Source organism: Teleopsis dalmanni, chromosome 2, assembly GCF_002237135.1.
Source record: "Teleopsis dalmanni isolate 2A chromosome 2, ASM223713v2, whole genome shotgun sequence".
NCBI lineage: Eukaryota > Metazoa > Arthropoda > Insecta > Diptera > Diopsidae > Teleopsis > Teleopsis dalmanni.
The window spans coordinates 40,531,438-40,603,526 of record NC_051847.1 but is presented as its reverse complement, the minus strand read 5'-3'; the positions used below and the strand labels follow the sequence as shown (position 1 = coordinate 40,603,526).

Below are 72,089 nucleotides of genomic sequence, written 5' to 3'. Positions count from 1 at the left end.
ATAATTACCATGTTATGCAAAAAGTCATGGGCTCGTCAAAATTGTTCCTTTTGAGCTTTGATTAAAATGCATGTTATACAGAAGGTCTTAGAAATTTAAATAATTTAAATAAATAAATTAAATTTAATTTATAATATTAATAATAATAATAATTAATAACAATTTAATTTAATAATTTAATAAATAATTTATTACTGAACAACACTGCTTTGCCCAAGTGATGAGGCACAGATAGCCTTGTCTCTCATGAACAAATTTAAACCGATATTTTGTTTTTTCTATCAGTCTCAATTATATAATTTGCATTGAAAACAACAAAAATTTTGATTTTAATTAGTCCATGACTCTCTGTATAACATGAGCCTTAATCATCTTCTAGTTTTCCGCTATGCCTTTCCTAAATCCTATTTAGGGTTACATTAAATATTGTATTACTTATTCAATCTTAATTGTTTTACACGCTAAAATATTCTGGGTAACTACTTCCAATTTACACATAGCATTATGGTAAGTCACTATGAACGATCCCCAATGTAATTAAGCAGCATAAACAAACTTAAGCAGAAGAAAGCTCTATTCAGGTGTCAAGATCCAATTTCTATTTTCTATATTTCTATATTTTCTAATTTCAATATGATAATTTAAACCCCTAAATTTCATAATTCTCCGATCAATAAGTTCGGATGATTAAGGGTTAAGTTAAATCATTAAGTTGTAAAAAACGTTGGGTAAAAAAATAAATTGTGAGTTGATTAAATATTATCAAATAATAATCTATTTTCACTAATAAACGCATTAATGCTCTTTCTTTCTTTTATAACTATAGATTTATATATAAAATAATTCAAAGAAAAAGATTTTCTAATGAGAAATAAAGCCCTTTCTCGACAAACAAAAATCACGCTTTATAAATTTCTTACCACTACCAATAGTGGTGAGAAGGCGTTAAGAGCATTCGAGAGAAAAATTCTACGGAAGATCTATGGTCCCTTACGCGTTGGCGACGACTATCGAATTAGATGGAACGATGAGCTGTATGAGCTATACCGCGACATTGACATAGTTAAGCGCATAAAAATTCAGCGGCTACGCTGGCTTGGTCATGTCGTGCGAATAGAAGAAAGTGCTTCGGCTAGAAAGGTATTTGAATTTGGTACCCGCAGGTGGAAAACGCGGTAGAGGACGTCCGCATCTTCGGTGCCGTTGGACCAGGTGACCAACGATTTGGGGGCATTCGGTACTACCCACTGGCGTCAGAAAGCAACTAATCGGATTGACTGGCGGAGGCTACTCGACGCGGCCAAGGACGACCCCACGTCTGTACTGGCCAACTAAGTAAGTAAGTAGGTAATGTTAATGTTTTTCTTGACGCCTCTTATGACAAAAAGAAATTATTTGGCAGGACGCAAGTTCGATTCCTAGTACTTGCAGTCTCAAAAAAATTATTTATGAGTAATTAAATACAAGAATTTTTTCCAAGATCACTGATGATGGGTATTTGACAATACACGAAACAGTTGTATGGCGAGCCAAAAATTCAATAAATTAAAATAATATGAAATGCGTTTTTGTTGTTGTAGTTCACTACTGTTCGAAAAACTTCTTTATAAAAAGAAACTATTTAAAAGTTAGAAGGGTATAAGTAGAAATGATAAAACAACAACAAATATTTTAATCAATTTATTGAAATTTGTTTGACCATACAACGTTGATTCGAGTATTGCCAAATACTCATTATCAGTGGTCTTAGGAAATAATCGAATTTTTTAGTTAGTTTATAGTCGTTTTCGAAAAAGATGGTCGTTTTTAGGTTTACGGATATAGCCTCAGCACAGTGAAAAACTTAATAAACATTGCTCTCTTATACTCTCTTATTTTAATCTCATGAAAAGTGTACTACTCAGCTTAAAGATAAGACCAGAGTTTAATGAATGATCTATAAAGTAAAAAACTGTTAAAGAAAGATTGTTAAAAGACTGGAATTCGCTAGTATAAAATCAGTAAAAGTTATTTGCTTTCCTTTTTTTAAAAAATGTAATAAAAATTTTTTGTTGTTTTTTTTTAAACTAATACCTATATATTATACAACATTAACTTATACATTACATAAAATGTTAAGCAATAAGAAATATTGAATTTTATACTCCAGTAAATTGCATAAATATCTATTATTACTTCGTTTTTCGGAGTTTATATCCCATAATTTAAATTTAACCGCAGCCATTACGAAATTAACAGCTAAAAATAAGTAATAAAAATAAGTTTTTCATAATAGTTTTTGAGTTCATAATTTTGGAAATTATTTTGCTTTTCTTGGCAATAATTTTCTACGTAATTTAGAAATTTTTTTCAACGAACGTTTTTTTTAAGCTGAAACGCATAATCAGTAAACTTGAAAAAAACACATACAAAGTGAGTGAAACGTATTTGGAAGAAAACAGCCAAATACTTTTAAAAGGTTAAATTAAAAAAATTGAAAAAAATTAAAAAAAAATTGAAAAAAATGGTAATTATTTTTTAATGTAACAAAATAATATCAGGCCGAAATGATCAAGTCACGCAATGGTCGAAACCTCACACACAACTTTTCAAGAAACCCAGCGAGAGAGAAAAAAACGCAGCTTAAAATTCAATCACACACGAAAGTTTTAACCTCCGTCGAGGTTTGTAAGAACGTTAAGTGTCTAGGCACGCACATATCGGCCAGAACGTATTCAAGTGTAACAGTCAAGGCAACGTCCAAAACACTGCCGCGCCATCCACTATTCGAGCACTTCATCATATCGAAACAGCCTCCGATTTTGCATATGGAAATGATTTCAGCCATTTGCCATAGCTTTGTTGGTGTACCGAACAGCTACTTTGGCGAGCTGTTTTCGTTGTTAGGAGTCAGGGCAGAGCAGGGGAAGTGTGTGGAAACTCTAATAATTCATTGCTAAAAGCCATACATTTAAACACTCAAACTAACTTCCGTACTTGAAGACGGTAGTTTGGCGGAGGAAAGCGAAGAAGAAAAAAATTTTTAGCACGATTTGCTAATTATTTTAATTTGCCAAAGTGCAAATTAGGCTTTCCATGTTACCGCATCGACGCCGTTAACAACCGTTAACGATACACAGATCACTTGAAAATCCAATTTGAAATTAGGTGAAATACCAGCTTTGATCTTGAGGAAACCAATTAATTTGCTGTCTGCCAAGCAATGGCACAATGTTTTCTACCGCCGCTATGTGAAGTGGCGCAGGTGTTAAAACTTTACCGTTGATTGGTATTAGGTACTGTGGTATGAGATATGAGGTATGAGGCATAAAAATGCCCGCAAGATCCTTAAGTGATGGTTTACTTATTAAGGAATTGAAATGCTTGCATTTCATTATAATTATCTGTAAATAAAAAAAATAATTAAAACATTTTTATGCCAATTTTTATTTTTATATTATATGTTCTCTAAATGATTTAATGCTTTTGTTATAAATTAAAATTTCAATAACTAAATAACTAATATTAAATAATTGTAATATACATATAAATAAAAAATAAATAAACAGCAATTAATATATAATACCTGTTTTCGCCAAGCATAGACTCTCCTACTTAGAATCACACTTTTTCAATTCACTAAGAGAGCTAGATTCGATTTCCATAGTTCGTGTCAATGGCTTTGTGGCCAGTACCAAATTAGTAGCAAAAACTGTTTAAGGTATCACAATGGACCTCTTGGTCTAAGTGCGTCTTCGGACGACCCCAGTATCCTAACCTAATACATTACAAAAAAATATAATAGAAACACAATAAAAAAGGCAAAAATACTTAATTTCAATCAAAACTAAAAAATCAGTAATAGTTTTGGCATCCATGATCTCCTATGCAATATATATGTTGCATTGGGAATATAAATAGAAGTGCATTCTATTAACACCGATCTATGTTATTGAATAACTCATAAGATGATACAAAACTGTCAACATTTTTATATTTTCAAATTACCACACATTGATCAAATCGTTCTAACCATAACCCAAACAGAATCTAAGCACAATGATTAGAGTTCTTACTTTTATGTGAACATGTTCTGAGTTTGGCTGTCTTACTTCCAATGGAGAGAAAACATAAGTTAAAGTAATTATGTTCTTACGTTGTTGAATATAATGGTTTTGCGTTGGGTAAATTCTTGAATGAAAGAACAATGCTATGTTAGAAATATTTATAAATCTTCACCCCTTTCAAGACGGGAATGGAACCCAAGAAATGATAGCGATCTATACCGACAGATCTAAGATGGTAAAGGCATTGAAGCCGGAATCTTTTCCACGAATATAAGGATTAGTAAATTCTACCATCCCTCCAATTCTACCTCAACATTTCAGGCAGAAATTTTCGCCATACTTATAGCATGTGCTCTTACTTTTAACATGGACTTTTACGAAAAGAAAGTCCATATTCTTACTGACAGTCAGGCAGCTATTAAAGCATTATCAGCGGTCTATATTTCATCCAGATAAGTGCAGCTATGTAGTGCATTTATTAACGCACTAAGTAAAAGGTCCAAGATAAGTTTAGTTTGGATTCCAGGTCATTCTAATATAGTAGGAAATGAGCGCACAGATGAGCTTGAGACCGGGTGCCTCTTGTACGGATACCCCTATGATTTTTTATCCCTCAAGCTGAGATGATCAATAAAAACAAGAGATTATTATTTTGAATAGTTTTAAGAAGTTTTTCACTTTTTATGTGTATAGTTGCATAGTTGTTTAGTTAGTTACAGTAGTTGATCAGCATTTATTACTTCAGTTGTCATTATTAGTGAATATTCTTCCTCTTAATAACACCTTTATCGAAAAAAACCACAGTAAATCAAGTTTGTCTATCCTGTGATTTTTTGTAGTTTAACAAATCATTTATACTTACAAATCATTTACTTATTTATACTTACTAACAGTCTAACAGACTGTTAAGAAACTACTTCTTTAAAAATCTGTTCCAGTCATAGAAAAAGTGTATAACTATTTTTTTTTTATCCAAATTTCCGAAAACTTAGTGTTTAGAATTAGTGTTTAACGGAATTCGAGGTATCTGTTCGTAAATCTCTATACACCAACGACTTGAAAGAACTACATAATCTAGCAGTAACAGGCCTGGGTTCCTTTTACTAAATTTGAAGAACTTGTTTGTTTATGCTTATAAGTATTATATGTATAAAGGATTTCTTTATATGATTAAATATTGAACGTCTTTATCTGTCTGTCTTCTCTGAACGTCTGTCTTTATTAATACTTATCGGAAAGAATCAAGTGAGCGAATAGAAAAAGTAAGGTGTTGATAGGCCTTCTCATTAATGATTACATACATAGTATATAATATCCATTGATTAATTGGATAAAAGACAAATGGAAATGATTTTTGGAAATGAATAAATGATTTGGATAAGTGATCAAAATCGAATATTATATTATATTATTTGTATATTTAAAAGATATAGTCGAAAGAAAGACTCTGTAATAAAGAATAATAAAGTGCACTTTCAAGAAGGTAATGCACTTTGTCACAAGTTGAGGATAATGGTAGCTAAATTATAAGAAAATTTCTTCAACTTACTAACTCAAATGTAATATTCTTAATATATAGCATCCATCAATAATTAACTATCTGTAAAGAATCCTCTGGGAAAGAGATATGTTTGGGTGAATATATGATTGCCAAAACCGCAATCATTCTATAAGAGTGTTGTAGATATGTTAGAAAGTTGGAGTGATTGTAGTGATTGTATTGGAGTGATTGTAGTAGGCTTGAGTAAAAAATGTTGGGAAGTACAACCACTCTTACCCAAGATTAATGTGATTTTATATGTTAGAACGACTTCTTAGCAGCCCTTACGTTACGTGTGAACATATATACGATAGTATGTATTACGTATAAATATCATTCTAAAACATATCTGAGTTCATATATATTTATATGTATATACTATATTATTATTAATATAGTTATGTTTATAACGAAATACATTTTCTTAACACAAGATTTTTGTATTTAATTTCTCAGTAATTACTATTTGAAGAAACAACAATAAAGAAAACAGTAAGAAAAACTTTCAATTTGTTAGTTTTAGTAACAAACAAACCACAAACCTTAACACGAGACACACTTCAGATACAATTGCGTATCTCAAGTGCCATTCAACTCTGAAAAATATTGCGAATTGCAGAAAAGTGAAACGATATTTGACACTTAATTTGCCTTCGAAAAAGCATGAAATACAATGCGCCCCTCACCTTAGCTCAACTAATTACGATTTGTCTGCATAATTTTAACATATTTCAGGCCCTCACTTTGCTACAATTTGAAAATAATTATTATTTCTGCATTAAGTGCCACTTAGTCGAATATTTTTAGTAGCGATTTTTGCATTGAAAAATATTAAATAAAAATATTTTCAAATAAAAAATTATAAATAAAATCAAATTGCAAATTGCTGTGCTTGCGGCTTCAAATTAATTTCAGTTACATCACATAAAACCATCAACGGATCCAATGGAATTAATTAAATATTTTAAAGGAAAAATAATATAAATGAATAAATATTTATTTAAATAATTGCAAAAGAAATAAATAAACATTTTACACATTTTACTAAATACTTTTTAAATTTAGTCAAAGCTTTTAGTATATTCAATTCTATTCAATTTTTACACAATTTTTTATATGATTTAATTAAATAAAATACTTTTGATTGAAAAAATATTTAACATTAGAAATTATTTTATTAAAGCTTTTAAATATTTTTTTATTATTATTAGAAAATTATTATATATTTAAATTCTAAAGATATACAGTAAAAACTCTCACAAGTGAACACTGACAAGACCAGCAATTCCGTCCGGTTCAGACCGCTTTCCTTTAAAAATAATATTGTTTATATGAAACAAAAGAAAAACGGATGAATAGCATTGTATAGCTAAGAGCAAGAGCTTACTTACTTACTTACTTAGACTATACGGACCGACATAATATAGCATCAAGAACCTCTGCTGCTTACATGCTTTCTCCATTCTCATACATCAAATGCAGTTAAGACTCCTATAAGTTGATCACTCCATCGAAAACATGGTCTACCTTTATTCTTTCTTCCTCCAACTATCGCTTTAACAGCTGTCGTCATCCATTCTTATAAGATGTCCAAGACAATGAGGACGCTAGTTACAATTTGCTGAACGTAGCAATATCGTCATAAAGTTTGTATAGTTTGTGGTTCAGCTTGAGTCCTACATACATAAATACAGATAAAGTTAGCGACCTATAAAGCCGAGACTGAGTTCTATAACATTTTCGATTACAGCGTAGTCACTGTAAATATATACATTAGAATAGATTGATTCTATTAAATTGTTTATTTATCTCCAATTCATATCACAAAAGATATAACCAGTATATGGAATAAAAATATTTCTTAAAATGATAATACATCAAACTTATTGGAGTATATATATATTGGAGTATATTGGTACATATATGCGAAAGATATATGGCGTATATGAATGAATCACAAACACAGAATCATAATTGTTACGATATGGGATAATCAAGCAAAAAAGGCGTTGAAGATAGCAATCGGAAATAAAATTGAAGAAAATCTTATCACACTAAATATACGAGACTGGAGCGAGACGGTGCGAAAATGATGGACTGTACGATATTAATCACAAGTTTGGATGATTCAACAAAAAAAGCATTTGAAACTATAGACCGGTGAAGAAAAATGAAAGGGTTTTTTCAGAGTTCTTCCTCTGATACCGGTTGTTTAAAGTACACTTATCTGACTCTCATTACTGGAATTTGGAGTGTCTCCTGTTACGAACAAAATGCGGCACCTTTATTTGAATTATATTCTAAAACATATCACTGTGCAGAACTAATTTGATGTCCTAACTTCTGAGATTCTATTATTGAAGCGAAATAAATTTGATACGAATTATGAAAATATAGTCTTGATGTGATTCTTTTTCCAGAGACATATTATGAACTGTTATACAGTCCAAACATTACCACATGGTCCAAAACCCTTCAAACATTTATGTCAAGATTGTAAGTTAATGATAAATATTTTATTCCAGACAAACAAGTCTATGTTCCGTTTGGTAGCAATGAAGCGATCAAAATAATATCGCATGATTATGCCTTTAATGAAACTAAGCGCAGGGGACCGGATTTGAGAGGAAGCGGGGGCTGGATTTGGAAGGACGCGGGTGTTAACTTGTATAAGGAAAATGTAATGAAGATTTATAATTTATTAAGTTCTGAGCAACGAGTGGACCAAGAAAAGAGCAACTCTTCCATTATCATGATACATCACAGTTACTAAAAGACATCACAGACTCAAAGACAAAAGATAAAAAATAAGATACGAGTATACGTTGTATACTTTCGATCTTAAGTAAAGTAAAGTACTTATGCTTTTAAGCTAAGCTTTGAAACAATATAATTTCAATTGAAAGAAAATAAATGGAAACTTTTATATCTTATATATATATATATATATCATTTGCCATACGTTAAAAAAACTAACAGAGGTGCCATCAAAAAATTTATAAATTTTGCTTTTATATTGCGTGAAAAATAATACCTAATATAAAATTATAATAATCACAACACCAATTAGAAGAAAAAAAATATTTATGTGAAAAATTTATAACTTAATAACAACGAAGCTTTAATCTGCGGATTAACTTTATCTGTGCTGTTGATGTGATAATTAACTTGTGATTGGAAATAATTTTTTGAAACATGCAACGTAAAATGTTGCGTGCTGAATTTGATTTTGTAATCATTGATTTACTGAATGACGTTTACGAGTTAAAAATAATAAAAAAAAATATGAGATAATATTTATTATAGATGATAATATGAGGACCATCAAAAAAAATATATATTTTTAAGGAAGTAATCAGTAATATTAACAAGCATATCTAACTACAATATTGCATTAATTAGAGACTTATTAAAAATATTAGGCAATAGATTCAATATACAAGATTTCTAACATTAAATAATAATTAAAATGTTCTGCAGTTGCTAAACGATTCTTGTTATAAAATACCAAGCATTAAACTGATTATGTGGTGTCTTCGATGACGATTCTATAAGACATATGTCACTGAATTAACACTGCCAAATAAAGAATATTTAATAGATAAGCTTTTACATGAGCTGACTAAAACAAACACAGCTATATATATAGGAATACCTTATCAAGAGGTAAGTAAGGAAATGCAACTGATGTTAAACTTGCATTAGAAGTTATTGAAAATCTCAGCTTAGAACTTTCTACAAATTCTCAACTAGAGAGATTATGTGTATGTACAAACATTTCAGGTTATAAGTATATTAATTACAATCATATGTCACATAATTAATCTAATAACTTGCTTAGTAACTGACTTACTAATAATAACTGCTCTTCGCTTGATTTTCATATACATCTTCTCCACAGAGTAATCAGTCTGTTTGGATTCGATTGCTAAAATGACCTTTCATTATTTCATTCCAGCATGACACATGCTACATCAACCGTATCATAACTGGTATGCTTCTCATGAGTAATGAATATAATGATTTTCTATAAATTAAAAATTTTATTATTTTATATTATTATTATATAAAATAATAATAATTATTGTTTTAAGCAACGAGGTTATTAGCACTAAAATCACCGCTCATAACTCCATTCCTTAAAAAAATATTTGTTATTGCAGTTCTTTACTTTTCGAAACCCCTCTATTAAAATAATAATAATATAAAATAATGAATTCTTTCAAAATTTATAGGTAATTGTTATATTCATTACTCATAAAAGGCGCATTACTTAAGATACCGCTTCAACGACCTAAAGCAGCATGAAGTAGGTACTATAGTGCCGGTGGCATACCATAGTACCTAGTTCGCAAATCACTCAGGCTTATTGTATTCTATCATAACTTTTCTCCTGGCTGATGCTCTGCACAGAAAAAGGAAACTATAATTTATTTAATATGTCAAAGCTCATCTTTGGGCAGTAGAAGATTTAATATCTTTGGGGCCTCACAGCGCTTTTTCTAACAGATCTTTCATCTTTTGAAATTAGAAGCATAGCTAGGTTTATAGACATGTCAGGGTAAAATACTTTATACTGGGTAATGTAAAAAGTATTTAACGTTTTTTGTTACATTTTTGGACAAAAATTTTCTTCATTGAAAATTAATTTTAATATTTAATTGGCTATTACGACTCGTATTACCTCGTATGAGATATTAATTTTTAGGCATAGAGAGCATTTATCACATCTCCTATTGTTCTTAAAAGAAAAGCTGTATTTATTTTGAAGCTTGTAAGCAGTGCTGTAATGGGAATAGTACACATTAAAATATATTATAGAGAAACTCAAGATTTTACGGAATTTCAAAGCCTGTAAGCAGTACTATGTTGAAAATAGTAGACAGTGGAATAGATAGAGAAATGTCTATTCCATCATTTCATAGAAAAATGTTGCCTTGATATAAAAACTCTATCCTATTCTCCGTCCTCTATTTTAATTCTGTTCAAATAAGGTCCATGGGTTTCATATTTAAAATAAATTAATTTAAACTTGTTCTCGTAGTTTTTTCTTTTGGATATTGAAACTTTTAGCTATTTCCATTAAATTGATCGATGTTTACTAAACAAACTGCCTACGCTCTAATGCAGTAAACACCGATTTCCCGTTTTCCTATCAAAACATAAAATTAATTTGTTAAATCTGGCAAATAATTTATTTTCAATCATTTAATATATGCACTAACAGAAAACGTAATCAGTACCAAAATAAATATTTAACTTACATTGATAGAGTGGCTGTGCTGTGAGTGATCAATAACACCTCTGCGTGCGGGTGTAAGGTGTCAAATTAATTCAGGTCTTAAGCCTACCAAAAACAAAAAACCAACGAAATTCGTTAGTATTGAAAAATTTGTTAATTATGCCAAATGCCAAATCAAAATGTAAATGCCAACCAATTCCATTTGACGTATTAATTCTTTGATAAATTTCTATTATTTGTAAAAAGTTTTTTTATTAATTTTATAAATTAAGTATATGAAAAAAAAAAATAAATAAATACATTTTATGTAAATGACTAAAAAAATACATACATAGACCAATATTAAACTATTATGCAGATATGGATTTTATTAATGATTTCTTTTTCGCTTAGTGGTTAGTCAATTAAATTTAAGTATCTAATTAAAAAAGGTATTTCATTCATATCAAAGAATGCTATCATTTTAGTATTGAAATCATAAAAAAAAATTAATTAATTAATATATGTGCAAATTTTCTAAATATATTGTAAATTATAAAACACGCAGCTTTGACAATTTACAACTCTATTTCTAGTTATAAAATTAAAGAGATTAAGGGTTTTCCTAATACTCTAACTTAAAGACACTGAAATCATATTTCGAAACAAAATTAGTAGCTTTAATACCGAAAATAAATTATCTATACATTAATTATGGATTAAAATTTATTTTAGAAAACAATAGATTATTAAGAAAAATTTATATTCAAAATTTTTTTAATTCAGAAACAAATTTTTTTAAGTCAAGAAACAGGCTTAACCGCTGTTTTTATTTTATAGATAATGTATGGATTGTTGTTATAGATAAATATAGTAAGCATACATAATATCATATTGTACGGTAGTTATTTGTTAATTGATTGAAGTCGAGAGAGAAACGAATCCACCTCAATCATCTAATCAAGCCGTTTTAAATCCACAAATCCTCGTTATAGTGGGTAGAAGAAGAACCAGAAGCATTTATAAAGGCGAGAGTCCCCAAAAACCGAAGCCTAGTTCTGGCCAGACTTGGAAATAGACACAACGGGTGTTTTGATGTATTTTCTTCGATGGTCAGCAGATGTGCGTAGTTACTAGAACAAGTCAATAAATTTTTAGAAAAGCGTATTTTACTTTAATTGATTATTTCTTTTTTCAACATAGATTTCTTTAATCTCAATACACCGTCTATTAATAGGTCTCTGGCAGTAAATCTGTTACCTTTTGTAAAATAAGATTTCTTAAATCTAAATATATCGTCGTAATCAAAATACTGGACTCTGATAGTAAATCTCTTTCCTTTTGTAAAGTGATATATCGAGCTACAGCGCTCTGCTTGTACTATTAGGAGGATGACCCATCAATTCGTCACTTTGAGTGCTCAAAAACTTTTTGGTTGAACTGATGTGTGGGAGACGGTATTGTTGTGGTGTAAAATTATTTTCTTTCCACGATTGGATTTTCCTCTATTCACCGAAGACTTCCATGAAACAAATTATTGTATACCACTCAGAATTGTCCGTTCCTTGTTTTTCGAATGTTACAGTTGCGACGAAAACCATTTTTCGAAAAAACCGTTTGAAACGGATATCTGACATGTAACATTAAGCATTACCTGAGACAATTTTCTTACTTACTTATGAAACTAAAAGCTTTCTTATAAGAAAGAAATATCAGATTTTCCTTACTTATATTATAATTTCTATTCGATATACCAGAAAATATAAATCATGTGGCCATAACAAAGCGTTACCGAATTTCGGCACCACACACCATGTCTGTCCAGGCGTCTCTGCTGTGTATGCGCTTTCTCCAGTCTTGTATATCAAGTCCAAGTAGTGCTCACTTAACCTGATCATTCTACCGGAGACATGGTTCACCTCTACGCCTTCTTCCTCCAACTACTGCTTCAAATACCTTTTTCACTGGAACATTTTCATCCATTCTCACGACATAACCAAGTCTGCGAAGCCATTGGTAATTGGCTGAATATATCAGTTCGTGGTTCATTCGTATGTAGTAGTCATCGCCAACTCGTAGTGGACCAAACAGCAGCTTTTGTTAACTAAATTTTTTATTTAAATATGTTTTTTGGAACAAGCACAGTTTTTACTCTCTTTATCCTTTCTATCTTGGCAACCGTTCAAAGGCTTGTTAGGTAAATCATTAGAACTTAATAAAAATTTTCGGTAATGGTTAAGTTAAGAAGGCATATGTTTATTAAATATTAAAACTTACACATTTATTACCCTAAAATAAATATCTATCTATATTGATTCCCTGAAAGTTAGTATTAAAACTCCAAAAGCTATCAATGTTAAACCACTTGAAGACATCTTCTTCAAGATGATGTTAAGAAAACCCGATATTGGATTCTTAAAGATATTCTTAAGATATCGACGTTAAACTATTTAGTCTTCCAGATGATGTTAATGAAATCCAATAATTTTTCATTTCTGGCCATTGACGGTCTAGTGAAAAAATGAACAATAAAATCTTTGTATACAAGTACATATGTATATAAATATTATATATATCATATCTTCACATATTATATTCTGTTTACAATTGATATATATTTTTTGTGCACTCGCTTATATACTATACACAATAATACTCGTAAGTCCAATTTAAATACTTTGATGTATTAATAAAATTTTCAAACCCCACTCAGGTTAATAATGTCATTGCATTTAATGGTAGCAATTTCTTCAGCAACACACCTTGCATTTCCAAACCTTCTCTGGCACCGTTGGCAATAAATTTGCTGCAGTGTGCGCTCTTCGGCAATTGTTGCAACGTGTTATGCCAATTGTGCAACATTGCTGCTGCAATGCAATAACAGCAGCAGCACGAATGCAATTGTTTTGGTAAATTTTAAAATGCAGCAAGTGTCGCGTAATGAAACAATGAACTTTTTAATATGCATTTTATTTTATTTTATTTTATTTTATTATATTTTTTTTTTAATTTTTAAAATTTTTTCCCAAAGTGGAAATTTATTTTTTGTTTTGCAACATTTAGCAATTTTACTATAAAATTAATTTATTTAATTATTTTTTTTTAGTTGTTTTACTTAAATGAAGCAATTTTGCATATTTCGGTTTGGTTTGAAAATTTATTTAATTTTTCTTTTCGGTTTTTTAACTTTTTAACAAATGTTTTCAATGCAACTGTTCAGTTCGTGGCAGTTGAAAACAATAAAATTTGATGACAAGTTTCGCTACAATTGCACTTTCCTTCCAAAAGGTACCCGTGTGTGCAGCACCACTCGAGAGTCGTGAGCAGAAGAGTTGCTTGGATTGCCAAAGCAAATGAAGTCATTGAACGGTTTAGTATCTCACTTTCGCTATTCTGTCCACGAAATCAGTTATTTTTTTCTATATGTTTTTTTTTTATTCAAAGTAATAAAACCTAAAAAGTATCTATGGCTGTCTTTAAGTCAGTGAAATAATATAAAGCACGAATAAAACCGTGCAAGTAGCGTTAAATTAGCATTAAATTTGTAAAATTGGCGAGATTAACTCGATAAATGATATTTTGTAAAGGCAAATTATTATGGAATTAAAAAAAAATGCAGTACTTATAATCAATAAACAAATAATGGCTTCATAGTATTGGTAAACTACTCAGCTCCGTATAACATACAAGTTTATTGCAATCATTGAGTATTGACTAATTGATTTCTTATACCTTCTACTCAAAAATTTCATTCTAAATTTATTTTATCTCCTTCAAAATATGCTCCATCTGAAGCGATATACATATGCCAACGCTTAACCCAATATTCCATACACTTTTCGTAAGCCCGTGAAGGTATGGCTTTTAGTTCCTTCGTCGAATTCTCTTTTACCGATTCAATCGACTCAAAACGCTTACCAGTTTCGGGAGCCTTGAGTTTCGGGAACTGAGCGATGACAGTGGTGCCGTGTTTGGTCAAAAAATCGCGTTCAACAAGAATTTTCCATAGTAAAAATCGCTAAATGCAGTTGAGGTAGTCCCACATTAACAGCTGCTGTAAAACTGCTGCAAACTAATTGACAGATGGCGCTCAAATTTGTACCATATGTCAGGAAAGGGTGTAACAACATAACAAAAAAAATTTTTGAACCAAATAAATATCACTTCACCAAACTAATTATTTACTCTAATGGAAAATCTTTCTGTTGAACAATAGAACCAAATACCTAAGTGTCATCTTGAACAAAATGCTTAACTAGAACTCAGATATATAGTAATATAATATCAAATAAGGAAATAAAGCCAAAGACAGAACTTGGGATATACAAGTCTCTACAATAGCTCTACCGGATTTAATGGTTCTATTAAAATCAAGCTACTAATTAAGCCAATCACATACGAAGCACGAAAATCAAACAAAAAATTATAAAAGTCACCTTAAGTAAACTATATAGACTATTATGCGAAAGCATCATAATATCCACAAAAACCATTTCCACAGATGCATTGACTGTCATTATAGATAATCCCCCAAAGAAGACATAATACATTTTCATTTAATGTTGCAAAAACATCATATTTAGTTGATCTTGGAGTGACTGCAGAGTGGTCTTACCTGTCAATATAGCGCCAGCTAAAGACAAAATTTGTAATTAAAGTTTAAATCCAATATTGCTTGATTAAAAAAACAGCTTATTCCGTTAAAGTCTATATTTGGTAAAATGTCTGTACGTAGACTTCTATAGTGAAACTAAATATTAATTGCACGCTGATCTAAGCTGAGCTTTAAACTTTTTGATTAGTAAATCAGAAAGTTGTATTAGGTTAGATTAGAAAACCAGCTTTGTACCTCAACGCTCACTTATATACAAAGAAAGACCAATTGTAATACCATTCGTGAGATATTGTGCATACGCCATAACTGAGGAATCACTTTCAGGTGAAATCAAGTATTAATATCTCGCTGATCACAGCTGAGCTTTATACGTCACGATTATTATTTCGGAATATTATATTAGTTTAGGTTAGGTTAGAATAAAAGCTTTCTATAACGACCAGCTTAATACCACGGAAAAGGTGTTATCTATACGCCATACCTCCAGATTTACCTTCAAGGTAGAAGTCTTTATAGTAAAAGAGACTATACAAAAGTAAAAGAGAATCAACCTTATGAACTCTATGAACTTGGTCTAATTTCAAAAAAATGTGAACTAACCTTATAAGTCTAAAAAATTGGCTTTGTTTCTAATATCAAAAATGACAGCTTTTGCTCAGTTAGGAAAGGGGCCTTAATGAACGTTCTCGTAATCAATAATGGACACTAATACATATGTTAAGATGCCACACAATTTCCTTCTCACACAATGTGCAACCGCCTTGATAAATGTCGTTAGAGGATAGACCAAGTCTTATTATATGTCTTCCTAATAACCTCTCAGCATCGATACCATAATATTAAATTGGTTTTGGTTTACTTAAGGGAGTTGACTTGTATGCATTGTGTTCAATTTGGACTAGTTGAGTCTGACGATCTGACGTGAATCTTCATCTGCTCAGGTTTTTATTGTCAATCATAGGTATTAATATCTAATTTCGGAAAGTACTTTCCAAAAACTCTTTGGAACTCTTTGGGGTCTTATTTTAGTATGCTAAACTAATGATATCATAAATGAATCTTTCGATTTCTAACTAAAATCTTTTCTCTCAAAGAGTATGTTTGTTAAAGAGCATATTGCTGTGTTCCGTAATTTTTCTAAACATTATTTTTAGAACCAGTTTTCTGTGAATATGGAGCAACAAGAGCAATTATTTCACCAAACCAATTTAAAATTCATTTACATATGTATAAACATCAAGTCAAGCATTTTCAATATAATATATAAATAAATTTTTAAAAACAAAAAACCACTTCATAAACAATTTACAACCTTAGTCATTTGTGCTACATTTTTGAAGTCCCGCTTCAAGATTAAGAGTGAGAAATTCAACAGTTTTGAAGATGACAACCACACAAGTTTCCAGCTAAGCACATGCAACCAGTGTGGCAAACTACGAGTAAAGTAACAACATTTGGAGAAAAAAAACTATAAAATGTTAAAATGTTTAATGTTAAAAAGGGAAAAGAGTGCTTCAACTTCTGCTGAAGAAACGCGGGCCAACGCAATTTATTACAAAACGAAATTTGTTGTCAGTTTAACTGACATTACAAACCAGCAACTCCAGCAACTCCAACAACAACAGCAACAACAACAACAGCGACTTCAACAACAGTGACTTCAACAACATAGACCAACAACAGCAAAAACCACAATAGCAACGTCATGATTAAGGAAAGAGTATCTAATAATGATTTAGCAAAAAACTATAACAAAATTGTACACCTTAACGGCTCTGTAGCCGTAGCGGGCATGAGGAGTACGAAGCCTCAAGATGGTAACTAGAAATACAAAATTTCATTTTTTTTTTCTTTTTATATAAAGTCTTCAGAGATATACTCCGAAACTCACTATACCGACACCATTTGCAGCCGAGGAACATAGGAAAAGTACATGAAGTAAAAGACAAGAAAATTTAGGCAATGTCTTATGGCAAACTCTGAGGAACAGTCGTTGCTCCGACGATGTCGCTCTGTTTGAAATGTTGCTGACAAACCACTCAAGTTGTTGTTGATGAAATTAAAAAAAATAAGTGACAAGTTGCTGTGGTAGTTAGACGTTGTGTGGCAGTGTAGTTGTGCCATACAAAATATCGTTTTGATTTGTCTATTAAAAATAATTTAACTCATAAAAACTGTACTACTCCTAAACGAGCAACCGACATTGTCTACGCACCATTCCATGTTAGATAACACAAACACGTCCGACAAAAATCGGAAAAACAGAAAAAATAAAAAAAATTATTACAACATATAATTTTGGCGAAAAAAATACTAATTCCATGAATTGGAGCAGTAGCAGCCAAGCTGGCTGCCACTGAAACTCTAACCCATTTGCATTTAGTTCTCACACAAGTTCTTCACAACTCTACTCTACTCTACTCTTGTCTTTCATCTACTCGGTTAAGCGCTAAATTTCTCAAAAGAAGTGTCAAAAGACGGCCTCCTCTTAACGCGTCTTCACTCTTCCACATTCGAGAAGAATAAGAAAATTTCCTTGAAAAATTATTAGAAAAGATTTTGAAGTGCGCTGAAGGCTTTTCGCTTGCGCTTGGGCATCCAAGATCGTTTGAGGTTTGACATTAGAAATTATTTCTTCTTCACTTTTTTCACAATTTGTTAAGTAATCGTTTTCTGTACACCAAAAAGCCCTGCACTTTTCTTTGCGAGCAGATAATTTGTCTAAATTATGAATTCTTAGAAAATATTTGTGATCACTTCATAAATTTCGGCGTTGAAATGCGGATCAAACAAGCCGACGCAATATATTCTGAAGTATCTCATGAACTCTTAAAAGTGATATTTTAAATTACAAATTTTAAAATTTATGTGAATTAATATTATTTATGAAATAGATATTTTTACGTGACAATATTATTTATGCAAACAAATTAAAGGAAAAAAAAAACAAAAATAGAAGAAATTAAACTTAGTAGTTAATTTTTTATTTTAAAAAAGGCTGGTCTTAGTAACGGCTTGAAAACTTCTCTTGTAGAAGTTACACTTAAAACAACGCCCAAATATGATTCCGAGTCTTAAAACTCAACCGAGCAATAAACAACGGAAACAGTAACTTCTGTAATGAAATATCTTAATCTTAATAGGCCTTGGCATTTGCATAGAAAGTTTTTATCAGAAACCTAACGAAAGTCTTCACCTCACTAAAACCTCTCTAATAAATACTTGCAACAAATAAGTAAGATTTCCAATAATTTATCGTGAGTTCTAGGCTTTAAGATAAATGAATGAATGAAAATAAAATAATATAACTCTTCAAGACCTTTTCATGCCTTCAGGGTCTAAAAATAATTGAAGAAAATGTAACACGTATAAAACTTATTAAGAATCCGTTGTGAGTCTTGGGTCTCAAAATAGATTAAAAAAAATTTTTTTTGGAAAAATTAAAATAGAAATCTTTTCCAGACTTTTTCATGAGTTCTGAACCTTAAAATAAATATAAAAAAAAATTAAATATAGAAATCTTTTTAACACTTTGTTGTGAATCTTGGATCTCGAAATAAATGAAAAAATATTAAATATAGAAATCTATTCAAGACTTTTTCGTAAGTTCTTAGTCTCAAGAGTCTGTTTAAGACTCTTTCATAAGTTCTGGGTCTAAAAATATATTAAGAAAAAATTGAATATAACATAGAAATGTTTTTCGGCCTCAAAATAAATGAAAAAAAATGAAATATAGAAATCTGTTCAAGACTTTTTTATAAGTTCTGGATCTCAAAATAAATGAAAAAAAATAAAATATATAAATCTTTTCAAAATATTTTTGAAAGTTCTGGGCCTTTAAATAAATCAAGAAAAAATTAAATATTGAAGTCTATTTTAAATATAAACTTTTTCGTAAGTCTTAGATATCAAAATAACTCAAAAGCATATAAAATTTTCAAGCCTCTAAAAGAAGTCGTATAAGACTCGGAACTTTTTGTTAAGAAGCAACACAAAAATTTAAACATCTAGAAAAAGCATTTGTCATGCTTATACACAAAAACTCATACTTAATAATTTAGAAAAGTACACGGGTAACTAATAGATTATATTTTACCAATCCCCGATTCAAAAGAAATCAAAGCAATATCTAAAATATAAAGCATAACAGTATACAAAATTAATATAAGAACCATGAACCTATGGTATACGATTTAAATTTAATAGAATAATAAATTTAGTCTATTGATATGGTTTGAATGGGGATGTAATCAGAAAGTTACTTAGCCCAAAGCTTTTGAAAAATATACATATTCTTTAAACGTCGGCAATGAAAAATGTCTAAAATTTCTTTTTATATGTATTTATTTATATTTTGTTTCTTTAGATCCGATTTCTTCGGATTTACCCAACTCAACCTACTTTACTAGGTCTTATTACTTTATATGAAAAAAGATGCCCACGCACAAACTCCCAGCACATGTTGGATAACTCCTAGTGCCACGTAGGGTTCTGTTGTACACTTTTTATAAATTTGGCATATTTCTTTGATTGCAATTTCCACAATAATTAGTGCTATTAAATCTACTTCACTGAGTGTTTTCTCTTAATCTGATATAAGATGATATTTCTTTCTTTCATATAATTATGAATTTATCTCATAGCACAAGTTCAACGATTTCATACTCTGCACAATAAAACCTATATTTTCTATAATATGTAAATTACCAATTAAAACTGTCTTTTATGATTCTTGAGTAGTTTTGTGTAGTTTAATAAAATCCTTTAATCGTTTTAATTTGAACGTTCCTATAAACTATTTTCTACTTTCAACTTTCTCCATTTTTCCTGTTCTTTCTGAATGATTGAGAAAAATTACTTCTTGCTAATCCAAGAGGTAAATATAGTTCCGAAATGGAACCTATGGGGACCTATAAATAATGAGGTTGTTTCTGTTTTGATAGTAATAATGATTCTGTTAATGACAATGATAATATTGATGATGATGAAATTGATAATGATAATACGTTGAGATCAATTTTCAAAATCTGACATTATCATGTTATACTGTATAGCTAATTGTACTTAATTAAGCTAACTACTATCTCAGAATTATATCCTTTAGGCAATATCATAATATACTTTTGATATAGGTATATAACTTCAGATACTATTATAGTATTTATTCATTTAAAAAATTAGGAAATATCTAAAATGTTATGACATCGCTGGAGAAAATGAAAAGTAACTAAACTTTGATTTTGTTATTATTACTTGATCCAAATATAGTATATAACTTTACCAGTTGTTGTTATTACTTGACTTTCACCATAGCTAATTAAACGATTTGATAATTTTGTTTTACATCTTTGATCTTCAAGATATCTGCAGCCGGCGATGTTATAGAATACCTTGCAGATACGTCAACAACTCGGGCCATCATATGCTCTCCTAAGTGAGTGACCGACCAATTTAACTGTATTTGCACACTTTTATGACTGAGTTAATACTGATCTAGTTTCCTATTCGAAAAAGTGCTATTAAGTAATTTTCTTTTTAATAAATAAATTATTTTTATTTAAGATAAGTAATATTTTCAGACTTAGAATGGACACAACTTTTTTTTTAATAAATCAATTTTTTTTTTCAGATAAAAATTAATTTTGGACTCAAACTCGACATAGCTTTATTAAATACCTTTTTTTTAATGAATAAATTTATTTTGTTTTCGATAAATAATAGTTTCAGACTCAATATTTTTTTCAATAAATAAATTTATTTTCTTTTCGATAAATAATAGTTTCAGACTCAGATTTGATTCTTTTTTATAATGAAAGTAATTGCAAAGGTGAGTTAGCATGTTATCGACTTATATGGGTGCAACTCTACTGACATACTTATATGTGCATATATACAGTTCATAGTTTATTTGTGTGAATTAGTTATAAAACACTTTCAATCATAAATAGAGTATAAAATCTTTAAACAATTTTAAGCTTATAAACATCAATTTACTTTCTAATACTAGATTACCACTTAGCAGGCAAACAATATCGTTCATTCGAAACCCACTTCAAGTGAGTCTTCGCTAAGCCAAATTTCAAACAAAACAAACCGAAAAGTATCTTTTATGGAAAATAATACACATGATAAAAAAAGTATATTCACCGCATTGGTTCATAAAAAATTTAAATAAAAAATTTATTTAATTGAATTCATTTGAATAGAAAGAAAAAATTTATTAAAAAATATTTGCGCTGTCATTAAATTTCAATTATGAAATGTGAAATGTTTTGACGCCAAATCAAAATCGTAAAACTTTTTCTTCAAAAGTAGCGAGTCCAACCACTGAGCGGCGTTCATTTCTTGAGGAAACCCTAAATAGGGTTTGGTAATAGCACCAAAGCACTTAACTGTATCAAATCTTCCCACTTTTACCATTTAATTTTTAAAAGTTTTTGGAAGTAATTTGTAACTATTACGCTACAGTTGATGTACAATTATATATACTTGTATATATCTCCATATTTCCACCGTATACTCACTTTATCTGCAACTTTTTCAATTTGTTTGACTGAAATGCCACAAATCGTGCCAACAATTGAGCCATGAAATTGCTTATAGTTTGCAAACACTTAAACACATCAAAGTGCACAAAAGCATTTCGTACCCGTGGTCCCACAGAAGTAGAGATTATATGCAAATATGGTGACATGACATTTGACAGCTTTAGAGGCTTAAACAAAAGTGGAGGTGAGCCAAGTGTGACCAGAAAAAAAATTTATCAAAATGAAAGGTAAAAAAAATTGTTACCATAAAGAAATCACGCATGTCACATATACCGGAGTTACGTCAATTTTTTTTTTTTTTTTTTGTTTTGATCTTCAACATTTGTTTTACGCTTTCAGCCGAGCTCTATTCTGCTGCTGCCTTCCTGACTCGGTTCGATTTTCGGTACTGCCTGATGCTGCCTAGAGCATTGTAAGGTAATTGAAATTTTTACACTTAATTCCTTAATAGTCTATTTTTGAAATGTGTAACAATTTTTATTATTTCACTATTTTTTATATGATTTTATTTTGCTATTTAGCCACAATTTTGACACTTAAAGCCATTTTGATGTACATTTTGTCTTTCTTCTGTTCATATAGCGCAGCTGAAATAATTTGATGTATGAAATTTCAAATGTCACAACTTGACAATTGACAGTCCGACTTAAGCTTAGTGATAGGATTTGTGGTTTCTAAATTGGGTGAATGTGACGGGACGACTTCAAGTTTACTTCGACGGGGTTTTGACTGACGATTAAAGAAATAACGCCAACCAACAAAAATCAGAGAAACAAGTTGAATGACAAGTTAATATTGAGTTAGTTCAGTTAAATGTACTTAAGCTGATTTCTGTAATATAAAATAACAAAAAAAAAAACAAAAAACATAAATATATCTCTATAAACATATATATATATCTATAAAAAATGCTTAGGAATTCTGTTATTTATGGGTGCAGATACAAATATCTATATATATGGTATGTATATATATTTGTCACATTTTCAAATATTTCCAATATTGATAATTTCCCTTGTGGGAAATTTATTTGTAAGATTTGCATTTTATATTTTCCACCTTACATGAGCTGATTTATTGATAATGAGCTCATTTATATGACAGCACTTTGTATGGTAAAACATTCTCATTAGTGACTATAAAGAGCAAAACCAACTAAATGAGACAGTGTGAATGTGTTATTATGTATTCTAATGTAATTTAATATTAATTAATTATTGTTAATTAATTCAACTTTTTACAATGCTGATTATATTAAAAAGAACTGTAGCAAAATGTTGCGATCAGCTGATTTTTGTAAATGTAAGCAAAAGTATGATATTGCCAATATAATAAACTTAGAATAAACACATATTCGGAGTTGAAGAGTATTCATAAGAAAGGGGGCAATGCCTATCTTAATCAAAGAAAAGACTTGACTAACGAGATAACGTAGCAACATTTCCCGTCACTTACTTACAAATTTGGTTTAAATATTTAATATTTTTAATCTCAATAAAAAGTCTGCATTCACACTAACTCATTTAGGCACTTGCTCATGTATATTATTGAGTGAACGTTCACATTATAATCAGATTATTTATGCAGTTGATGGAACTTTTATAAACTTCATTAAATTATATGTCACACAAAAAATGAATGAATTATTAAATGATTTATATACATTTTATATATAAATTATATATTCAACTAATAAAAATAAAGATTTTATTAAATACTAACTTTTTCAATGCCTCTGTTTACTGCTCAGCTGTTGTTTGTTTACAGTTTACATATAAAACATATGGCATAAAATTCAAATTTCGGTAATTTCCCTTGTAGGAAATTTATATTGCATTGGACATTTTTCGCCTTAAATGAGCTAATTTTTTAGTAATGAAGTTATTTATTTGAAAGCTCTTTGTATGGTTAATCACCCTCATTATAAAGAGCTATAACGAGCAAAACCGCCTAAATGAGACAGTGTGAATAGCACTTACGAAGTAAGCAGTGGAAACATATTATTAATTTTAACTTGAAACCCTGTGTTATCCTATTACTGTTATTTTTAAGTTTTATATTTCCACCTATGGTTCAAGGCGTCATAAGATGAAATGAAGTATATGTGAACACTATGTAATAAGTGCTCAAATTACTATTCTCTTTAACATATAAATGAATTTTTCAATGCTTTTGACCTCATTTAAAAAGCTTAATTCTTAAGTAAAATTATTTTAACAAAATAAAACAGAAAACAAAGCCTCAACACTAAATAAAATTACTTGGAAAATATGATGAACAAAAGCGGCAACAATTAGGCAACAAAGAAGAATTGCCGTTCAAAAACACAAATTAATAAATCCTTCAGATACATTACACAGTTGACACTTTTGACATAACACAAGTGCGTGTAATTATGATTGAGGAGGAAAGAGATAAACGCAGATACCATATGCGAGTATCTATCCCAGTACATATTCTAATACAATAGCGGTGTACATGTGTTGGAGCCAGTGCGGTATGAAAATCTCATATGTAAAACACTGCACAATTTTATGTAATTTAGTTTCTATAGATACTTTGTATTTTTGAATTTGGAAAAAAAAACCACGCAACTGCACGCACTCAATCACGTTGCAACTACGACGACTCCGACGATAGCATCTCCAGACGTGAAATACGCGCAATTGTCGGAAAGGGTCACTCGCTACATTTACCGCACTTCTGACTTCGTATCTTCTGGGAAGTCCGTTGTAACGCGTTTAAACTGAATTTAGTAACAAATTTGTTGAGATTTTTGGGGCCAGATGAAAAATCATATCGCAGTTATACGTGGACAGTTGCCTCGCCGACTGCAAGTTCTGAACTTTTGTAATGAAATTACTTTGCACAGCAATTAAATGCTGAAAGCACGTTCACACATTTTTCTTTTGTACTTTTGACCCTTTTTCAGTGTAATTTCCCTATTTTTTTTTTTGTTTTTGTTTTTGTACCGGAGTTTATTGTTTAGAACTTGAACGTGTAGCATATTTTTAATACGTCTTCATCATAGACAAACCATTATAGTCTTTTTTTTTTTGTTTTGTTGGTTCCCGTATTATTTCCTAGTTGCGGCATTTAACAATTGTAGAAAAGTTCACAATTTTTTTGTTTTTACTGGACATTTCAGTAACTTTAACAATTTTGATAAGTTACTTTCTTACATTTCTTAAACTTTTTGTATTTTCATTCAACACAATTTTTTTCACACTCAACAAGTTCAGCTACAATAATTTATATTTTTTTTATTTACAAATTACAAGATTTTTAACAGAGCCTTAGGGAAATTGTCACATAAGGGGGATCAATTGTAAATAGCAATGCTTTTGGGGGAAGAGAAAAAGGGAAGTATGTACTATACATTTTTAACGACTACATTCCTTGACAAACGTAGATACTTCACATTACATACTTCAGAATCAGTAGAAGTTAAAACTCCTAATAGTACGTACACACTGTCTCATTTATTCACTTGCTCATTTATATTAACGAGTAAACGTACACATTATAATGAGCTTACTTATGCAGCTGCTAGAACTTTTATATGAAATAAATAAATTTCACTTAATATATATTATTAAAATATATTAATTTTTATATATTTAGAAATAAAGTATATATATTATTTATTTTTAAATTATTTTTTTAAACAATTTATAAATATTTTATGTATCAATTTATATACTCAACTAATAAAAACAAAGATTTTATTAAGTAAATTGCATATTTCTAAACTTTTATAAACTTCACTTAATAATATATCACACTAAAAAATTAAACATATAATTGATATTTATAAATTATTTATATACATTTTATATATCAATAATATATTCAACTAATAAAAACACAGATTTTATTATATAGTGACTTCCTCAGTGTCTTTTTTTACAGCTCAGCTGTTATTTGTTTACATTTTACATATAAAACATATGACACATAAATCAAATTTTGTTAATTTTCCTTGTGGGAAATTTGTTTTCAAATGTTGCATTCGACATTTTTCGCCTTAAATAAGCTAATTTATTGATAATACGCTCAGTTATGGTACATGACAGCACCTAAATGAGACAGTGTGAACGTGCTATAGCTCTTATATTTAAAAGGTGGTAAGAGTTAATCTTGTTAAACTGAGGTAATTTTTTCAATCAAGATGCACTTTTAAAGTAATTTTTATTTTCAAACAAAATGTATAACAGTCGAGATTAATTTATAACACTGTAAATGTTTTGTCAGAGTAGCAAGATTACTCTGAAATTAACAGCTATTTTATATTATTTGACTGATAAAGCGTCATTTGATTGAATATGGTATATTTATTCATAAAAAATATAAATATCTGCTAACACTAGTACTAAGATGTTAGATTACTCTAAGTGTTCGATGGGGCAACAAAATTTAACAGATGGAGAGTAAGTCTAGATTGAAACCAGATTTACCAATCGATCATGTCATAGTAAGTGCAGCTTCATTTTCGAAATTAATGGTTGAACTGTGTTCAGATTTATTTAGACTAAAAAGCTTATCAATATATAGGTTGATTAAATGCTGTTTGATAAAAATTAAATCAATAATTTATAGAATGTGAAATCTAAACAATTTTTTCTATATAGTATTTGAATGTGTACATACAAAATTATCAAACAAATGACATGTAATCTTTATAGCATTTAGTATATAACGGTATATAACGCAATAGAGTTTGAATTTTCTAATGTCAACTTATACATCTATTAGGTTTGATCTAGTAGGTTTCTCGGAAAGAGACCTATAAATAAGTCAGATTCTATTATATTTTTTTTAAAATGTATTTCTCTTTATCACAATAATAATATTAACCTTTCTTCACTTTAAACCCCAACTCTTCTAATTTTCTAAGCCTCTGTTGAGTTAATTTCTTTTTTTTTCATTTTTCGGTTAAAGTTCACATCTTTCGGTTTAATTCATTTCAGCTTTTTTGACATTGACGAAGTAGTGTTTCTAATGAAATTGTCATAATTTTGTTAGATACTTATGGATGTCCGTCCGCATTTTAAACATTCTAAGCACATGCAACATATTTCATTATTTTATGTTTCTTTTTTTTAAGAATATGTTTTTTTTTTCAAATTTTTATTTCGATTTTTTATTTTTTTTTATTTTTTATTTTTTTTTTTTTTTTGTACCATAATTGTTTCATGGTTCTGTGACATGTAATGATGACTACTTTGTCATACTTTGTCAAAGTTGAAAAATCTTTTCATTTTGTATACCGTTGTGACCATACCATACATTATTTCAAAGGAATCTTTTGAGAATCTTTTCTTGAACTTTGTGACAGATTTGTTCTTATAGTCAAAAAGAACCGTTTCAATTATTGAAATTTATGGTGAAATAGTTTTACAGTTAAAACCATTAGTCACACTACAAACTATCGTAGGATTTATGTACATATAAATTTTTTTCATATTTTATATATATTTATACGGAAATAGTGAAATCAAAATTATACAAAATATTATAGTAATATATACTTTAGTATTAAAAAACAATTTTTTATATTGAAATATCATTTAAATGTCATATATACTATGGATACCTATATACCCATATATAATCAGCGCTATATTAAATATCAATAAAAAAAATATTTCAAAGCCTTGTATATCTCTAATGTTTCTTTGTAAACATTTTTTATTCCTCACTATAATAGAGACCAATTTTTAAAGGTTTAATTATAATCATCTATTTTAAGTTGTAGCTTCACCCTCACACACTTCCCATACAAGCGCTAAACTGACAATATACCGTAAATACCAAGTGTTGGCAGCCAAGATCTGATTATTTATAGAGATAAATCTAAATATTAAACATAATTAGTACATTGTACTGCCAACAAACTATAATATTTTGAGGAAAAAACTTAGTTACAAATTAAATCAAGACTAATGCTTATAAACGTGATAAATTACATTAAATTAAATATATGCAGCTTTCGTTGAGAGTTTAATGAAATAAATACTTTATCTCAAAATTTATAACGTTTAAATCCAAAAATGTGTTTAAAAACTCTCTAAAAATCGCTGTTCAGCATAACTGATTTTAACTATTTTAAACATAACTTTAACTAAGAATAAAAGCCTATCAATACCACCTTATATACATATAATTAATAACATAATTAAATAATACTATATTTCTACTGCTTAATTAAGATTTAGTCGTTTCCATTGACATAAGTTACTTATTGCGTGTGAAAAAGCTTTTATGTTTCAGAAAGTTCTTTGAAAGTCTAACTTCTAATTAATATATTAAATCATTTATATACATTATATATACCAATTACATATTCAATTAATAAAAACAAATATATTATTAAATACTTACGTCCTCAGTGCGTTTATTTACAGCTCAGCTGTAATTTGTTTACATTTTATATTTAAGATATATGACAAATACTTTAAATCTTGATCATTTTTTTTTTGTAGGAAATTTATTTTGAAGAGTTGCATTTGACATTTTTGGTGTAATCTAAGCTGATTTATTGTAAATGAGCTCATTTGAAGAAAAGCTCTTTGTATGGTAAATCATGCTCATTACTGATTATAAGGAGCAAAACTATATAAATTTTACTGATGTCTGAATGTATTATTACTTTATTTTGAAGAAATTTTTAAGTTTCTTTGCATAGTTAACAAAAACTTTATGCATAGTTGACGAAATTTACTTAGTAAGTCACATATACTATTGACCCATTAAGGTCAAAAAATGAAATCCCCTTCCAGTTATCAAGGGAAAGTGTCTGCCTTTCACAGAACGCTTAGGATCTGATATAACAAATATATCTAAGTCAAATTTGTGAATAAGTGACGGGAAATGTTGCTATATTATCACTTTAGTCAAGTCTTTTCTTTGACTAAGATGGGCGTTGTACTTTTACCTTATTTTTAATGCTGCCACCTTTCTAATGTATATAAAAACTCTTTAACTCCGAATATGTGTTTCTTCTAAGCTTTTTATATTGGCAACATAATACTTTTGTTTACGTTTGCAACAATCAGTTGTTGAAAAAGTTGAATCAATTAGTAATAATTAATTGATATTACAAGTTTTAATAATATATTAACTGATGGTCAATAAAATTAATCACGCCAAGGATTAAAATGGACAGCCTGAGTTAAATTGGATTGTTGGAAATACGTTGAGACAATTTCATTTTACAAATAGACAAAATCAAGTGTATTTACTGTTTCGGTTATTTTTACTATTTACCCATTGCGATATAGGTAATAGTAAACACCATTGTTGTTATATTATAAACAGAAAATTTTATAAAAAACTCTATTCGTAAATATAGAATATGCTTTGAACAATACTTTGGTCTGGATATAAGTAGCACTTGGGTTCTTTTGAATTTGAACTAAAGTTTATGGTTTGCAGTTTGTTTACATTATTAAAAACAACACGACAACAGCAATAAGTTCTATTTGTGATACAAAATCCATACAAATAAATAATTGAGGTGTGATAATTGTAAATATGCATAATAATATAGATAGCAATATAGATAATGTAGATCAGTGCTTTCTAGACCAGATGCGATCGCGGGTCAATACAAGACACTGTGCAGATTGGTGGGCCACAGATGGACCTATGGTTTTGGTGCGGTGATAATGTTAAATTTAGTTTTATTAATTTATTGGAATAAATTTTTTTAAAATATTATAAAAATAAAATAATGTAATTTTATCAAAATATATCAAGGGAAAATTTGCGTAATTGTGGTAAATAAAAAATATGTTGCGGGTCGCATGTGGTCCGTGGGCTGTGCTTTGAACAGCCCTGATGTAGATAATAATTTGTTATATTAATATGCGATCTTGATCTAAAAAAAATCTTTGATTTAGAGACATGTATTAAGTCCGTGAATGTTTTCATTAAAAATAAATTTATTGAAAAAAAAAATTATCTTATATCAAAAAAATCTATATTAATTAATCTATAATTACTTTAAAAAATTTAAATATTTAAGTCAGTTACTTATTGTCGACATCAGAAGAAGCAAAAGCCAACGGAATGACTTAAAGAATTGTATAAATTTTTTCTAATTACAATTTTTTATAAATGTATTAAAGTATCCCTGTTAAGTTTTTAAATACTTCTTTAAAAAAAAAAATATATCATCCAGTAATAAGGCACAGTTGTTAACTTAAGTACCATACACCACATAGACGAAGCGTTGACCATAAAATATTCTTTTATTTTTTTTAATGGTTCTCAGTTCTAAAGTATTTCTGTAGCTCTGCACTCAGCCAAGTAGACTAACGGCTACTAACAAAAAGTTATTTCTATAAATCAAGGCAAATACTGTTCTTTAGTTGGTTTTTATTTATTTTATATTTCACAGTAATTTCGTGTGTGGCATTAAAGTATTTAAGAAATATTGCTTTTTATTTCTAATGTACATAAACTTTTTATTGCACTTAAGAACTACAAAATACAAAACAATGAATTCTACACTGCGGCATTGTAATTATTTAGGATTTTAATTCTAAGTTCTCTTTGATAAAAGCGACAATTTTTGGTATTTTTATTATATTTAATCGAGTGTACCTTAACAGCTGAGGACAGCAAAACGGATGTGATTATAATTATTCTAAGTATTTTGTTTCTTTAGGAACAATAAATTTATGATGAAACTGGGGCGTTTAAAGGCGTTCCAATAAATCTATTTGACAATAAATACATGAACTTCGAATCAAGTATAAAATTTGGCCATAAAGTGTATGGTGGCATAGCAAATGAAATCTAATTCAGTTCACATCGGATATTTACAAAAACATCAACTATATATACCTATATAGAAATTATTAACAATACATATAGAACGATCTTCAGCGTTTCGTTGACAATGTCTCTCATAGATTTTTCATCAATGATGAGACTTATGTTTTTCTTGGTGGATTGATTAACCAACAAAATTTTCACTCATAAGAGATTGAAGATGTTTTGGACCGAATTTTCTTCAGTGATGAGGTTAATTTTTCGCTTGGTGGATTGATTCATAAACCAAATTTGTCACATCTGGGAGAAACACAATGTTTCGCATCGAATTTTCTTCAGTGATGAAGCTAGTTTTTCGTTTGATGGATTGAGCAATAACAAAATGGTCACATCTGGGAAAATGACGATGTTTTACACCGAATTTGTTTCAAGTGGTGATATTGATTTTTCGCATAAGGATTTGATCAACAAACAAAACTATCACTTCTACTGAAGTAAAAAAATGACTATGTGTAATCACTGTGCTATCACTGAAGACGCGATAGCTCTGACCCAAACGTCTTTAAAAAATTTTCGAAGAATTCAAACCATAAATTATAATCGATACAATCTTTAATTTTTTTTTAAAATGAAATTGAGGAATTAAATATATAAAATATGTGGTTTCAATAGAAAAATGGCACAAAACGCACCACACGTAATGTTTTAACTTTATTGCGGTGGAAACTTCCCAGATATGAATTTTCACGTTTTGATGGTGTATATCATCAAAGCAAGCCCTACGCTAAAATGCACAAAGTAGCCGTCAGCCTGAAGCCATAGTGAAGAACCGTGGACCAGGAGCTTAAAGACGCACAGTACTCTTAGAGCCAAATTACGAGAGAAGCAAGCAATAGAATAAGATTTAGAGGAATCTAGTGACTCAACGATCCACTAAAAGAGGACAGCAGTAAATATTATATGATAATGCGATTTGTAATCACTGCATTTTCTATTTGAAATTATGCAAAGAAACTTGTCGATAATCCTCAAACTGCCGACTCCGTAAAAACTGAACCTAGTTTGTACCAATTTTCTGTCAATAATGGCAGGGTCGAAGCAATATACTGATATAAAAATTTGATCAAAATCTTAAATACAAGTGTACGTACGGAACCACACAATGGATAGCTCTAACGCGACAAATACGCAATATTTATAATTTCGTATACAGAATTCACTCCTCTAAACAAAATTTTGTAAAAAGATTCGATAATTGTAAGGGCCATTCTATGCAAACAATCGTGGCCACGTCATTAATCTTAACATAAAACATGTATAAACATGTCTTTATATACGAATTTCTGAATATCAAGAAATTAAAGAAATTATTTATTTCTATATCAAGTGTATTTGCGCAATGATGTAATACAATTTTTTCTTTAGATCCAAACATATATTACAGCCCCATTAGACCTTATTGTCTTGCCAAATATCTTTTTTAGTCAAATTTATTACTTGCATCTTCCTATTAGAACTCGGCAAAGATCCATAGCCATGGCATAAATCATAAATGTTCTTTAGAGCAGTTTGCATTAATATAATAATAGTACCAGGGTAATTAGTCTCTCCAAATAAAGTGATTTTATTCGTATTAGAGAAGAGATCATATTCACAGAACTTTACATCCCCACTTGCCAACATCTCACGCCTAACAGCATCTAAAAAAATTTTGTCCTCTTCGTTCATCTCAATTAAATAGTAAAAGGAGTCAACAAGAATTACTTTTAAGAATATTGACTTCATTCCTTGGGCACTCATTATTTTACTATAAAATAGTTCAAATTGTGATAATTTTAATAAAATGCTATAGAAATTACCTTAAAAAAGTTGTCACAAATCGTACAATGGTATAGACTTTTGACGAGTTACAGGATTTCCTAAAATTTAAAACGATCAACAGGTTGAACCAATAAAAATTTTTTTATCAAATCTCAAATTTAGTATAAAAACATAGTTCTTAGTTTACATGGAGTACTCATGAATTATATTAATAAAATAAATAATGTTTATTAATAATAAAAATTTATTAATTAAATTTTTTTTTATTAACTAATAATTTTGTTTTCATTTGTTTCTATACACGTATAAATTTTTAAAACTTACATAAAACTTGCCGGAAAATTGTGAAGGAATTTTCATTTTAAGTTTTTGGCAAGTTAATTATCTTTGCAAAAAATTGAAAGCATAACCAAAAAATATTTTGTCAAAAACTTGCTAGTATAGCGCTTGGCTTAAACATGTACAAATTCTTAATCGATTAATATAAATACATATAATGTCCAATCAATTGAATATTGATGTAACATCTCCAACTCTCTTTGGTTAAAGCTAAGTTTTGTATTTCCTTGAAAATAGCTTTTGGTGTTATAAAATTAGTCAGCCCGGTTTCAGTTTCATACAGTAGTATAGACTTCATGCACGCATTATAAGCATGTATTGTAGTTAATGGTGAGAGTTCATTTGACTTCCATATACCTCAAAAGTTTCCAAAATTCACTCTAGTCTTCTGTATTTTGCTGTCAACAGAGCTTGCTGCACCACCATCAGCTGTAATAATGCTACCGAGGTAACAAAGTGTTTACTTGTTTGATGGACTGATTTTTCAGCATGAACGACTATGTTTCCGCACTCTTAACTGAACTGAGATACTTTGCTTCTTGTTTTTATACAGTAGCCCACCAGTGCTTTCAATGATAAGAAGAAGTCCTGGTCGTGGGAGTCTCCAGGTAGGTAAGATGAGCAAACAATGTGCTCTGTCGTACTTACTAAGTGTCCACAGATATAATAGCTGAACCTGGTTTTTATTGGTGTGCTGTGGAATAATGAAAGCATTAATAACATCACTTATCAAAATACAAGCACGATGTCAACCATGGCTGGCATGACTGGTTGTAGAGTAACTTACCTTTCAGTCCCTGTATCTGTTTCTCATAGACATATGGCTCCTGGATAAAGGCAGGTCAATTTTTTTAGATATGAGGCGCTGTATTAAAACCGCCATAGCAGCTTTGGCGTGTTGAAGATTAACCTGCAGACACCTCCTCATTTTTATTTTTGTCGTCCCTTGCCGTTCCGCATTCACTTGGACAATTTTATGACATCGCAAGCATTCACTGGCTGACCACCATCTAGCAGCGCTGTAGGCTGACGCGTTTTTGGAACGACCTATTCAATGTCATCACAAGTTATGTATGCCGCTTTCAACCTAACATTCGAAACCGTCACCTCTCTTCCGCGGCAAACAATGACCGACGTTTTCTCACTACGTCTCAGCACCTCAAGTGGAGATCGCGCACGATTCACTCGAAGAAAAACGTGCCTACAATTGATAACGTCACACGGAACATACAGAGATGGATGTCAGTGCCTGGTTGATTCAACGGGCTTAACCTTCTCTAGCGACCTTCGCAACGACGAAACGAAATTAGTCTCCGGCGGTTTCTGCTTGAAATCCGAAAGCATCTGCCACGGAACACAAAAAGGATTTCCAAACAACATCTCTGAAGGACTAGCATTTAGATCTAACTTCGGTGTCGTTCGCAATCCCAACAATCCCAACAGTGGAAGAAACTGTGTTCAATTGCTTGAGGAATAACACCAGATGGCCGCCTTCAATGTCCTATGGAAACGCTCTACCATGCCGTTTGCTTGAGGGTGATAAGCCGTGGTATGAAAATGCTTCACTCCAAGCAATCTCATTAGTTCCCGAAATACAGTAGACTCAAACTGCCGACCTAAATCAGTGGCAATAGCCTCCGCAAAACCAAAACTTGCCACCCAATCGTCGATAAAAACCGCTGCAACTTCCTCTACCGTAATAACTGCCAGAGGCACAGCAACAAGCACCGAGAAAAACGATCGACGCAAGTCAAACAATAACACTTCCCCTGAGACAAAGGCAATGGGCCCACAATGCCAACATTAACATGCTGGAACCAACTATCAACATCAGCAAATGAACCAATTGGTGTTATAGTATGCCGCTAGATCTTAGACTTTTGACATGCGATGCAACTACGCAAAAACACTGCCACATCTCTACTCAACCCAAGCCAAGCATACCTAGCCTGCATCAACTTCCGCATTGCTCTAATACCACGATGAGTCAAAGCGTGGAGTTTTGTAAGCACTAGTTGCCGACAGTTTGCGGAAACAAAAGGCCGAACACGACTGCGTGACACATCGCAGAACAATTCAATATCCGAATTTTCTTTAACCCAACGCCATCCTCAGACTGGCTCTGCAGCTGAGTGAGCAACTCTGCATCAGCCTTCTGCCCCTCAGCAATCAACTTAATCTCATTTGCCTCCAGCTGAACCGTTGAAACCTGAGACAAAGAGTCAGCCATCGTATTATCTGCACCAGCCAGATGACGAATATCAGCGCAATACTGACTAATAAACTTCAGCTGCCTAGTACGACGAGGTGATGCGTTCTTACTAATGTGCCTGAACGCAAACGTTAATGGTTTGTGATCCGTAAAAATGACGAAATCACGTCCCTCAAAAGCATACTTGAAATGCTGGACCGCTTTATAGAGAGCGGTCAACTTACGATCATAAGCACTGTACTTAGTCTGCGCTGGACTCAAACCTTTTGAATAAAATGCCAACGGGTGAGTCACTCCTTTTATCATTTGTTGCAGAACAGCACTCACCGCAACGTCTGAAGCATCAGTCGTGAGCGTCAATTGTGCATCCAGGGCCATAAAGTTAAGCAAAGTAGCTTGGATAAGATCATTCTTGCATGCCTCAAAAACGGCTATATCTTCCAGAGTTCAACAAATCACCGACTTATCATTCTTACGATTACCAGGCGTAAGATGAAACAACTGCTGTTGATTCTGCACAGCGTTACGCAAAAACGGTCGATAAAAGTTCACCATGCCTAAAAATTGTCTAAGCTGTTTAACTGTCGATGGCAGAGGAAAATCACGAACAGCTTGAACTTTGCTCTCCAGAGAACGTAAACCCTTCGTACTAAAAACGTGCCAAAAGTCATAAATCGAAACTCAAACAGGCCAAATGGAGTTGTAATAGCTGTCTTCGGGATGTATGCTGGTGCGAGCAGTATCTGATGATACGCTCTCTGCAAATCAATCTTCGAAAACACAGTTTTACCATGAAGAATACTCGTCACATCATGAATAAACGGATACCGGTCAGATTTAGATTGCGCGTTGAGTATGCGATAATCGCCGCACGGTCTCTAACTTCCATCGCTTTTGCGAACCATGTGAAGCGGGCTTGTCCAACAGCTTTTCGAAGGTTGACAAATCCCTGTCTGGACTAAAAATTGTAATTCCTTCTTGGCTTCTTCAAGTTTGGCTCCAACTAAACGTCGCGGACGAGCAAATGACGGTGCGCGAAATGTCTCAATGCAATGTTCAACCTTAGTAACTAAACTCATTTGCCTAAATCACGGTATTCATTTACCAGCTTTGATTTTATGTGGATCGGGGTCACCAATTCTGGAGTTGCTTTATCCCACTATAGCTTAACTGTCGAGGTGTTCGGCTTTTATACCATTTGCATGCGAAGTAACAACGTTGCTATTGGGCCTTTTGTGTGTCATATGTTATTAAATATTTGCAGTTGCCATATCCGCCATATATATATATATATATATATATAATATATAATATATATAATATATATATATATATATAATCCAATGTATTATTCTTGATATTGGTAAAAGTAAGATTTTTGGTACAAAGAATATGTTTATACTATCTTATATACCATACCATATACCATATATATACATGTATCCTTTCCTATTGATATTTGATATTTTCAATAAGAAATCTGAAGAAAAAATGTTGGTAGCATTGTCATTCTCAATGATATTAGTATTACTTTTTTTAGCTGTGATTTTGTGTATAAGTTCGTGCTGTTAATCTGTGGATTTTAGATAGTCTAACATATCATCGATTCACTTAATAATTCTATTAGTAATTATTATATCAGAGTTTGCATAAATTAAATTTTTATATATAATTATTGAACACAATAATACATATAAACAATAATTGGTAAACATTTTAATTTTTATTTTAAACTCGCAAGTAGTGACGTCGATTTTATATTCTTTAAAATCGACGTCACTATTGTTTTTTCAAGTGTTTATAAAGTGACTTCTAGTAAATCAGTGTTACCACGTGTTATCTGCAAGATATATAATATATTTTAGTAAGAAAGGCTACTAAACAACGACAAATTCTATTCTAATAGAATTGCTGAAACCTATAATCTAAACATTCTAAAGATTATAGGGTTAGAGTATAGATGCGTAAAGTTTTTAAAATACAAAACGGTAATTTCATATAATAATAATATATTACATAAAAAACTTTACCTATATACATATATATATAATTATTTTACAGTAAACTTTTTCGACAAAGATATTGAGAAATAGGGTCTATATTATAACCATGTTAAAAATGGCGCTTGTGAATATGTTTAATTTACTGAATATTGCTCATTACATGACTTAATTAAAAAATTATAGTGCTTTTAAAAGTAATAAATAAAGAAATATTTATAGAAATAAAAATTAAATAAAGGAAGAATTTTTTAATAACCTTTAATTTTACTACTCCACATTTCCTTGCCATTTTCTGGCAATCGTGTACGACAAAGACGCAAAATCAGATGCTTTGGCAATTCACTTCTACAACTTCTAGAAAGAACTAGAAAGGGCTGTCAATCATTTCACTGATTATTGATCTACGTCTAAATAACCTTAATGTTTATACTAAAATCCAATAAATTCAAATATATCAACTAGAGATCAACTATTCAAAAATAAAAATCACAAGACAAGTTAACTGTATATATGGCAGGGAATATAGAAGAAATGGACTCAAGCTCTGAAGAATCTACAGGTAATTATGTTTTATACACATTCGCATATGACATTTACAAAAGAAGTTAACCGTATATTTGGCAGAAAACTCTGAAGAAGATATAGACTCAAACTCTGAAGAATTTGAAGGTAATTATGTTTTATACACTTCCATATATAATATTTACAAAACAAATTAACCGTATATATGGCAGGAAACTCAGAGGAAGATGTGAACTCAAACTCTGAACAATTTGCAGGTAATTATATTTTACACCCATCCATATATAACATTTGTATTAATATTAAGACTGTTATAACTTTATAGTGGATCTAAGTGCTATCATACGTACGCTGGTAAGTGTTATCTGCATATATATAAAACTATATATAGGTATTAAACGTATTTAATTCCTATAACTTAGGTTAATGATAAAGAATTGGATCAGAAATCCGAAAATGAATTAGAAAAGCAAAAAAAATTAAAGAAAACATCAAAGAAATCGATTGTGAATAAAACTAAACCAAGTAAAAAGAAGAGAGTCGTGATTGCATACTCTGACAGTGATGATACTTGTGATGATTTGTCTAGCCCAGAAACTTTTGATGAATCCGAAATTTACACAAAGCCGAATAAACTCGTAAGTAATTATAATATATTATTACAAAATAATTATATTACAATTATATTATACTAAATAAAAATTATTAGCTGAATCAGTTGAAGAAACCAGTGGTAATAAAGTAAATATACCTTCTACTCAAAAAGTACCCGAATTTAGTAAATAAAACACAAATTTAAATTTCACCTATGCCAACGTTTAATCCAATGCACTTGAGGTAGTCTCACATTAACAGCTGCTGTAAACAAACTAATTGACAGATGGCGCTGAAATTTGTACCATATGTCAAGAAAGAGTGTACCAACATAACAAAAAAAAATAAAAAAAAAATTTTGTAAAAGGTCTATTACTTAAGGAGTAGTTAACAAACAATCCGGGTACTTTTTGAGCAGAAGGTAATTCGTGAATTATTATTTAATATCCAAAATCTTAGTTTTTAATAATAATAGATTGATAAACCGGGAAGTTCAGTGCATTAAATTAATAATACTAATCTCATTGTAATTATAGCCTGAACTAATGACAGACAAAATGATGAGTGTGTATATTAAACCTTCAAGTAGTAACGCTATAATCATACCCACAGGTGCAGAAGAAGATTTGATAGAATTTGATACTAAAATGGAAGAAAAAAATCCAAATACAGTATCAAGTATGTATGCTTATATTATAAGCTAACGATTATATATCATTGAAACTAATTCTAATTTACAGTTGAATCTTCTAATGTAGATAAAGACAATGTAAGTCTTTTTCATTCATATATATAAGATTTTTCTGTAGATATATATCTAACAAAATTTTTTCTTATTATAGTCCAAAGTAATCATAAACGCTTTCTCGGCTAACATTGAAAGTGATAATGAGTTGATAGAAATTTATAGGACAATTAAACAAAAGACCCTACCTATAAGTACACCTTGTAAGTATCTTATACTATATATGTATTGTATAATGTTTTATTATTTTTTATTTAAATTAACAGTTCAAGCACATAATATTGGTGAGATCGATGTGAGTCTGAATCTACATTTATACTATAATTTTCATATATGTATATATCTAACAAAATCTCTATTAATTAAAGTCTAAAATAATTGGAAACAATTTGCCTATTAATCAGGAAAATGGAATAGAGGTAATTGCACTTAAGAGCTCATTGGAAGAAGAAATCACAGGCTAGTATACAATATTCTTACTTTATAACTGTTTTAATAAGATTATTTTTATTTAACAGTTCTACCACGTAATGCAGTTGAAGTTAATGTAAGTTTGATTTATATATATACACTAATACCCCGATTTGCGTTGAATCAAATTGCGTCGCCAAAAAAAATTAAGTTTTGGCTTCGAATTGCGTTGGTAGTGTTTGGATTCGCGAAAAATCAGAATCAAAGAATAATGCCAATAGGCTATATGTTATTTTAGACTGTCTTTGACGCTATTCAATGTGTTAAATAATAATTCTCCAGCAACAACTGCTCAAAAGCCAAAAAATTTGCGTCGCATTTTGTCGGTTCCAATTAGAGACGCAAATCGGGGTATTACCTTGTATATATATGTTATATACACTTATCTGTTATTCATATATCTAATAATATTTTTTTTTAATTATAGCCTGGATTATTGGCAATCGATTTGTCAATAAATTCAATGTCAAGTAAGTTTACTATATTATATATATTCTATATATTCCTACTAATGTATTTGTATATTCATAAAACTATTTTTAATATGCAGTTCCACTACATAATGGTAAAAGCGATGAGGTGAGTGGTATTTTTATAATTTAACATATTTATATAAATTGAGTAATTATAATCATTTAAGCCCGAGCTAATGAGAAGCAATTTGATGAATGATTCTAATGCTATTTCGTTTAATGAAACTATAACAATACCCATAAATCCTAACATAGATACAGATTGTCAAAGTGATTTGACAGTACTAGCAAATTTAACAGTTGTTTCATCTGTTAACCCAAATGAGATCAATGAAAAGTCTCAAGATTTTAATATTGATTTGGGAGACCCAATGGTTTGGAACATGAACCCAGCTATTCCGCCTGTTGACTTAAATGAGACCAATGACAACTCTGAAGATCGTAACATTGATTTGGGAAACCAAACGATTCCAAACCTGTGTGAAAATACAGGTAAGCATTAAATACTTTTTTTTACTAAATAATATATATTTTACTAACTGTTTTGGGATTAGCTGAGCTGGGTGTAACCAGCAAGGATGAAATTAACTTAAATGAAAGTGTATGTATTAACTGACAAATTTCTTTTAAATAAATATTTATACGAAATAATTTTTACGTTATATATAGATTGAACAACCAGTAGACGCCGTTTTTGTCAAAAAGGGTAACAAACGTATTAAAATCACCGAAACAGATATAGATTGTGGAAAGAAGTTAAAGACTAAAAATATTGGTAAAAAGAGCAAATCCGATATTTTACCTACAACCTCCGAAGCAGGTAGTGATGATTAATGTATAATATTTTTAATATATTTTTAATATACATATTATTTATTTATTTATTTTTCAGTCAAACTACATAATGATACTAATGATAACGTAAGCCACATTTACATATACATATGTGCTTAATTTTTATATAGACATATAATATATAATAATATTTCTTATAGTTGAATTTATCAGTAAATAATTTGTTTGGTGATATTAGTGATATATCGTCTGATGAAGACAATTCAATTGTAAGATCTAACAAACAATTGCAACAAAACCAGACTTTAGTAAGCTTAAATAAGCCGATAGAGTTGGACGAGAGTGCAGATATTAAGATAAAAATTCCACGCATTTATGTAGATCTTGGAAAGGATTCGTTTAAAGTGAAGCTACCCAATATACTATCAATTGACAGTGAACCATTTGATACTACACTATATGATGATGAAATTGAGATTACAGGTAAAACGGATGAAGAAGGCCGTGAACGTATAAAGTTAAAAGTGAATAATACAATCCGTTGGCGATACGCTTTAAATGAAAAAAAAGAAAAAATGAAAGAGACTAATGCCCGCATGGTACACTGGTCTGATAATTCCTATACTTTACATTTGGGTAATGAAATTTATATTGCCACTAAAATGCAACTATTAGACGATGATTATGAATATATTTTTGCGCGTCAAGTAAATATAAAATAATATTAATATTTTATAATTATAATCTCTTTAATTAATTTTTGTATTAACAGCAACGCAATTTTGAGGCTCTAGCCAAAATAACCCAAAAATTCACATTTAGACCACACTCTACAGAATCTTCAACACACCGAAAAATGACCATGTCTTTGGCAGAGCGATCCTTTAACAGAGAAGTCGGGACTAAATTTCTCTCCAATACTGGCAAGGATCCAACACTCGAACAAAAACTAAAAATTAAGGAAGCGGAACGTGACTTACGAGCTTATGAACGAAATCGATGTAGAGTGCCCAATGTTAAACTTAAAAGAAAAAAAAACACAAATAAAGAGAACAGCAACGTTGAAGATGGAGAGAATGTGATTTCTATCGATGCTATTAAAAATAGATACAAAAGAAAAAAACCTGAAATAAGCGCCGTATCTAATCTAATCAATTCTAAATCTAAGCAATTGAAACCTTTTGTATCAAATGATGATAAAAGTTCTGGAGAGGAGAGCGTGCAATTCAATGTTAGTCGTACGAAAAAATTGAATCGTCAAAAGGTTGTTTTTAACTTGGATTCTGACGATGATACCAATATTTAGTTCTAGATCAAAACATTTTGCAACCAGTTTATAGTAAATGTAGTAGTTTTTGTTACAATATTTGTTTAGTTTCAAAAAATTTATTAAAAATAAAAGTGCATTATTTTTATAATTTTTGTTGTCAGCTTTTTTAAATTTTTAATTGTACCGAATTATTTATAGAACTACATTTTGTCTTAATTTCATTACAATGGATGGATGGATTGATGCCATAGTAAACTCAAGGCTTCTTCACAAGCATCATTTTCGCTTACTCCCTAAATTCAAAGATTATAACTGTGATCTGTGACTGTGATCATTATATGACGTTTCATGATCATCTTAAGCAACTAGTACTGGCGCCAATACTGCTTTTGCTGCATCTTTCCTTTCAAATAAATAGCAACAGAGAGTTTTTCTTATTCCCCTTACTCGGTTTCAAATGCTGTTTGATTTTCTACTATCAACAATTTCGTTTAAAAAATTATTTTTGTATTTTTTTTCAAAGTTGTTGAATTTCCAATATTTCTGCATTACTTCTTAATATTTTGCATCCTAAGACGATTTTTTAATAACTCACATAAGGCTATTTTTCGCAGGCAATTACATTCCACAGGTCGTGGCTTTGAGAAAGGATCTTTCATACATTCAGAGAAACTAGGGAAAGGAGCACATCTTTTCTTGCAGTTTTTTGGCGTTGGCCATGTTTTACAAACTGGTGGAATGCGTGCACCTCTACAACCACAGAGTCTTATTCTCGGGCATTTTTCTGGTCCAGCAGTGGAGCAACCATCTGACTGCTTTCGTGCCGTATCTAAGCAATCTGACTTTTTCCGTTTCTGCATAGGTGGAAGTTTTGCTCTTTCATAATTACAAATAACCTTAGGTTTCTTTAAAGGTGTAGGGCATTCAACCCACGTCTGAAAGTACTTACGTTTCGATTTATCTGATTCTGTAAAGTAAAGCTCGTCAAAGCGAGGTAGCATATCTGGACATTTCTCGACGCAACATTCCAAATTAGGATGTTGCCACACTGACTCAGTTTTTTCTTCTTCTTTTTTACTCTTCTTGGATTTCTTTCGTGACTTTTTCTTAGCACATTCAACTTCACAGACCGTTTCTACTTTAGCGCATTTTTTTGAGTCCGAAGCATGTCTTAGACATTCCAGTATGGGTCGTTTCAAACTGTTTTTAGAAAACAGATTTAAAATGCGAGGAAGACGCCGAGCTGCTAGCATTTTTATTTTGGGATTTGTACTGTTAAATTTTGACTGCCAGATTAAGACCTTTTTTCAATTTTTGAGAAAAAAATTGATTATAATAACAAAGAAAATTTTTTCCTTTCAATTTTTCTAAGGTAAATAAATAAAATATCTGAAATATTAAAATATCTAAATTATAACAAGAGAAATATTTATGTCGCCTTTTTATCGGGTTGCAAATATATTCACAAACTTAATTACACCTAAATTTATAATTAGATAATAATTAAAAAGAAAATAACTGGATTGAATTTATTATTTAGAAATTAGAATTAATACCCTCATGTAGAGATATTACCCATACGGAATACGCTGAATACTCAGTCCAATGAGGGAAAGTGACATTTATAGCCGAAGGTATAATGCGAAAACAACGCGAGAAAAAACCAAAATTGTTAGCAATCAGAAAAGAAACTAAAGCACACCTACAGGGTGGTGGACCATAACAGTGTATTGATGATAACAAGGCAACCTACTACGAGTATACTTTCAAATATGGACTTGAAAGAAATTAAAATATGGAATCATTTTGAAAGGAGGTTTTCAATTACGATCATCACTCTTCTAATGACCATGTAGACTAACATATGTAGTATTTAAGCAAGGGTTTTTCTATTTCCTCTACTGTTACTATGGATAACACTTACTTACTTACTTAGTTGGGCATTACAAACGTGAGCCGACCTTGATCGCGTCGAGTTGCCTCCGCCAGTCAGTCCGATCAGAAAAACATCTATGGCTTTTAACCAAGCATCTGCACCATACAGCAGGACACGCAAGATAAAAGATTTGTGGAGCGTGATTTTTGTTTTTCGAGAGAGGGCTTTATTTCTTAATTGCCTACTTAGCCTGAAGTAACATATGTTGGCAAGAGAGTTTCTTCGTTGAATCTATAGGTAATTTTTGGTGTTTGCATTGGTTCCCAAATAAACAAAGTCTCTCACAAATTTGAACTTATAATTGTCAATAGTGACGTGGGTCCCAAGATGCTCAAGAGATTGTTGACAGAAAGTACTTCGTTTTGTCATTTACCACAAGACTCACTTACTTCGCTTGTTCTTCTAAGTTGGAAAATGCCGCACTGATGGCGCGGTTGTTCAGGCCAATGATAACAATATAATCGGTATATGCAGGCAGCATCATAAGAATATTATGCCGGTGTGATTTAAATCTGCTACTCAAATTATCTTTTTCAACATTAGGTTACAGTAATCACACGACAAGAAGTCAACATGTGTGAAACCGCGTTTGGTATCGGAGAGGTTCTTCCCGATTCGGAGCTGGTGATGTTGCCTAACGTCATTTTACATAGCCGTATAAGTTTTGCTGGAATATCAAATTCAAACATAGTGGCATAAAGAATCGTAGTGTTAAAAGCAACTTTGAAATCGACAAATTGTTTTTTTTTTTTGGGTTTTTTCCAGAATTTAACGCACTGTGAATATCTGGTCTAGGCTGGACTTGCCAGGTCTAAGGCCACACTGATAAGGTTTAATCAGTTGATTAACGATTGCTTTCAATCTTTCACATAGAACGTTTAACAGAACCTTATATGCGATATTCAAAGACTGATCTCGAGATCACTTAAATTCTAACACCACAAAACCTTATATCACTGTTATGACCTACGTAGAATGTATGAAATGGAAAAAAATAATATATGATACTCAAAAGATAACGTAATGAAATCGATAATGAACTGGAGAAAAAAAACTTGGTAAAATTTTAACAGAATTTTGATTTGAAATATATAATTTCAGTCTTCCTAAACCACAGTCCCAACAATTCACAGACTCAAGTACATAACAACAAACGAACATATGGATGACGTTATATGGAAGTTTAATTGGATTTGAAAATTACTTAATAATAGTTTAAAGTCTTTATACGATAAATGATCAACTACTTCATTCGGTCTAATAATAATATCCCAGTGAATTAATATTGTAGCAAGTGCAATCAATATATCTTTTAACAGATTTAACAGATTAACAGGTTTGGTGTGCAAAGCCACCATTCCAACCTAATCATTCTATCATCATCCAATAAATTAATATTGTAGCAATTGCAATCGATCTATCTAAACCACAACGGATCATTATTAGTGCTCAAGCGAGCTTTGCTTTGCAAGGTCAACCAGTCCAATATAATTAGTCTATTATAATCCAGTGAAATGATATTGTAGCAAATAAAATCAGTCTGTTTTTACCAAAATGAACCATTATTTGTGCTCAAGTGGGCTTTAAGACTTCAGTTTAATTAGTCCATGACCTATAGCAAATCGTGGTAATGATTTTATTATTTTTACAATATATAATCTTATAACCAATGTCTTTTTTATAATCAGATTTTAACATCTTAAACGCCTCGTTTTGCTAAATACCTAAGTAAAAAAAATTGAATATAAATTCTGTCTCAGATTCCTGAGACAGAACTTAATCTGACCCCTATTATATAACTTTAAAAACAGTTATAGACCATAAATATTGTACAATATTGGACGCAGAAATGGTTTCCATTATTATCATTTAAATAATGCTTCAATTATTGACACTTCACAATATTTCTTTTATCACATTTACATCTATATCTACACCTATATCTTAGTATTCCTTATTAATTATTAAAAAACAAATTTTATTGAAAAACTACTGTAATTATTTTATTTAAAATGTATACTGTAAATTTATTTTTGCCGAAAAGTTTTTGTATTTCAAAGTTTTTTGTATTAAATCTAAAAATTTACTATAGTAAAATTCAGGTATTTGGTTGGTTATGACTTCCATGGGCAAACATTGAATAATTCATTCAATATCTTGCAAAATATCTTACAATGCTGAAAAATTGATCCAATGCAAAATCTGAAACAAAGAGAAATTAGAAAGGATATATATTAAACCAAATAAATAACTTACTTCGTAAACTTCTAGTTAAGTAATAGCCACTAAACCCGTTCTTTAGTATATCAGGTAATTTCCAATCCGTGTATATCCGGTAACCATTTATCAATCAATTCATTCAATTATATGAACTGAACAGAAATTGATTTTAAATGGTTACACATGTATAAGTCCAAGTGGGCCTAAATAGTACAATCGACGAGCATTTTACAACAAAAACACATATACTTCTTTAGATGCAATTTGTTGTTTCCACGATGACGTTAATTAAGCAATCTAGCAAATAACTGTTTAACAAAATCTCCAGGCCACAAACTATATTTTAGAGATTTTAGAAAGAATTTACATATATAAATAAAACTATTTTAAAGTATTTAAATTATATGCTTACATACGATTTTGTACAATCATTGCAGAAGTTTTTAATCCTTTACACCGGTCCATGTAAAAACAAATCTGTGTGTATATGTAACGATTTTCTAGAAAAATATTAATTATTAAACAATGGTAAAAAAATCAGAACTAGTTTCGTTGTATATATATTGAGCTACCTGGGATCTTTTAAATACTGAATTCACAAAATTTATGCTGGACAGCGAAATCCAAAACCATCAATCTACATACATTAGGGATTTACAAAATTTATATTTGGCAGCAAAATCCAAAACCGCCAATCTACATCCATCTATTAGGCTCTTAAATCATATCATCCTTATTCGTCTCATAATGTGCCTATAAAGAAATTTACATAGTCATATGAAAAGTCTTATATACTTCAGAATAACTCCAATAAGAATAAAGCTGTGTCTATCAGTTAACATACCCTATTTACTTCAGTGAAATACACTTCAGTGTACTTCAAAAAATAATCACTTAATGTTACCTATTCCAAATTACCAAATCAAGCAATACCTTTAATAAATTTTATTAATATTTACTTATAGCAGTATATATCCTTCTTTTAGGAGATTAAAAAATTATCCAGAAAGTCTATGTATTCAACTGCAAAATGTACTACGGACCGGAAAATATTTTGTGCTTTACTGGTACCAATATATTTCCAAAAATTAGTATTAAAAACTAAAATACATTATATAACGGATCGGGAGTTCAGATGTTTCGATCTAGACGACTAGTCATTGTGCTACGTCTTAATCACACAGTTCAAATTTGGCTACAAATGACGGGCAGTTAGTTAGTTAATGGGTAGAATATTGAAACCGAACGAGTTGTATGGCCTTTTGCAATTAACTTATGAAAAATGCTTTCAAGAGTAAATTTAAAGCTGAACCATTAATGTATCTCAAAATATAGATTAAGGTAAGAGAGGAAATTAAAATTTTCTGAAGTAAGCAAAAATGATTATTTATTTATAAATTCCCAACTTATTTCAAGCTAAAGATATATATAAATATGTGTCAGATAGTATTGACTTAAATATATACATATATATCATATATTTATTAATGAACTTACCAACTAAATCCTCCTTCTGATACTCGCAAATTATTAATATGACGCTTTCATAAATTCCTTCATATATTTATCAATATTATCGTATTTACCTCTTTGACTAGCACGATCTATTCTTTTTCTCAAGTCATTTACAAACTGATGTGAATGGCTTCGTGCATAATCCTTTTCAGTTACACGTACTTTTTTATTAGAAGGAGGAAGCATCTCTGAAAAAGATTTTGATACTCTTCTTGGTCGCTTTGGTTCAGGCTGCTTTGCTTCAACTATAAATTTATTACTCTTCATGAGTTGTCGTTTTTCACGATTTATAAGATCTATACAAGCAGTTTTTGGGCGATCTGATCTATCTCTTTTTTGTATTGGCATTGTTCCCTTAGGCTCAACATACACATTTCGTTTGGGTTTCACAGGTCCTAAAAACTCTTTCCAAGTACATTGATAGTGTTTATCTGAAGTATCTGCGACCATACAACCACAATGTGGGCAATCGGAACGTAAACATTGACATGGAACTTCTTCGGTATCTTCATATTCAGTCGACATTCGTTGGGCACCTCTTCTATTAATGTCTTTACTCATTTGCCTGGAACGATTAAGATCTCGACCTGCATATCTGCTCATGGTACGAATGCTATTTCTTATATTTGCCACTAATCGTACACCAAAAGACATTTTATCCCAACTAAATTAATCAAAACCGTCAATTAAATTTATAAAAATTTTGAATTTAAACGGAGATAATTTTGAAAATCCAAAAATTTTGAAGAGCTAAAAATGTTGACCACACATTCTTGATATATATTTTTTATGAGAATTTATTAAATTTTCTTTATGAAATGTCATAATAATGTTAATTTTAAATAGTATTACCAGATTTTTCATTATGACAAGTAAATTTCAACATTAGTTCTAATGCAATATGTACAACGCTATTTTTTTAACATATCCAATATTGCCCTTATAGCACATTCACACTGTCTCATTTAGGCGGTTTTGCTCATAATCGCCATTAATGAGGATGATTTACCATACAAAAAGCTCATTAAAGCAAAAATAAATTTCCCACAAGGAAAATCACCAAAATTTGAAATATTTGTCACATGTTTTATATGTAAAATGTAATCAAAGAACAGCTGACCTTTAAACAGAGACAGTGAGAAAGTATTTAATAAAATCTTTATTTATGTAATTGAATGTGTAATTGATATATAAAAGGTATATAAATGATTTAATAAATCAATTATATATTTAATTTTTTTGGGTGATGTATTATCAATGAAGTTTATAAAAGTTCTATCAGCTTCATAAATGAGCTCATTATAATGTGAACGTTCACTTATTAATATAAATGAGCAAGTGCCTAAATAAGACAGTGTGAATGTACTATTAGATTCATATTATCCAATATTGTTTGGTTTCATATGGTAACTAACATTTTTCTAAATAAATTCGGTTTGTTATATTTATAATAAATAATATTTAAGATGCTAAACACAAGGTACAGGGTACTTTTGAGAATTAATTTCACAATTACATGTGATAGTAATAATTTATTAAAATTATTTAATGGTTTCTCAAAGGAGATTTCCTAATAAATAAATTAGTTTTCGATATTATATTAAAATTAAATAAAATTTGCCTGATGCCTAAAATTTTGGGTAAGCACTTATGTATATAAGTAATTTTAGAAAATAGAAATAATACTTGAACTCATACGAGACTTCTATTGGAATGTAATTATCTCTTTCTCTCAAGCATAAGAACCTTAATCAAAACACTTATTTTTGGCTATAAATAGTTTTCTTTCTCATCCAAAAAAATACCGAAGTGATTTTGGTTATATTAATTTGAACTTGATCAGTATAACTATAAAATTTATTCAACTAGATTTATTATTTGTAAACATCCAATAATTGTTATTGACCAAAATACCATGAAAGGACACAGCTGTTTTAGATTTAATATCAAATTTATCTTCATCTATGCTTTATTAAAACTATTTGTCTAAAATTTTTCATCTTCTTTATTAGAATATGGATTATCTCAAACTCACAATAATTATTGCTTTAAGAAATACTTCATATTCTTGCTTTCAAATATTCTCTACATATATTTCAAATTGTCTGAGAATCCGGATATGAGAGCTTTTTTTATATATTTTATAGACTCTTCTTCAATATCTTGGATTTTTTTTCTTGGATTGGCTCAATATCTTCTAATGCGATTTCATATATTTCCTTAAAGTGATTATATTCAATAAGGCACATTTTTTTATCCTTTGATATGCTTATTATTTTAGCTGGATACTTTTCATTATTGTAATATGCTAGTATCTTCTGCCCTGGTTTGTAATACCCCTGTGTGGAATCACTTGATACTGTCAATGTAGTAGTTGGGGAGTTGCGAATGGCGATGTTAGATTCAAAACTGCTTAATGTTTTACTATTCTTGGATATGAGTCTATTCTCCATGCTTAACTTAATTTTGCTGAATGGAACTTCATACAATCGATCAACATATCCGATATATAAAACTATACAAGTTTTCTTTAATATTTTAACAATTTTAGCTGGATAATACTTTCCATCAATATAAGCTGCGTATACATAATCCCCTTTTTGAAAATAAAACTCTTCCTTTCTTCCTTTGTGACAACTTAGTAACAGCGTTTGGAAGTCTACGTATAATCGTTTTATTTTATTCATAGTGATATGATAAATCCCGTTATAACCTTGGTATTTTATTAGACAAGACGATTTATCTTTAGCAATTTTTAGTATATTAGCCTTATAATACAGGTCATCCTCAAAGAGAGCCAGAACAGTATCGCCTTTAGCAAAAGTATGCATAGATGCAACAGCCACTTTATCCTTGAAGAATTAAAAAAAATGTAACGTTAAAAAGTTTAATAACAATATAACATAGATTAAATATTTAATAAACACCGTTTTTGTATTATCAATAAAAAAATATGTTTACTCTGAAATTGTTTTCATTACTGTACAGAATAAACATTCTCAGTTTAATACTAACCATCATCCTGTATTCTTAGGTCAATTAATTAATTCTAACTGCTTTAGCTTTCATTAATACTACATTCATTACATTAAGGAACACACTTTTAATCAGAAACTAGATTAGTAAATAGTACAGACACCAAGAAAAATATGGTGAAGAGCGAAGGTCTGGACGCAGACTGAAAATCACAAGAGCATAGCTTGAAATGTTAACATAAGAGAGACCCTACCCCCTCGAAGTAATGCGAAAGCGGCTCCAAAGTAGGAATAAGTCTCGCTGAAGAGGGAGTTTTTAAGCCGTAAAGTACATATGAATGTTAGTAAGTTGGCACACCATTCCGACGATGGTCGGTCTAACAGAGCATAAAGCATTTCACCTCCTCCTAAAAAAAAATAACGAATATATTTTGACAACTGTATGATATTAAATAACTTGGATATCAATTCATAAAATGTAACACTAAATTTTGTGATATTGTGAGATATATTTTGACTACATAAATCTACACTTTTATATATATAACTCTCTATATTTATATATATAACTCTCATAATAAGAAAATTTCCTGTTTTTATTCATTACATTAGCATTAACTTTCTTGACGAGACAATGTCTAATTGTAAAGCATGAAGACAGACTAGGGGCCTGTATCAAAGTCTGATGTCGATGTCAGATGAGAAAGATAACATTGATATTAAGAACCACGTCTTTTTCATTTAAGCAAAATAGTTGCATGGTCCAGCATAAGGTTCTCTTATAAGAGTTATATGTTCATGCTTACCTATATAAACATATACCTATATAAATCATAGTGTCACAATAGGTTCTATCTTTGAGCGATCTTATTTATACCAGACGAGCTATCACATGTACCTTGTTACCTACCAACACTGAACATAAACAATTTTATGTCATTTACTTGAAATTCTCTTACATCAATAAGCTGCAAATTGGAAACAGTGTTCGTTTTTGTCACCTATCATTATTTCCAAGGTGTCTAAGTACCAGGCGACGGCAATATACACCTTTCATAATAATAATTTACGGAATGAATTTTTATTTCATTTAAAACTTTGTCAACAAATTGCAATAACGTTGATATAGTTCTAAATAAAAATGAGTTTTTTTTTGGATCCACCTATATATATAAAATTTCGATTACTAGCAACTCTATTTAATTTAATCTAACTATATGTTACTAATAAGCAGAACGAATGAATATAAATTAATAATCAAGACGAAATACTATACATGAGTTGAAAGACTAAAAATAATAAGTGAAACACGTGGAAGAAATTCGATAGATGTTTCTAGAACACCTGCACCAAAAACATCTTTTCATAAATTTAATCTTAATTAATATTAAGAAACTCCCTTTAATAAAAGTTTTCTGCAATGAAATTACTTTATTCACTAAAATTCGTTAAAATTTATAAACAAAAGAAAAAAACAAAACTTAACCTCAAATTAACCGCAGCCATATTTGATTTGCACAAGGAAATGTCGGGTACCAAGCAAAAAAAAACTTTATATATACATATATTGCTATTTTTCTGATTTTTGGTACATTGTAGTTATATTTGCACATTTATATGAAAAAATATATATGAAAAAATACACATACACTATAAGCAAAATACAGATAAGATTTGTAAGGAATAAATAAATAAATTAAATAAAAAAAGTATAATTTTATAATATTATAATAAACATATATAAATACCTTTATTTCTGCAGGATTCATTATGAAAATAAACACTTTCTAAGTAAATTCTCTATTAAAAACGTATTCTCCACTCTATTAAAAACTTATTCTCCACTCTGATAAAAAAAAAACGATGTGTAACGTTTGGTACCACAGAACAGAAAAAAAGAAAGAAAATTCTGGAATAAAATTCTGTCTATATCTCTTGACATAATAGCAAAGGGGGAATAATTATACAGCGTACTACATGCCTTACATGCAATGTTTGACACCATGATTTATCAAATTTCAATTTACACATAATTGGAAAGATTATCAATAACAATAAAATATGATATTAACTATTAAAATATTAAATAATTATGAAATTTATTATTAAATATATTTTAATCACACACAACTACAAGTACTATATATTGATGACTTTGACTTTGAAATTAAAAGGACTCCTTTCTTCATCCCACTAAAATATACTGACTATATATATAGCAAATACATATATATTTTTTTATAGTTCTTCAAACCAATATATTTCAGCCATATTATCAACTATTTTTCTTATTAATCTTTCCATAAAAAAAATCAACAAAGAGAAAAGTTTATATAAATACATAAAATGAGTGTTAAAAAATATTTTCAAAATAAATTTAACGATGCAATACAAAAAGCCTTATTAAAAATCATTATTCTTCACACATAATTAAAAAAATATACTATTAACACTAAATTATTATTCATAACATAATATATGGCCACAGATCAACTGCTACATTGGGCCTATATATATTAGACCAGGTTGATGCCAGTAACGATTTATTCTAATAGAAGAGAGTGATTATAATTTTACCGAGTTAACGAATTACTACTGAGCTATCTAGTCTGATTCTTATTATTCTAAAGTATTGTACAAAATATAAATTTTACTTGCAGTATTTGGAAAAATAAAAAATAAAAAGATATGGATTAAAATAAAAATAATAAATGAAATAAAAAATATATTAAAATGATCAAAATCAGATGATTTCGTCGTTTCGAAGCTTTCAAAAGTTTCCTTTCTCGAAATTTTACCGAGAAAGGATTAAAAAAGGGATTTTAGATGATTGTTATCTTAGCAGTTTGACGAGCAACGTCCCTCTCTCTCCCTCTCTCTCTCTCAATGAAGAAAAAAGAAAGATAAATATCACACAATATACATAAAGCCCTTGTTATGTAGAGTGTCACGGGCAAGTCAAAATTTAAATTGTTATACGCCTTTCCTTAAAATCGGAAAGTATAAGAATTCGATTATTAGCGATATATAAAAAAGGCTGTGTTGCTTCTTGTCATTGTCAGGGCGCGAATTCGGACATTTATAACTGCACAATACTGTATTGCCTAAGTGCCGAGGAACAAATAGCCCGGCTCTCATGCCGATATTTGAATCGACATATTGTTTATTCTCTCGCTCTCAATTTCATTCTCAATTTTCTTTCAACAATTTCAATGATTGCCCGTGACCCTCTACATAACTTAACCCTTTGTTTGTCATTACAAATTTAATATATGCAGTAACTATGGACATGGATGTGAAAGTCAAAAAAAAAACCAAAGTACTTGCTTTTTTAAAAAAATTATAACAAAAATAATAACATAAAAATTAGGCCAAATAAGTGGAAATAAAAAACTGTTTCGAACTCCATATTGGGTTCATTGAGGCTACAGAAAAAATACTCTTGATGAAAGTAAGCACATGTATCGCGAAAGTCATTACAATTGTCGTAAGAGGGTTTATATTGTGGCAACCCATGTGGGAACCATATGGGCATGTCGGGTACCAAGCAAAAAAAAACTTTATATATACATATATTGCTATTTTTCTGATTTTTAGTTATATTTGCACATTTATATATAAATATATATGAAAAAATACTCATACTCTATAAGCAAAATACAGATAACATTTGTTAGAAATAAATAAATAGATTAAATAAAAATGAAGTATAATTTTATAATAAGCAAATATAAATACCTTTATTTTTGCAGGATTCATTATGAAAATAAACACTTTCTAAGTAAATTCTCTATTACAAACGTATTCCCCACTCTATTAAAAACTTGTTTTCCACTCTGATAAAAAAAACGATGTGTAACGTTTGGTACCACAGAACAGAAAGAAAGAAAGAAAATTCTGGAATAAAATTCTGTCTATATCTCTTGACATAATCGCAAATTGGGAATAATTATACAGCGTACTACATGCCTTACAGGCAATGTTTGACACCATGATTTATCAAATTTCAATTTACACATAATTGGAAAGATTATCAATAACAATAAAATATGATATTAACTATTAAAATATTAAATAATTATTAAATTTATTATTAAATATATGTTAATCACACACAACTACAAGTACTATATATTGATGACTTTGAGACAATATTAAAAGAAATTACAATTTATCACATGAACAGAGAATAACTAAAATTGAATAACTTCTTTCTTCATACTACTTATATATACTGACTATATATATAGCAAATACATATATATTTTTTTATAGTTCTTCAAACCAATATATTTCAGCCATATTATCAACTATTTTTCTTTTAACCTTTCCATAAAAAAAATCATCAAAGAGAAATGTTTATATAAATACATAAAATGAGTAATAAACAATATTTAATAATTTTAACGTTGCAATATAAAAAGCCTTATTAAAAATTATTTTTCTTCACACATAATTAAAAAAATATACTATTAACACTAAATTATTATTAATAACATAATATATGGCCACAGATCAACTCCTACATTGGTCCTATTAATATTAGCGGCAGGTTGATGCCAGAAACGATTTATTCTAATAGAAGAGAGCGATTATAATGTTACCGAGTTAACGAATTACTACTGAGCTATCTAGTCTGATTCTTATTATTCTAAAGTATTGTACAAAATATAAATTTTACTTGCAGTATTTGGAAAAATAAAAAATAAAAAGATATGGATTAAAATAAAAATAATAAATGAAATAAAAAATACATTAAAATGATCAAAATGAGATGATTTCATCGTTTCAATGCTTTGAAAAGTTTCGTTTCTCGAAATTTTACCGAGAAAGGATTAAAAAAGGGATTTTAGATGATTGTTATCTTAGCAGTTTGACGAGCAACGTCTCTCTTTCTCCCTCTCTCTCTCAATGAAGAAAAAAGAAAGATAAATATCACACAATATACATAGAGCCCTTATTATGTAGAGTGTCACGGGCAAGTCAAAATTTAAATTGTTATACGACTTTCCTTAAAATCGGAAAGTATAAGAATTCGATTATTTCCGATTTATAAAAAAGGCTGTGTTGCTTCTTGTCATTGTCAGGGCGCAAATTCTGACATTTATAATTTCACAATACTGTATTGCCCAAGTGCCGAGGAACAAATAGCCCGGCTCTCATGCCGAAATTTGAATCGACATATTGTTTTTTCTCTCACTCTTAATTTCATTCTCAATTTTCTTTCAACAATTTCAATGATTGCCCGTGACACTCTACATTACTTAGCCCTTTGTTTGTCGGAATACCAGGTTCATTACAAATTTAATATATGCAGTAACTATGGACATGGATGTGAAAGTCAAAAAAAAAACCCAAGTACTTGTTTTTTTAAAAAAATCATTACAAAAATAATAACATAAAAATTTAGACCAAATAAGTGGAAATAAAAAACTGTTTCGAACTCCATATTGGGTTCATTGAGGCTACAGAAAAAATACTCTTGATAAAAGTAAGCACATGTATCGCGAAAGTCATTACAATTGTCGTAAGAGGGTTTATGGTATATTGTGGCAACCCATATGGGAACCATCAGCAGTATACACGCAAATCATTAGTATTAATTAAGTAAAAATTGTAATTTAAAATAAAAAATATTTTGTTTTTATATAAGCGATAAGATTCAAAACCCTTCTTGTGAGTTTGTACCTATGACAATCCAGTAGGGGTATATATTAACACAAACAGCAAAAAATCATTGTTGATCTCCGATAAAAATTTTACCAACACCAATGAATTACAGTATTTTAATATCTTCATATAATAATTATTTCTAAATATTTATTAAGTTTATTAAAACTTTCAAACGCGTTGACTTATAAACAACGATTAATTATTACTTGAGCTATAAGAGCCAAGTTTATACTCCAGAGTAAATAGCATAGATGAAATAGCATAGATTTGCTTATATAGTACTAATAAAAAAAACTAATTTGTTCAAATATTGATTTTTATTGTATATGTGACTTCAAATTTAGTGTTTTTTAAACTGGAAAAATTGTCGTGCCAATAGAAAGTATTACTCTCCAATTTCCTTTTATGTTCGGTTGTAGTAAAAGACTACTGAATATAAGCAAAGTTAAGGAAAGCAGGCACTTAACAGAGCTCCAGTTTAAAATCTATAGTAGGTAATCAATTTATTTGATAGTTTCATAATCGGCCCTGATCTTAGAGTACCCCAGACGGAAACGTCCACTGAAAATACGTCCATGTATTCCAAGCATCAATACTGTTGATTATGACGATTGTTGATAACATCTACGGAAATCGATTTTGAAGCCATCAGCAGTATATTGTCGAGCTATTTGCATGTTTCCAATAGAAATTAGTAAATAAATAAATTTTATTAAATATATGAAAATATACATAATTTATAAATACCTTTTTAGGAACATGTTTATTGAACGGTAACTCTGTTCTTGTACTTTTTCTTGTTTTTCAGCAAACGAAATAGGGTGCACAACGATTGACTTTTTAGGCAATCACATTCTACTATTCGAGCTTTCTTAAATGGAGGTTTCTGGCACTCAGAGAAGCTTGGATATTGTGTGCAAATTTTTTTACAATCTGTTGGTTTTCTTGCCAGTGCACAGCTAGGCGGATCTTTAACAGGTTTACAACCTTTCGAGACAATCTTTTTACACTTTTCCGCTTTTTCAATAACAATACCACAATCACAAGGTTCTCCATGTGGTTTCCTTACGCGTTTATCATATGGAATAGCTTTTGCTTTTCGCCAATCACAAACTGGTCTGCGTTTTTCTGGATAATTAAGGCATTCCTTCCAAGTTCTTGGATATTTACGTTTCAATTTATCAGATTCCACATAATATAAGTCGTCGAATCGCGGAAATGGCTCAGGGCATATCTCGTTACAACATATTGGATTATATATTAAATGATAATATGGAAATCCAAGCGCATCTTTTTTAGCTAGTGCTTCTCTTTTAGCTTTGTCTTTAGCGCATTTAGATTCCTTCAGAGTTTTTGGATGACATTTCGGTTCTCTAAATTTACCGCAATCCTTACGGTAGTTGAAACACCGGTGAATCATCGGACTTACATTTGGTATTTTTTTTAGGAGCTCATTAGATGCCAGCGATGTTCCTAATCGTAGTGGAACTGACATTTTCGAATGAAGTTTCGAATGTAGCCAAAAAAGTTGTATTTTCGAAGAGCCGAAAATGAAACTATCTGTTCAAGAAACTGTTTGAAAATAATTTCTAATGAAAAGAAATTTATATTGAAATTTGTACTTCTTACAATGATAACTAGATATTTAAATTTCGAATTCTACGAGTACTGACAGGTATTAAGTAAATAACATTTCATGTTATGATGGATGGCTTTCAATGTGTCGTTGATTGAATATTATAGATACGTAAATGATATTGCAAACTCAGATATATAGATATTTAATTACCTCTTTTACATAGAGGTTGACAGATCTGTCATTAATTCTTACTTCAAATTTTAGATTAAAGTAAATCTACTTAATCTTAAAAATAAAACTGCTTCCGTGTGTTTTCAATTTGCGTTCTTACGAACACATCATTGCGTTCTTACTCAAGAAGACTACAAATGTCATCGAAAAGACGCCGAATATGATTCGCCAAATATGATTCTTTGTGATTTCTTCCTGCTTCAGCGACTCAAGAAACCAATCCAAGACATGCGTTTTTACAAACAAGTAGTGATAAAAAAATCAAGGACAATTCTAGTGGATATACCAAAAAAACGATTATATTAAATATTTTGAAGCCTATTTTTGGGTCTAGGGCTGGCGTAAGTGCGTTTCAGTCAATGGAGAATAATTTGAAGGGGACAACATAGATTATCAAAAAAAAATATAATTGAATATATTTCTGAAATGTTTTGAATAAGATGGCTTATAAATAAATTATAATACAATACATAAATAACTGATTTACTCCACACTAAAATCGCCGGAGTTTTATAATAATAATAATAATTACAACATTTTTATACAACTAGATCAAGTCACAAAGCAAACAGGCCTCAGAATAAACAAAGGAAAAACTAAATACATGACAACTTTCCCCAAGATAGCCACATCAGAATAGGCAGTTACAATTTCGAGTCTAAAAACGAGTTTAAATATCTGGGCGTAGTTCTCAGCACAAGTAAAAATACGACTCTTCCAATACAAGATCGTATTCAAACAGCTAACAGAGCATATATGCGCCTATATCAAGCTTATGAAATCAATGTAAGTAACAAAAATTGCGCATATATAAAACCGTCATTAGATCGGATCTTACCTACGGCTGCGAAATATGGGTCCTTAAATTCAGCGACAACAACTTGCTACTGAGATTCGAAAGAAAAATATTCAGGGAAATATTTGGCCCGGTGTGCTTAGAAGACGGCACATATCGTATACGGTATAACGACGAATTGAATGTCTTGAACGAAGGTCGAATTATAACCCGATACATAAAAGCCCAAAGATTGCGCTGGTATGGACATGTCCTACGAATGAGATAAAGCCAGAGGGAAGTAGAAAAAGAGGAAAACCGCAACGAAGATGGTTACAGAATGTAGAAGACAATATACAAAAGCGAAATGCGAGAAGAATGGAGGCGTATTGAAAAGGAGGTAATGGTCCATCCTGGACTGTGATGCTAAAATGATGATGATGAATAATAATTACAACAACAACAGAGACAGATTAATGTCAGATATTTTAACTATTTTTTGGAATTTATTAGAGCCAATATAAACTGCATTAAAAATATTCGTAAGTAAAGAAAATATATAGTAATACTACAAAAGAATATAAATACATAGGAGCCGTTATAAAAAAATTGATAGAATTGTTGTTGAGTATTAGCAGATCACTCCATCATCCAATTCACCAATTTAGCGGTGAAAATATTAAATTTTTGTTTAAAAATGAAAAGATCCATCCTATTAGATTATATACTATAGTGCTGTGCCATAGCAGTTGTGTATTTCAGTTGGATGAACTTCAATTTGTGTTAGTTCGAATTGTATTGTCCACTGCCGTGTGTAACCATCCATTTTCGTATATATACTAATCCAAAAAAAAAATAACGCTATATCGCTACTGATGAACTTCAATTTGTGTTAGTTCGAATTGTATTGTCCACTGCCGTGTGTAACCATCCATTTCCGCACATATACTAATCCAAAAAAAAAAATAACGCTATATCGCTACTGATGAACTTCAAATATTGTTAGTTCGAATTGTATTGTCCACTGCCGTGTGTAACCATCCATTTCCGTATATATACTAATCCAAAAAAAAAATAACGCTATATCGCTACTGATGAACTTCAATTTGTGTTAGCTCGAATTGTATTGTCCACTGCCGTGTGTAACCATCCATTTTCGTAGCTCATGTCTGAACATTGAAGAGAAATAAATATCTAATACAAATTAAGAGAAAATATGATCAAGAGCAACATACCTACAACACAGTATTCCTATTTTAAATTTAATCCAGAATCGAAATGATAAACAATTGATGCAATTTTTCTGTTACTATATCAACTATAAAAGCAATTCAAATTTGTAAAATCGAATTATTAATTTTGATTTCCATTTATAGTCGGCGTAGTAAAAAAATTTTCTCCAAGTGGAACAATCTGCATGGAACAATCTATTTTCCGACACTGAGTGCGTAAAACCCAACAAGAAATCTTTGTGTTTAGATAATAATTTCAAAAGTGTGGGTAGGTATCCCCTAAACTTTCTATAGCAATATATAATGAAATTCGTATACTTCGAATATCTTTAATGCAGTTTTATAATTCATATTATCTCTGGCGTTTTTTAATTTTTTTCCTCAAATAATTGTAGAGATCGCAAAGCGCATTATCTTTCAAACAATTGCATTCTACAGGTCTTAGTTTCCTAAATTTAGGCTTCCTACATTCGGAAAAAGCTGGGTATTGCGTACACTTTTTTTTGCAGTTCGAAGGTTTACGTCCCGGAGTGCATTTAACATTACATGGCACATTCTTGCATCCAGGCAAAACAATTTTAGTGCACTTTTTGTGAAACTTTGTACAATCGCCCTCTCGGCAAGCCGTTTTTGGCTTGTTTCTGAAATCACGCTTTTTATATGGAAGCGCAGGCAAATTATCGTAACTGCAAAAACGTTTCTTCTTAATTAGTGGCCCAGTACAAGCTTTCCAAGTCCGTGTATATACACGTTTAAGCTTATCTGATTCCTTATAGTATAAGTCGTCAAATCGTGGCATCGGATCGGGACATAATTCCAAGCAACATTCGGGCTTACGTATAAGTTCCAAAAAAATATAGGGCTTTTTGATCACATTATTTTTCAGGTCTTGACCGCATTTCGTTTTAGCCAACTCAACCGGACTACAACGAGGCCCTTCGATGATCTTACAATTTTTTCTATAATCGATACTATATAATTTTATGGCACTTGAGACAAGCGGAAGTATTTTCAGATTGGAGATTACATCCCAATTGCGCAAGAGCGAATTTGCAAAACAAATTTGTGTCGTATTCATTTTCTAAATAAATCCCAAAAAATCTGCTAAAATAAAAAAACGGAATTGAGAATTTTAAATGAGTGAACAGAAGGGCCGAAATGTGTTGTGAAATTTATTTATGAATAAAATAAAACATTTTTGTTTGTTTCAAAATTGATTTATATTCTATGTGTACTTGTTTAATTTTGTTACAAGAAATTTACAATGCATTTTATAACGTTTTCTCCAGGAACTTTCTTGCTAAGCATTACGAAAAACTCGCAAAATATCTTTTCTTGGCTTTTTTCCAGTAGGTACCTCACGTATTGCAAGACCAGTCACACGTAAGAACCTAGTCAGTTGACTACACTAAATTGCCTCACATGTTGCAGAACCAGTCATCTGTCAGTTGTACTTCATAGATAGAAACTGCATGATTTGTATTTATCTAGCAGGTACCTTACATAAAGCAAGATCATTCACAGGAAAAAACATAGTCGGTAGAGTATACTCAATAGGAATGGACTTCAATCTTTTGGCCTCTCTGTTAATTTTCTTAGATAATTGAAGACCTCACATAATGAGGCAGCTTTCAGGCAGTTACATTCAACTGGGCGTCCTTTCCTTAGTGGTGGACGCTTACATTCCGAGAAGCTAGGATATTTAGTACATCGCTTTTTGCAATCTGACGGCTTTTTGATCACGAAACATTTAGATGGATGACGAGCTTTTTTGCAGCCCGGCAAACAGATTCTGGTACATTTCTTAGGACCCTTAGGCTCGCATGGTTGCCAACAGGCCACGTCAGGTAGCTCCTCCCGCTTGTTAAGTGGCAATAATGTCTTTTTAAAACGACAAGTAAGTTTCTTTGGTGGTGGAGGTGGTTCACAATTTGCCCATGTTCGCATATATATGCGTGTTTTTTTATCCGACTCCTTATAGTAAAGATCGTCAAAACGGGGAAAGGGATCAGGGCAAATATCCACACAACATTCAGGACGGTAAATAAGATTTTTAAATGGATATTCTTTCTTTTTGTTCTTAGCATCTGCCAACTTGTCCTTCATACATTTCGATTTTTTTATATTCTCTTCACTGCAACGTGGTTCAATGCGTATGGCACAATCCTTCCTATAATTGATGAATCGTTTGCTTACGGAATTCACACCCAATCGAACGCCATTTGTTCGCCCAACAAACGAAACTACACAGTTATTGAGTACAGATGATAGACGGAAGTACGACATTCGGAGTTTTTATTTTTTCAGGTGTTTTTTTTTTATGCTATTGTAAATTTCTTAGGATCGAAAATGTGAAACAGGATTGAAACAAAAAAAAATTTTATGAAAATATATTCTGTTTTCTTAAACAGTATAAAATGCTTGTAAAACAACGATAACTCGATTGCCAATCAAAATAACCAAGTTTCAATTAAGTAAAAATTATGATATATGCACATAAAGCTCGATCCACTGTCGGTAATAATCCACAGTACATTCTCTATGCAGAAATTGTTTGTGCAAAAATCATTTGAATGAGTTTCTCTCTAAAAAAATGAATTCTAGTAAACTGGTTGTCTTAATGTATAATTATTACTAAAAAAAAATTTTTTTTTCAAGTTTTGACATTTCAACTCAATTTTTTGACATCCAAAATTTAAAATTAATCGGACCGTATAAGTTCACATCGCGCAAACATATGAATTACGCTTATACCATGGTTTTCTATATTGACCTAAGACCTTAAACGCTGGTATAACGTGTCTAAATGTATTGTATATTGCTTTAATCCAGTGTGTCCTCTATTTTCAGGAACTCTCTCTGCTTGATTTGTCTTTCTTACGAACAATGAAACTTTAAAATTAAACTGCAGATCTAATAGTGATTTAAAAAAAAAGGTACAATGACACTGTGAAACCCAATCATTCCGAAGCAGTATAACATGTTGCAATAATACTATTTAAGCTAATATTTCAAATCTATGATAACTGCAACATTTTTCTTGCTTGCTTGCTTAAAGAAAGTGGATAAGTGTTATGATCCAAAACTTAGAACTATTAGTGAACTATTATAAGCACCTAGTAACAAATATACTTCGATCGAAACTTTTTTCTCCAGAAATGGTCAAATAAACACAATGCCTTTAAGCTATAATCTCTTAAATTCAGAATGTTATAGGTATAATGTTATAGGTATAATGTTATAGGTATATATTCTAGCGTGAGATTTCCGCTTAGTAAAATATGCAAAATTGACTATTCATAGTATATTTTACAAGACAACGATGTAACCATTAGCACTTAAATCTATTTACTAGTATAAGAACCCATAAATGCATGTGGGTAGATCACATAATTAATGCTGTTAAAATATCCCCCAAAATACATCATGTTGGGGCAATGTGTCGAGGTTAGGCCGCATAAAACTAAGATAGAAAATGGATTGACAAGAATACAAAAGACATAAGCGTAGGATGTAAGAGAACCTAAACTCGAGATTGAGATGAATGGATCAGAACACCAATGTAACTTTCAAGTATACAATAAAAAAATAAAGAAAAGGATTATTGTACAATTTTTTTTAAATTTATTTTTCGACCTGTTTATTAATTTGTTTTTTTTTATACATTTTTATTCTGGTTGTAGGTCTCTTCTTGTTAAATAATAAAACTTTAATATTTTTTATTCAACTCTATATTTCGATTCTTCTTGAGAGTCATCATTAGGATTCCGATTATTCCGAAGTTATTATTATTAAAAATGCATAAACGTCCTCCTCTTTTTTTTATCGTCTATATTATACTCAGTATAAACTCAGTATATTCAACTAAATAAAGTATCATATATACAGCCTCTTGATACCATATAGAAACTGTCTCTGAGCTCAGTACTGTCTTATAAAAAGGATATTTTGCTATAACTATCGGTAATACATGCGCAAAAAATGGATTTTTTTTAAAGCACATTTTGTAAAAATAATATATATTTTTTTTTTTACAGTCAAACTTCCATAACTTGATTTTTGATTCTTCTTGAGTTAATGCTATTACGCACTTTTACTCTATAATGGCTGGGGCTTTAACTAGGCTAAAAAAAAACATATCATTTATTTGTCTTTTAGTTGATGACAGACCTTAAATCAGCATATCTTCCTGAGAGTCCAGAAGTGGACTTGAGGATTGTTAGGGCGGGGTTAATTAGCGTATCAACTTCCATAACACAAACTTCTATAATTCAAATTTTCTACAACTCGAACTAAATAGAGTGCAACAGCGTTTAGAGAGCAAATTATAGACATAAGTGGAACCTTTTCTTTGCAAAATGGTACTTCGAGTTATGAAAATTTAACTGTATTTGGCCTAAAAAAGGCTTACATTATATTGCTCGTGATATTTAGATGTAGACAAAATTCTTCTTTTTTTTTTCTACAACAACGTTTTTAACAAAATTTATTCAAATAATAATATCGTTACGTTGTCAAAATTTTCCAGAATATATTATTGAATCCTACTATTGTATAAAATACCTAAATAAAACATTAAATATATATAAATTATTAAAGTATTTGCCAAAATTTTATTTTTACTTTGAAGAAACTATCTAAATAATGTTACATTTATAAAAATAAAAATTTTGGAACTTTTAGTGCTGGTTCTTAGCACTTAGTGTTTCAAAAATTGAAATCTATAAGTGAAACTTATTGACTTTACAATTTTTTCCTATTTGTCATACATTATATACAAGTAAGAACAATCATCCTTAGGCGTTACTTAACACAGTCATTGATTTACATTCGAAAAAGTTTCAATAAATAGAAAAGAATTTGATACAGACAGCGTTCATCGTAAAGATTGTCATCATTTCGAATGTTAGACACTCCTTGTCACCTGTTGAGCAAGTTTAGTTGCCTAAAAGTATATACAAATCCATTATTACGAACTTCACAACTAAAATCTTATCAACTTTATTAATACCTTTTTATATTAGAACTATCACGGGTTTTGTGTCTTATTTCTTATATTTATTAATTTGGCAAGAGGGATTTATGTAAACACAACCGCATTCAGCATACTTCTTTCTATTTGGTTTTGTCTTTAAGGAACATTCAGAAAAACTGGGAAAAGGACATTGAACCTTTCCACAATTACTTGGTGGTAGACCTCTAGTACATTTCGGTGGTTTTCTGGAACTACAACAACCAGGTGAAGAGATTTTAAGGCATTTGTGATTGATCTTATTTCCCCTTTTACAAGACATAAAATTTGCTCTATTTTGTTCACAAGCTAAGTCTACTCTACGTTCCCTGCATTCACGTTTATACTTGGGTGGATAATATATTTCGTCATGTGCACAAATATTTTTATGCGGTTTTGGTTTTCGTCCACATACTGCCCACGTTTGTTGAATAGGTCTTCTTGGCGTATGATATATAGCTTTATGATGAACGATATCAAGTCTCGGCCAATGTTCATAAAATGACGCACAGCACCCCATCGGACTTATTATCGTTATGAAAGGACTGGTATTAGACTTAATTGCTTCCTCTTTTTCTTCCTTAGCTTTTTGTCGCGGACATTTGGTATTATAATATGCAATCTTTACAGTTGGTTGCAATGACTGTATTAAAGTTTTAACGTTTCTTCCTATAAGAAACATGACTTCATATACAAATTCTGACAATTCCAAGGAGTTCCAAAATTTTTATTCAATTTTAAAATAAAATTTTGGCAAAAAGTCTCCAAAGGATATTGTCTAAAAACTAATTTTGAATTTTGCTATTGTATTGTAAAACATATTTTTAGTTATACATAAAAAAAAAATTTTTTTAAAATGACATTAACATATACTGATATGCATATGTATATAAAGAAAGTTTAAATTTTTAGTAAAAATAAATTCACATAGTACACAGTAGATATGTGCCATCGATCAACGATTAAGCCATCGGATTGCTGCTAAACATATTAAAAAAGATATATATTAGAACAACTAACACTGAAAAAAAGCAAACTCTAAAGAAAGCAAGGTTACCACTAAAAGCTAACAAAAACTAAAAAGGAAAATCAATATAGGTGACTAGTCTACTGAATTGGAAGTAAGATGGCACATACAGGGACTCGTAGTGATAAAAAACAGAATACAGAATACAGAACAGAACATCTGAAGAATGTGTTCAATAAAATGCGCAGTTATGGTAGGCTTTAAGAGAAGTAAGAACATTAACAGTTTCTGAGACAAATTGGATTCACTATGATATTGCTATGGTTAAGCCAGAAAGAGATCAACGAATGCATCTGATAGGTAAGGCTCTACCACACACGATGTTGTTGGAGTGTTCATATGTGTGACACGCAAGAAGGTATTGCTTAGACAACAGTTGCCTATGCTGTTATATAAGAAGCAATTTGGATTTTGCATAAAGGCGATCAACATGCGATTGTCGCAATCTGTAGAACCGTATTTTAATTAGATGTTATTTCATTGCGTCTCGCAGAGTTGTGAGATCCATAGCGAAGGTATATAGGTCACAATAGCACGTTTGCACCCGTACTAGTACTACGGTATTAGTGCTGACAGTACACTGCATATGCGAAAGTCATGCTTTGACTGGCTGTATCTCTAAAGAAAAAGAGCAAGCTGTAATCTATCTCATATCTTACTAGCCATCACTGATTAGGAGAAAATTAAAAATCCTTGAAGTTTCATTTTTAAATCATATAACAGAAATGCCATCGTTTCAAATTAGAGATATAGTTAAATTTATAGACTTATGATATTGGTTTGTTTATACTTGAATGAAAGTGCCATGTCTCTTTAATGTACTTTTAAAGTATTTTGATTCAAAATCTTTGAAGTTCTATTTATAATTAATGTGACATAACTGCTATCTTTTTCATTTAGAGATATAGTTAAGTTTATAAATATATGATATTGGATTGCTTATACTTGATTGAAAGAGTCATATGTTTTTAATGAGCTACAATTCTAAATGTTTTGAAATTCTACCTTTAAAGTAGTTTTTTAGATCTAGCGTACATACCGCGTCTCAATCATGGTATCACAACGGACAATTATTTGACTCAAGTGAGTTTTCCTAACCAAGTAAAAACATTTTGCTTTCACTTTTAATGAAATTAATTTTAACAAGTTACATAAATAAAGGCTTATAAACATATACAAATGTGTTGTATAAGATTACTATATCTAAACATATGCATACAAATATATATTTCTTCGGATTAAAATTTTATGGTACATAAATAATATTTTAAAAACTGTTTGATAATATAAAATGATTAAAATTTTGATTTCTTTTATAATGCCTAAATGATACATTAGTAATAAAGCGTTGAAGTCTATAAAAGCTGATTTAAATCATAACTCATCACTTTCTTGGATTAGTTGCATACTAAGTTGTAAAATTAACTACTGTCGCATATACTTAAAGTCTAAGCCTATTCAAAAGTTATTTTTATATACTTATATATACATTCACTTAGTTATTAAAAAATAAATAAGAATCAAACTTGGAAGATACCTTACCGACTCACCGTATTACTTTGTAACAAATTAGCATAGTAGAAATTATGTTAAGATATATCGAAATAGAGAAATGTTTATGTTTTGTGTTGTTGGATTGTGTGTATCTCCAAATCCATTCAAAACATTCACACCCAGTCAGTTTATTATTGTTTTGGGTTCATCGTTTATGTTAAATGTTGAGATTTTCATTATTTGTACGCTAGTGCTGTGTTGTTGTTATACTGATGTGGCTTATATATAGCCTGCAGCCTGAAATTACACTCCTTTATGACATGTTCTTCACTAATATCTCATTCACTTACCTGTTATAACACGGCAATACATGTTAAAATAAACTGCATTCATATTCCTTTGTGCTTTTTGTTGTTGCTGTTGTTGTGGTTGTTGTTAGTTACACAAAACGGCATATATCCGTAAGTATGCGGATGTCTCTATAGCTGCCTGCGAATGAAAAAATAAACACAACAACAAACTTGTTGGGCAAATGTATCTGCAAAATTTGTTGGTTACACCTTGAACTGTTTCCATGCGCAGGGAGCAACTGGCAGTGTGCAACGCAAGCGCAATCTGCTTTTTTTTTAATTAATAAAAAATAAAAACTTTAGCGGTAAATTTGAAAGTGTTGAATAAATTTATATTTTGGCACTGTGGAATGAATATAAAATTAATTAATAATTAACAAATTTCAAGCAGAACACAAATGTGACCTGTGTAGACCTGCGGCATTACCGTGCAGAGAAATCTGTAAAATTGTTACGTGCTGTCTTATGCCAGTTAACATTTATAGCAGGCACTGCATTTTACTGCACTTAAACTGAGACTTTTTTAAAATAAATAATAATTAAATTATTTAAATAACTTTTTTATGAATTATATAATTTCATAACAATTCTAACGAGTCATAAGTAAACAAAAGTGAAGGAGGTGTGGTAAATTGCGAATATTCACCACACACTGTCATCTGTGCTAAAAAGTGACCATAGTAATAATGGGTGCATTCAATTTAATTTTACAAAAGCAACTTTCTAATTATAGTAACATTAATTATTTATATATTTGATATGGGTTATATGGCGAATTGTTCAAATAATTCACAATTTTTTAGAGTTTTTTATATATTGTATTTTGTTTCGACCAATTGTTTTACTATACTTTTGTAATTATCTACAGAGTACTGATAAAATATTTTTATAATATGCCACAACAATTCAAAACAAGCGGGAATGAAATAGTTATAAAATACAATAACATTATTGTTATTTTTGTATATAATTATTTCTATATCATAAAAATATGTCAAATAAAAATATTATTAAGGATGAATATAGATAATAGTCCAAATATTGGTGAAAATAAAATATAATTTTTAAAAATAATTTGTTACCGATTTTTTGACTATATACTATAGCCGTTTTCAGTGAAGAAATTTTTTTAAACTATCTTGAAAAGTTGTGTATTATTTAACATTGACCAATAAATCCGTTCAAATATATATATAGACCGTGTGCGAGTTCGAATAAATTAATGGTAAATTGAAAGAAATAGTAAATTATGTCGGTATGGCGGCGAATGTTGGTATTGATCAAAATTTCGAATACAGTAAATTAGATAAAAACTAGGTAAATTAGGTGTTACCATTGTGAAATTTTATAATACGCTTAATAAGTAAATAAATGAATTTGAAAACTTTTAAAGAAAATTAATAAATAAGTGCAATAAGTATATATATACATAAGTGTAGTGCAAAAAACTCCTAGGAAATTTCAATTTACTTTATCTCAATTTACTCGAACTCGCAAACGGTTATAATATTAATTGTTTTTTATTTTTTTATATAAAAAAATACACATTAATTTGTGTTACCAAAATTCACTTGCAAGCAATCTTACCCAAAGCATTGGAACCCAGTGATTCAAAAGGAAAATTACGTGTTGGGCTATTAAAGAATAATTCTCGACATATAATCGAAATTTGACGAATCTTTGGTTAAGGTCAATTAATTATTTATTGGTCATATATGTATATTTGTATTTAAATAAAGTATAATTAATTGAATAACTGAACATTAATATTTGTATTTAAATAAACTATAAATAAATGATTGAAAAATAATTTTGCTCCACTGTGTTGGCGACCACCTTTAACAAATTATTTGCAAAAACTGATAACTTTTGGGTGCAGCCCAACATGCGGCCAAGTTCAACATCAACGTTGCACAAAAACATATATACATATATAGAATTGCTTAAAATTACAAGAAAAAGTAAAAGATTAAGAAATTATTAAAGTGTATAAATTCCCCCACGCATTATAAAGAAATTAATTTCCAAAAATATAGTAAAGAATAAAAATTACAAAATAATGCATAAATCGATTGGTAGAACCAAAAATGAGGAGTATAAGTTGTGTGGTTGATTTCGACTTGCCCATAGGTGTTGACCTACTGCATGGAACATTAAAAGTGCGAAATTCCTAAATGCAATAAAAAATACAAAAAAAAGAATAAAATAACAAAAAAGAAATATTGTCCTCCATCAATGCTCGCAGTGTATTTTTTTGATGTATACGGGTATATGAAATATATATATTATATATTTTTGTTATAAATTACTAAAGTGAAAATTAAGACGTAATAAAGCATAAGATGCGTAATTTATCTTGAGAGGTACACATTCTCCCAAATGCATTTTTAGTTTAATTTTGGCGGTGAAGTTCTTAACGTTACCGCCAAAAGTAATAACTCCATGTACACCACGATAATGACAGTGTTTATAAGCTCTCGCATTAAAATCATCCGTCAGATAAATGTTTTGCATTAACTTTAATGGTTTCTTAATTTTAATAAATAACACCTCCACCGCCTGTGTAAACCCTTGTATGAGCGGTGCAAATGGCTCGGTAGCGATTTATAGGTCAATGAATTTAACAAAATAAATAAAATAAAATAAAATATGTTAAAGTTATTTATAAATAAGAAATTGAGCTTAGTAATGAATTACTGAAAAATAATCGTTGGTTATTACTACTTCATATAAGTTTAATTTCACCAAAAATAAAATTTTAATTAAAAAGAAAACGAATTCCTTTTAACAGTATTATAAAAATTGCATTTCACCTTAAGATTGAATTATATACAAAAAAAAAATTTTGTATACATTAAAAATTGTAAATAAAATCTTTGTTAAATTCATCAATTTTGTACAATTGTGGGCAATTTTTTTGTTGTAAATAAATAATCCACACACACCACATAACGGCTGTATTACCTTTTTTGACAAATGAGCATAATTTATCAAAATGTGACAGGGCATGTGACATAAGTGACATTTTAAACATTGTATACATTAAAATTATAAAAACAAAAGAAACAACAACAGCTACACATATGAAAGGGTTATTTCATTGTGACAAAAAAATTTTGACTTCTTTTTGTGGTATGTTGAATATATATGTATGTATTGTATTTTTTTCGTTTTTGATGTTCAAAAGGAATTGATGATTTGGAAATTATTTTCACCAGACAATTTAAGATCATTTATAAGGTGCGGTTTCAGCAGGTTTGTTGTAAAAATGTCTTTTTATTTTGTTTTTGTTTTTATCATTTTTTAATAACGATAATATAGTTTTGATTTTAATTTTGTTTAAATTACGTATAATTGAAATGATAGAATTGATCGATGGCATTAAAATTTTGGTGGTAGGAATTTCAAATATTTTATTTTACCGTTTTACTAATGCTATGCGATATAAGTGTTGTCAAAACATTCTAGTAAATATTGATGTATAAAGTTACATTTTATAATAAATGATAAAAACATTTAATAGGCAATTAGTAAACTTTTAAGTTAAAAGTTGTATTTGAGTGGTGACTCATAATTTCCTATTAGAATTCATTTGACAGGCAGAAAAGTGCTAATGTAGTTCCTGTCATTATTGCGATGAGGATGGTGAGTTTAATATTTTGTGATCTAAGAGCCACTATAGTGATATTTTGAGATTATGATTAGATAATTATTTTATCAAATATATATATTTTTTATAAATTTTTTAATATTTGGTTTATTCGTGCGCTATCAAATCTACTATTATTAATATTTTTAAAAACGAATGAGATTTAGTATGTGCTTAAGAAACTCAACTTCAGTTTTTCTGCCTTTCTTATAGGTGAATAAAATTGGCTCCAACAACATTGGTGAATAACATCAGCTCGTAGTGGCGCAAAACGTCGCCGTACTAAGCAAAACAATAATTTCGCAAACAAATTCGCAAGAATTTGCTTCTAATTAAATAAATATATTATTAACAAACGATTCAGTGATGTTTTATCAATATTCTACAAAAGGATAATATTGAAGTAGGATTTTTTTACATCAACAA

General features: G+C 30.0%; 7 protein-coding genes across 10 annotated transcripts; 1 reads left to right on the top strand and 6 right to left on the bottom strand.

Moving 5' to 3' along the window:
- Nucleotides 1-36,648: 36,648 nt before the first annotated feature.
- Nucleotides 36,649-42,121, top strand: LOC119680966. Of its 3 annotated transcripts, none has more exons than XM_038094015.1 (20): nucleotides 36,649-36,749; nucleotides 37,589-37,685; nucleotides 37,751-37,795; nucleotides 37,861-37,905; nucleotides 37,974-38,002; nucleotides 38,071-38,286; nucleotides 38,779-38,920; nucleotides 38,983-39,011; nucleotides 39,085-39,190; nucleotides 39,254-39,282; nucleotides 39,356-39,446; nucleotides 39,506-39,534; nucleotides 39,886-39,928; nucleotides 40,009-40,037; nucleotides 40,099-40,423; nucleotides 40,486-40,532; nucleotides 40,601-40,751; nucleotides 40,824-40,852; nucleotides 40,927-41,433; nucleotides 41,499-42,121. In XM_038094015.1, the coding sequence occupies exons 2-20, from the start codon at nucleotides 37,637-37,639 to the stop codon at nucleotides 42,030-42,032; spliced, it is 2,475 nt and encodes an 824-aa protein (XP_037949943.1). In that variant the 5' UTR covers nucleotides 36,649-36,749; nucleotides 37,589-37,636; the 3' UTR covers nucleotides 42,033-42,121. The 3 variants fall into 3 exon arrangements, with proteins under 3 accessions (XP_037949943.1, XP_037949942.1, XP_037949941.1); XM_038094014.1 differs by lacking the exon at nucleotides 36,649-36,749 and adding an exon at nucleotides 36,885-37,111; XM_038094013.1 differs by lacking the exon at nucleotides 36,649-36,749 and adding an exon at nucleotides 36,885-37,111 and having other exon boundaries at nucleotides 37,453-37,685.
- A 16-nt stretch (nucleotides 42,122-42,137) lies between these two features.
- On the bottom strand, nucleotides 42,138-43,328 carry LOC119680968. The gene has a single exon (XM_038094016.1). The coding sequence runs from the start codon at nucleotides 43,247-43,249 to the stop codon at nucleotides 42,545-42,547; it is 705 nt and encodes a 234-aa protein (XP_037949944.1). The 5' UTR covers nucleotides 43,250-43,328; the 3' UTR covers nucleotides 42,138-42,544.
- A 2,875-nt stretch (nucleotides 43,329-46,203) lies between these two features.
- LOC119686236 lies at nucleotides 46,204-48,429 on the bottom strand. Of its 2 annotated transcripts, none has more exons than XM_038100762.1 (4): nucleotides 47,650-48,429; nucleotides 46,725-46,905; nucleotides 46,565-46,652; nucleotides 46,204-46,488 (listed from the first exon to the last, which is right to left on the bottom strand). In XM_038100762.1, exon 1 carries the CDS (start codon nucleotides 48,319-48,321, stop codon nucleotides 47,683-47,685), a length of 639 nt encoding a protein of 212 aa, XP_037956690.1. In that variant the 5' UTR covers nucleotides 48,322-48,429; the 3' UTR covers nucleotides 46,204-46,488; nucleotides 46,565-46,652; nucleotides 46,725-46,905; nucleotides 47,650-47,682. The 2 variants fall into 2 exon arrangements, with proteins under 2 accessions (XP_037956690.1, XP_037956691.1); XM_038100763.1 differs by having other exon boundaries at nucleotides 46,569-46,652.
- Nucleotides 48,430-56,835: 8,406 nt separating this feature from the next.
- LOC119686012 lies at nucleotides 56,836-57,895 on the bottom strand. Its single transcript, XM_038100459.1, has 2 exons — nucleotides 57,063-57,895; nucleotides 56,836-56,982 (listed from the first exon to the last, which is right to left on the bottom strand). Exon 1 carries the CDS (start codon nucleotides 57,808-57,810, stop codon nucleotides 57,079-57,081), a length of 732 nt encoding a protein of 243 aa, XP_037956387.1. The 5' UTR covers nucleotides 57,811-57,895; the 3' UTR covers nucleotides 56,836-56,982; nucleotides 57,063-57,078.
- Nucleotides 57,896-59,444: 1,549 nt separating this feature from the next.
- LOC119681886 lies at nucleotides 59,445-61,319 on the bottom strand. The gene is made up of 2 exons (XM_038095187.1): nucleotides 60,136-61,319; nucleotides 59,445-60,069 (listed from the first exon to the last, which is right to left on the bottom strand). The coding sequence occupies exon 1, from the start codon at nucleotides 61,208-61,210 to the stop codon at nucleotides 60,485-60,487; it is 726 nt and encodes a 241-aa protein (XP_037951115.1). The 5' UTR covers nucleotides 61,211-61,319; the 3' UTR covers nucleotides 59,445-60,069; nucleotides 60,136-60,484.
- Nucleotides 61,320-61,481: 162 nt separating this feature from the next.
- LOC119681887 lies at nucleotides 61,482-62,524 on the bottom strand. Its single transcript, XM_038095188.1, has one exon. It carries the CDS (start codon nucleotides 62,416-62,418, stop codon nucleotides 61,699-61,701), a length of 720 nt encoding a protein of 239 aa, XP_037951116.1. The 5' UTR covers nucleotides 62,419-62,524; the 3' UTR covers nucleotides 61,482-61,698.
- Nucleotides 62,525-64,788: 2,264 nt separating this feature from the next.
- On the bottom strand, nucleotides 64,789-65,939 carry LOC119686287. The gene is made up of 2 exons (XM_038100838.1): nucleotides 65,144-65,939; nucleotides 64,789-65,077 (listed from the first exon to the last, which is right to left on the bottom strand). Exon 1 carries the CDS (start codon nucleotides 65,823-65,825, stop codon nucleotides 65,178-65,180), a length of 648 nt encoding a protein of 215 aa, XP_037956766.1. The 5' UTR covers nucleotides 65,826-65,939; the 3' UTR covers nucleotides 64,789-65,077; nucleotides 65,144-65,177.
- Nucleotides 65,940-72,089: the final 6,150 nt, after the last annotated feature.

Bases quoted from the DNA above. Each gene is read 5' to 3' on its own strand.
- LOC119680966 (XM_038094015.1), top strand. From the start codon at position 37,637: ATGGCAGGGAATATAGAAGAAATGGACTCAAGCTCTGAAGAATCTACA. The intron at 38,287-38,778 runs GTAAGTAATTAT...TTGTAATTATAG, and splicing joins ACACAAAGCCGAATAAACTC to CCTGAACTAATGACAGACAA. The intron at 39,535-39,885 runs GTAAGTTTGATT...TTTTAATTATAG, and splicing joins GTAATGCAGTTGAAGTTAAT to CCTGGATTATTGGCAATCGA.
- LOC119680968 (XM_038094016.1), bottom strand. From the start codon at position 43,249: ATGCTAGCAGCTCGGCGTCTTCCTCGCATTTTAAATCTGTTTTCTAAA.
- LOC119686236 (XM_038100762.1), bottom strand. From the start codon at position 48,321: ATGTCTTTTGGTGTACGATTAGTGGCAAATATAAGAAATAGCATTCGT.
- LOC119686012 (XM_038100459.1), bottom strand. From the start codon at position 57,810: ATGTCAGTTCCACTACGATTAGGAACATCGCTGGCATCTAATGAGCTC.
- LOC119681886 (XM_038095187.1), bottom strand. From the start codon at position 61,210: ATGAATACGACACAAATTTGTTTTGCAAATTCGCTCTTGCGCAATTGG.
- LOC119681887 (XM_038095188.1), bottom strand. From the start codon at position 62,418: ATGTCGTACTTCCGTCTATCATCTGTACTCAATAACTGTGTAGTTTCG.
- LOC119686287 (XM_038100838.1), bottom strand. From the start codon at position 65,825: ATGTTTCTTATAGGAAGAAACGTTAAAACTTTAATACAGTCATTGCAA.